Source organism: Peromyscus leucopus, chromosome 11, assembly GCF_004664715.2.
Source record: "Peromyscus leucopus breed LL Stock chromosome 11, UCI_PerLeu_2.1, whole genome shotgun sequence".
Taxonomy (NCBI): domain Eukaryota; kingdom Metazoa; phylum Chordata; class Mammalia; order Rodentia; family Cricetidae; genus Peromyscus; species Peromyscus leucopus.
The window spans coordinates 34,180,558-34,252,646 of record NC_051072.1 but is presented as its reverse complement, the minus strand read 5'-3'; positions in this window follow the sequence as shown (position 1 = coordinate 34,252,646).

Genomic DNA, 72,089 nt, shown 5'->3' with positions numbered 1-72,089 from the left:
AGGGCTAACTCCCAGTACAGACCCTCCATTGGAGGGGGCTCAGAGTCCTACTCATAAGAACCTTTAAGCAGAGAAGTTAAATTGTTCCCAACATACCCCAAAGCCAGAAAAGTTCACAGTTCAACATTAACATGTTAGAAAAAGATCACATTGCGGCAGCTGCTTATGTGGATTACCTAGTCTAGCCATTTTGCTAAAGCTTTAAAAAAAAAAAAAAACCGTCTGAGTTGTGGAGAGGAAAAAAGAAAACAAATCTTGGAAATATCAAGTCGGTGCTTGTTCATAGAGCACGATTTCCCATTTGTTGCTCCAGAAGACTCAGGTGGATCTGAAACAAAGTCCAGATGTTTCCGCAGACTCCAGGCAGTGGAAGGGTTGCATTGCTGTGTGTTTTCTCCCAGGGACCCATGCTGTCTCCAGAACCATAGTTTCCTTTGAATATCTTTCCTTTCTTTCTTTCCTTTCTTTCTTTCTTTCTTTCTTTCTTTCTTCTTTCCTTTCTTTCTTTCCTTTCCTTCCTTCCTTCCTTCCTTCCTTCCTTCCTTCCTTCCTTCCTTCCTTTCTTCTTTTTTCTTTCTTTTTTTTTTTTTTTTTTTTTTTTTTTTTTTTCTTTCTTTCTTTTTCTTTATTCTTGGACTGTTTTACAGCTGACCCAAACCACATTAGGAAATCTCAGTCTTTTCCTGTAGTCATTCTACACAACTTCTTCAACTTTAATACTTTGTGTGTTGGGGAGATAAAAATATATTCAGATATGCTATTTTCAACCTAAGTTTACATGAAGGCCAGTGATAGTTTGTGTGTGTGTGTGTGTGTGTGTGTGTGTGTGTGTGTGTGTGTGTGACCTTTTAGCATTTAATGCACTTTCTACAACATTGGATAAGTTTTTAATCTTCAAAACATCGTCACCGAATCTAGTTTTATTTAGTGTTGGGGATGGAGCTCAGGGATTCAAGCATAGGCAAATATTCCACAAGAGAGCTACATCTAGCCCCTCCACTGTGACAACTGTAACATTGGCTTCTTCCCTTTTCTCATTTTGTGGTTGTTGTTAGTATTAATCATAGTAAGAAACACTAATGAAATCAGACTTGGTACAGATTGTGTTAAAGACCTATTTTTGATGCCATGGATGCAGTTCCAATCTAGTCACCTAGATTCAGAGATGGGAACAATGTACATGTTCAAGGTCTAGATACTGTCAGAGAGTAAGAGTTCTGGGCTATGTTATAATGTTTTGCCACGAGCAGCAAAACTTTCAACCTAGTTGGAGGATGCTTATGAAAGACTGTGAGTTACTTGTGAAGGACTCATGAACCCAAAGCAGGAGGTTGTGTTCCTCATCCTGTTGCTTGTAAGTTCAGTATTTCAGGCTTCTGTTATGAACTGTTTTCTCAACTTGAAATGCCGGGTTCCTCATGCATGGGGAGAAGTGGCATGAAAGTACACATAGCTGATGTCACCTTATGAAAGTCCAATACATTCACGGTGTTGCTCTTGGTAGATAAACAAACTAGAAGGAATCTGTGTGGCAGACCTCTTGCTTTATAGTTTGCATAGTCTCTTGGTGAAGCCTCACTCCATGTAGCCCACATCTGGACTACAGTGAGTAAAGAAACTAGAGAGGACTCTTCCAACTTCCTAGGGAACACAGAGAAAGAATCCAATGCCACTTTTCAAGAATGTCCCCAAAGACCCAGGGTCCTCCTCTTTTCTTATTCTGCCATATTAGCATATGATTTTTGTTCTTATTATCTTAAGTTCCATGTTAGGGATCAAATCTAGACCTCAGAGAAAGGACCAAAAAGAGAAAAAGAACACATTGTAAACATATTTTCCCATTTATAAACAATAGTATTTTAAAAAAAATCCTTTCCAGAACCCTATATAATAGAGTTGCTTCTATATTTCATTGGCAAGAAATGTTTTACATAACTATACTTTAGTGCAGGTGGGTTTGGGGAGATGTTTTAGAGTGCAAAAAAAGGCCACCTTGAATTTTATTTTTTGTTGGTAAAGGAAGAGTTGAAGATAATTATTGGATAAAAAACCAAAATTAGGATGGTTAATGCCAGTGCCCAAGAAAAGATATAACCTTTATTTCTTCTTTTTATTTAATGTTTTTTTTTTTTTTTTTTTTCGAACATTTTCTGCGTACTTTCGCTTTCTGAGTCACTTGTAGCCAGCTGCTCGATCACAGATCGCCTGTTGCTCCCGATGTGATTAAGCGTCGCACCACTTAATTTTAAGATTTATTGCATTAGTGTTTTGCCTGCATGTATGTATATGCACCAGGGTAGATGCCTGACGTCTGTGGAGGTCAGAAGAAAGCATCAGACCCTCTGAAATTGGAGTTATGGACAGTTGTGAGTGGTGATTTGGGGACTGAGAATGGAACCACAGTCCTCTGTAAGTGCAAGTACTCTTAACTGCTGAGCTATCTCTTCAGCCCCCCCTTTTTTATTTAAAAACATTATACTTGGTATATTTTGTGAGTTCAAATGTCCACTTTCCATGGAGTTTCTCTCTATCCCACTGGCTGGGTACCCTTGTAGCACATTGTCAGTGATCTCATGATGCTCATGTTAGTGGTTTCCATGCCTGTGTTTCTTTCTTAGACAGTGAGCATCCTCAAGATTATTGTCATAATCTCATGTTTGACAAGTAGAGGAAAGTAAAATAATTATTTAAAAAACTATAAGGACAAAGTAAGTTGTAATGAGTCATGATGTCTAAGAAATGGTCTCTGAGACCCTGATATCCATCTACAGGACTCTTCCCTAGTTTTTCTTGCATTGTGATGTCTATTTTATATCCTTCTAGTATTTTATCATTCAGCACCCCCTTACATCATCTACACCCATCACCCCAAGGTCTTGCCTTGTCCCTTACCTTGGAATCATTTTATCTCTATTCAAAGCAGATAGGTAATCAACAATGACTGACATTCTGCCATTTGGAGATATTACCCCTCACCTGCAAGAGGGTTATAGCATACAGTGACTATACCATTCCATACACCAAGCTAATTCATCTGTAAATAAACCTCATTATCCCTACCCCTTTGGAGAACTAGTCAACAGAGATATCCCACCTCCCTGATGGAAGGACCCAAAAGTGTGAGACAAAGGTATGCCATACTTGGTGGGCAAAGTATAAACTGATGGAGAGGCACAGTGCCACTGTTGGGGATGATGTGGGTATTTTTATTCATGCTTCAGGCTTACTTACATTTTCTGACCCTGCTCATGACTAATTTCTAAGGATTCATTTCTGTCTTATGACTTTTGCTTGATTTATTTTTTTCTTCACAGCTCTGTTCTGTGGGCCAAATGTGGCCTGGTATTGTAACAGCCATGCCCATTCAATTAACCTCAGTGGCTGCTTTCTCACACCTCCTCATGGCAGGGTTTAGCAGTTATGATAGTTACCTCCCTGGATCGTAGAGTGCTAGTTGGCCTCTTATGAGGCAAATCGTCTGACCTCTGGTACAGGGAAGTCTGTAATTCAAAGATTGTTTTTCTTCCTAAATAACTTTTATTTTCAGGTTTCTGTTCTCTCCAACTTAGGAGCTTAACCAGGTTAAGCCAGGGTTTGGCCATGTGTGTAACTGTGCTGTGGGTTCAGTAGGTCAAGGTTTGATCCTTGGCTTTTTTCTGCCTTTTGCTTGTAGGGAGATGAGAATCTTTTTAAATACCAAGAAGCCTGATGTTTTATTTACATCTTACATTGGTCATTAAACACTCAGCCTATTATTATGTTATCCCAACACACCACAGCCCTGGGAACAAACACAATCCATATAATTATTTTTTTTTCATAAATCTCAAGGGTCCAAGTTATTGTATCCACCACTGCATTTCCATATCCCAATGTCTCAATCCACTTTACCACTCAAGGCTGGCTTCAAGGGTTTTTAACATGTAGAGTTGCATAGGGCCTCGTGCTTATAGGAATCTCATCCTTGGACATTCTCTTGAAATTCTTAATACTTTTATCTTTGAATGGTGTTTCATATGTTGAGTCCAGCAAGGCTGTAGTGAGACCCAAGCATTCAGATCATAGTGCAATGCTTTAGGACATGAGTTCAATACTCTGATATTGGCATTTAAGACATAGCACACAAGATAAACACAAGCTCTAAGACTTGTGTTAATAATTAAATGTTTTACTGATAAGAGCAAAAGAAAGTGAAAATTTCAGAATAAGGAAAAAGTTCTAAATTAGAACTTTTTTTTGTGTGGTTATTTGCTTATTTTTTTCCACCTGCATTTTAATTTGGGGTTTTTGCAAATGCTGTGGCTTGTCCTTAATCTCTTTACAGCCATAACTGCATTGCATGATGAGGTCCCTCAGTGAACGTTCTACCGCCACTGTCCGTTGCTGGCTGGTAGGTGAGATCTGCTCCATGATCTCATTAATATAGATTCTGACTCTCTAATAAGGATATTAGTTTCAAGGTTGACCTGGATCCCATTGCAGGATTGTCTGTGAGGAGTTAGGGAGGCAAGAGATCAGGGAGGAAGTTGCACCACTAAGTGTGATGATACAAGACCTCAGAATGATGTAACCCGGAGCTGGAGAGCTGTTATGGTTCTGCAGAGTTCCAACTAAGGCACAGCACCCAGGCTTTCTCCCTCACGCCAAGCAGTCACAGGTAGGCTGTGCTCAGGGAAGAGGCTGTCATTGGTGGTCAGGTGTTTCTCCTTCAGCTGAGGACAATTCCTGGCTAAGGACTGACTTCTAAAGCCTGACAGGTGCTGGACACTTGAAGCATCTGGGAAGTGGTCACCTCTGTCCAAAATGAGATCTGAATGGTCCATCCTCACCGAAAGGAGGCCAGGGAGAAGGATGCACCAGGAAGGCATTGCTAGATTCCAAAAGAAGCTAAAGGTTTCCTCTCAATCTTCCAGGTTATAAAAATTCAGACAATGCAATATCTGCTGTCAGATACATCATGTAACTACTTCTGTGGTTCAACTGTAACTATTAAAATACAGACAGATCCATTTTAGTACCAGAGAACCAGCACTCCTTTTTTTTTTTTTTTTTGAAAAACTAATTTTTTTCCCCTTATCTTTTTTTGGTTCCAGACGTTCAGTCTCAAAACTTACTTAACTCATCATCTTCTCCCTAGAGAAGAGCAGGAGCTAGAATGCTCTCTTCAGGAAGGTTCATCTTGAGGCTTTATTACAGCAGGGAAGGTCTTGATTGCATGATAGTACAATTAGGGACAGTCAGCCCAGAGTCACAAAGTAGCCTCCAGTACAGAAAGTGGTTTTAGAATAAAATGTTCAACTTTCCTGTTTGATTGATGAGATTCCACACGGGAGAGGCAGAGATGGCGTGTGAGTGTGTTGGACTGTGGGTATTGCTGCTTGGTGGTAGAGTGAGGTAGTGGGGGAGGGGCTACACCTTACAAGTTGGAACTGGGCAAGCCCAAAGGAATCATGTTTGGCCTAGGTCCCATAGTACAAGTTTGTACTGGGCCGTGAAAGATGATGCTAGGCTCTGTGTGTGACACCTGGTGTGTACAAGCTGAAAGGAAGGCATGCCTTGTCACGGCTTTTCCCAGATGCTCTCTGGATTTCTCCATCATTCTCAGCAGCTCCCTTTAGACATACAAAGTATGTGGACCATGCATTGCCAAAATGCTGTTCTGGGAGCAGCCTGCTAGCTATTCTTTCTCATTGGAATAAGCTTGGGTGGAGGGATAGATCAGCAAGAAATAGCCCCTCCCCTCTGCACTAATCAAGAGCCCTGTGTTCGCTGGCTTAAAAGAAAGAATCACATTGCTTGAGCATTAGATGGGGTATCCGAGGCAGGGGCCGAGCTCTATCTTTGTCTATCCTGTCTAGGATAGTAGGGTCATAAGTAGAGGCCAAGCAGCATTGGGTAGAGAAGCTCAAAGTCCCAGCCTCCAACAGCAGAGAGGCTGAACTCATGACCTTTTATTTTTAATTTTTAACTAAAAAAAAAAAAGTGTGTGTGTGTGTGTGTGTGTGTGTGTGTGTGTGTGTGTGTGTTAGGGTTTCTATTGCCATGACAAAATATTATGAACAATACAACCTAGGGAGGAAGGGGGTTATTACAGCCACTAGTCTCAGGTTACACTCCATCACTAAGAGAAGTCAGGACAGGAATTCAAGGCAGGAAGAAACTGAGGAGGGACAATGGAGAAACGATGATTCCTGGTTTGGTCCCCATGGCTTGCTCCACCAGCTTTCTTATAGCATCCATGATCACCAGCCCAGTGGTGGCAACACCCAGATGAGCTGGGCCCTTCCACATCAACCATCAATCAAGAAAGTGCACCACAGGCTTTCTCACAGGCCAATCTGGTGGGGGCATTTCCTCAACAGAGGCTCCCTCTTCCAAAATAACTCTAGTTTGTATCAAGCTGACGCAAAATTAGCCTTCACAATTGACTCCTTGTCAACCTGACACACAAACACATCACTGTGAAACCCTAATATTTCCTTTCTTTTTCACCCCCAAGATCGATCTCAGGTTAATACAAATATCACAATATAAAACATTAAACTTTTTTTTTTTTTTTTTTTGGTTTTTCGAGACAGGGTTTCTCTGCGTAGCTTGCGCTTTCTGGAGTCATTGGTAGCCCAGCTGCTCAATCACAGAATCGCTGCTTGCTCCGATGCTGGATTAAAGCTGCGCACCAACGCCCGGCAAAACTTTTAAAAGTCTAACAGTCCTTAAAAAATCCAAACGCTTTAAAAGCCCAGTTTTTATTTTTATTTATTTCTTTTTATTTATTAACCCCTCCTATAATGCATCTCAAATGCAGTTTCCCCTCTCCCCACTCCCCCCAGTACCCCACTTCTCCCTAAGATCCACTGCTCCTCTATCTTCTTCGGAATAGAGCAGGCCTTCCAGGGACATCCAGCGAACACGGCATAACAAGATGCAATAAGACTAGGCACAAACCCTCATATTAAGGCTGGATGAGGCAACCCAGTAGGAGCAAAAGGGTCCCGAGAGCAGGCAAAAGAGTCAGAGACACCCAGACTCCAACTTTTAGGAGTCCCACAAAAACCTCGAGCTAAACAACCATAACGTATATGCAGAGGACCTAACACAGACTCACGCAGGCTATGTGACTGCCGAAAAATCTAGATTTTTAAAAATCATCTAAAGTCTCTTTCCAAGTTCTAAGTTTCTTTAAGATATCCAAAGTCTCCCTAGAACCCCAAAGTCTCTATAAAATTCCAAAGCCCATGGCTCTGTAAAATAAAAAAAATTATCTAATTACTTTCTTACTCTAGTAAAGAAGAACCAGGATGCAGTTGTAATAAAATACCCCCCCCCAAAAAAAAAACCCACAAATAGTTGTAGCACGAATCTTAACAGGTCTTATTAATAAAAACAAACCCAAGGCCAGTTATTGGGATGAATGCTGGAAGATCAGAGAAGTAGAACAAGCCACAACTTTCTCACCTCGCCAATTCCACAGCTGATCCTGTTTCCTCAGACTGGAAGCCTGTGAGTCCTCATCCAGAATGAATCTCAGCTAAACTGCTGCTAAAAGCCTAAAAGCTTAACCAGCCTAGTTCCTGGTCCTCACACCTTATATTTCTTTCTGCTTTTCTGCCATCACTTCCTAGGATTAAAGGCTCACTTCCTGGGATTAAAGTGTGAGTCACCATGCCTGGCTGTTTCCAGTGTGGCTTTAAACTCACAGAGATCTGGATGGATCCCTGCCTCCCAAGTGATAGAATTAAAGGTGTGTGTGCCACCATTTTCTGGCCTCTATATCTAGTGGCTGTTCTGTTCTCTGACCCCAGATAAATTTATTAGGGTGCACGACATATTGGGGAACACAATATCACCACAAATAGTATAAAAAGTTCAGTGTTCAACAGGTTCTATTTATATATATTTGTATATATATATATATATATATATATATGGTGTATGTGTGTGTGTGTGTATGTAAAACAAATATAAAAAAGAGAATATCCCCTTGAGAGAGGGGAATATGGGAGATGTTTGAAGGAGGTAACTAGGAGGGGTTAGAGGGAAAAAAGGGAGGGAGGAAAGTAATGTAATTCGATTTCAACTATAAAAACATAAAAAAAAAATAGTGCTTGATGCCTGGGACTCACTCATAATCCTCTGGGCGCTAAAGTACTCCATTTCTCACCTCTGCCATTTGCAGTGCAGAGAGATGGCTCAGGCTGGCTCCACCCCATGGCTTCTGCTGTCCTTGATGGTTTTCCAAGGGTACTGAAATTTCCAGTCTAGGGTCTCCATTCCAACTGGCATGCATCTTCACTCATAGCCTCTCTTGGGCTCTTTTTAGGGACTATGACACTGACACATGGTGCCAAACCTCAGCCTCTTTCCATGACATCCTCAATCCTGGGGTCTTTGCTACTACAGAGGCTTCGTCTTCACCATGGCCTTTCCTGGCTTCAAGTGACAAGCCTCAGCGGTTCTCCATGGCCCTTTCATGCCTTCAAAGTCAGAAACACCTGGGAAGCTCTTCCATGTTACCAAGTTTGGCTTCTACCACAAAGTACCCTCTCAACCACAGCTTCTGTGAGCTGACCCTGAGAAAATACTACTCAGAAGGTTTTGCTTCAGTGATGCTGGTTTCTTCTAATCACAGATGATTGATGACAGCCCTGATGACTAGTATTGATTGTCTCAGCAAAGCAAAGGTTACACCTTAGTGGTTCTTAAATCAAGTTATTTAATGCCCACCATAGAGTCTTTCAGGGACTCTCAAAGTTTCCCTCTGAAACTTCATAAGCTAGGTCTCCATTGCCTGTGTTGCTCAAAGCATTGTCTCCTAAGATCCAGTAATAGCCCACTAACCTCTGAACACTCAATGTTTTTTCCAGCCCGAAGTTCAACTGTCAATACAATCTTCCCCAAAGCATGTGGTCAAGTCTGTCAAAGCAAAACCCCACTCCTGTCTCAGTTAGGGTTTCTATGGCTATGCTGAAATAGAAGGTTGGAAGGAAAAGGTTTACTAAAGCTTACAATTCTCAGGCCACACTGCATTCCCGATGGAGGTCAGGGCAGGAACTCAAGGCAGGAATCTGGAGGAAGAAACTGAAACGGAAGGCATGGTAGAACATGGCTTACCATGGTGCCGCCTGCTCAGCTTGTTTTCTTACAGCACCCAGGCCTATAAGCCTGGGGTGACACTGCCCATATGAACTGGGCCCTTCCGTATTAATTGTCAATCAACAAAATGCACCACACTCTTGCTCAGAGGCCAATATGGTACAGGCATTTTCTCAATTGAAGTATTCTCTTCCAAAATTACTCTGGCTTATGTCAAGTTGACACAAGGGTAGCTATCACATCATCATCATCATCATCATCCCCACTGTGTGTGTGTGTGTGTGTGTGTGTGTGTTTATGTGTGTGTGTGTTGGTGTGTGTACTTGAGCACAGGGCCCAGGGTGGCCAGAGGAATCAGATTCCTTTGGAACTAGAGCCAGTTAGTGTGGGACCAGGAACTGAACTGGTCCTCTGCAAGAGCAGGACATGTTCTTAACTCTGGAGCCATGCCTCCAGTCTTCAAGGTTTTTCAGAAAAAATTCTGACTGGTGCAGGTACAGGGGTTGGAAGTACCGAGAACAGTGCTTTAAAAACTAGCTACAATCCCCTTTAAAAAATTTGTTCAGAACTCTGTTTTTCTGGTCATTTATAATAACAAGTATTCCCTATTAAATATGATTTGCAAAATTTTGTTTTCATTTTTATTCTTTGAGCATGTCATCTGTGTATACAATAAAATGTGATCATATCTACTAAATACCTCCTAAAATAGATCTCCTTGACAAGTTCCCTTCCTAACTCCACCCTTCCTCATCCTCTCCTTCCCCACTAGTCCAATAAGTGCTGCTCATATGTGGTGGGGTGTAGGTAGGTTCATCTACTAGAGCATGGTCAACTTCCAGTGACCACACCCTTAAAGAAGAATGGGTCTTCCTCTGCAGTTAGTTATAAGCTTAATGAAAGATTAGTCTATCACCCCTCACTTGGTTACTTCATTTGACCTTGAGGCTGATTGATTCCATAGAGTTAATTCAGTAGATCAGGAATTGCCACGAAATGAGCTCAAACAGAGGACTCATGCTTCCTGAGGTAGGGAGAAATGTTGACACATTAATCCTGTATTGTATTAAAACAAACTTGGACTTGATTCTCTTCTTATAAACCAGCAGCTTGTCCATCAGGTGTCCACAGGAAGACTGCATCCCAGAAACTCAACCTCCACCCCACTTCTCAATGCCTACCCTGCCACATTAGCAAAAACCCCTGACTTAAGAGATTAAGCATTCTTGTAAACGTTTTATTCACAAGGCACTCAACTGCTGTACTTCCCCCCCATTACCTCCCCCCCACCACTTTCTAGTTTTCTCAACACCTAGGAAACGTAACATTGTCACAGCGTTCAAGAAACTTTCTCTTCTCATAAAACAATAATCACATTGTAAACCCCAAGAGTTCTGCAATAGGTGTCTTTCTGGTCCCTTATTAATGCTGCTGGTATTTGTCTAGCCTTAAAAAAAGTTTTGGCTCCATATCGTATTCATATTTTGGGGCTATAGCTTGCTAGAATTGTTGGGACAAGTAAAACATTTCCCTTTCAGCATTCATTACAACAAGAAAAAAACCCTATTGTATGTTTTTTAAAGTGACTTGTGACTCATCTCCTTTTTAGGGATAGTTACAGCTTGAGATTTGGCCAGTGGCATGCCTTTCAGTTGTGAAAGGGAATACAAGTGCTCCGAGGATGAGAGGTGTCGAGTGTGGGTTATTTTATTCAGCATTTGCTGCCACTCTAGGATTCTGGTGACACGGGCCATAAATGCTTAAATGACTAAATGGTGTGGCTTCTGAGAAGAGCGCCCAGGTTGAAGACTGAACTGGTAACTCTAGGTAGAATGAACAAGAGAGAGAACAAGCGTCACCTTTGCACAGAATTATTTCTAACCAACTTTAAAATTTTTGATCTTGGAAAAAAATGGAAATAGCTTCTTTTATGATTACTAAGGAAATGCTTATATTTTAGAATTTTAAAACTCATTACATTCACCAGGCATTGGTGGTGGTACCTGCTTCTCATCCCAGCACCCAGGAGGCAGAGGCAGGCAAATCATTGAGTTTGAGGCTACTCTGGTCTAGGACAGCCAGGACTACACAGAGAAACCCTGTCTCAAGACAAAACCAAACAAAGACAAAAACATGACATTTGTAAGTATGAAAAACATATAGGCATTCATGCTGTCATAAATCTTTCAGAAGGAACAGGGACAGCTGAGGCAGAAAACACAGATTATTGATGATGAATATTACCATCTAGCAATAATTTGCATGAAGGGACAGTTTACATCCCTACTATCTATTTTCTATGTGTCTATATACACGGGTTTACTAATTTTGTCAACACAGGATTTTACCATATACTCTGGCTTGTGTGTTTCTTTTTATTCATTAATAAATGAACTACCACATTTCTTATCTTCAACACTTTAAATTATATTTGTGTGTGCACATGTGTGCTCTCCCATGTCACCATGTGTGAGTAGAGGTCAGAAGACAACTGTGGGAATTGGTTCTCTCCTTCTACTCTGTGGATCCTGAGTATTGAACTCAGGTCAGGTTAGGAGGCAAGCATCTTGACCTACTGAGCCATCCTGCTGGACCTTCCTTCTTTAGTGAAAAATACTTCACAGGAAACATTTTCATAGCAAATGAATTATATATCATTTTGTTAGCAGCTTGATGGAAAGACTCAATAAGTGAGAAGGCGCTTCTTGCTCAATTACAATAAAGGGAAGCGTCTCGGGACAAAGGATTATAAAACCAAATGGCTGATCAGAAGCCTTCTTGAGGTCTTAGGCATGGGCTGCCCGAAGACCTGCTCTGCGTTCTCAGGAAGTAAAGGGCAGAGGTCTTGACAAGTGTCAGCCTGGTTTTCTGGTCAGAAGAGCATATGGAATATTGGTGAATTTTTGTTTTGTTTTGTATTTGAGTCAGGATCTCACTATGTAGCCCTATGTGGCCCGGAACTTGCTATGTGGACCAGGCTGGCCTCGATCACAGCCTTCCCTGCGGTAGGATTAAAGGTGTTCACCACATTGGCACTGCACTGGAGATACTTTTAATTAAATAATTAATTAATTAACCTTTTCAATGCTGAGAATTGAACTTAGGACCTCACACATGCTAGGCAAGGTCTCTACCAGTAAGCTCTAGTCCCAGTAAAGGTGAAACATTTTTCTTTTTCATCAATAGTGTAACTCCAACTCCAAAATATTATTCTTTTCTAGATTGTTTTCACTTACATTTTACTTTCTAATTTTGTATAAAACCCAAAATGAATTTGGGTTAAGAACGGGTGTGTGGAGGTTATAAATATGTTGTATTTTAAGTGGCTTGGTTTATGTAGATGAAGTCAAATTTTATCTATTTTTACTTTTTAAGCCAAATATAAATTTGCTTTTTAATTTTTTAATTGAATCATGTATTGTTTTTATAAATTAAAGGAAATTACTTGATGTAATTGGGATCCAGTAAAAAATTACCTGTTGGGGTTTTGGAAGCCAGCACAAGAAAAGCAGCCAAAGTAGCCTACATTTTTAAGTATTGCTAAAAGTAGGAAATCTGAACTGATTGAAATTTTACTGTTTTTGGATCCTGAACTTTTACTAAATATTTAGTTGGAGTTGTAGTAGGAATGCTAGACAGTGCTATCCCACATGACTTCTGCCTCCTCACTGCACATGGCCTTTTCCAAGTTCACACCAAAGGGAACATCATACTTACCTTGTGTATTTCTAAGTGAAGCTTACAACCCAGCATGGATAAAGCTCCTGGGAAAACAGTCCAGAAACTTTGAAGTCGCAGCCGTCTTGGCTTATGCAATCACATGATTTTGAAAGCCCAGTGACTGAATCACGGGGCTGGAAATGACAGAATCGTCATGTAGTTCATTGAGCTGTTCAAGGCACAACCAAAAACGCACCCCTGCGCACCTTGCTTCTGATTAAAATTCTGTATGTTCAAACAAGAAAACATTTAGTTTTCTAGTCATTATTATGTTTACTTTTGGTTAGTCACAATAACTGTCTGTGGCAGGACCCCAAACAGTAACACTGTACCGAGTGATTAAGTTTCTCATTGAATTAATTTGTAACACTGAAAAGATTAGTCAAAATTGTCTAATTGTATAACAAATTGAAGCACACACATGCAGTTGTTATGTCAACAATAGCATGTCCCAGATGTATTTTTCAAAACTAGTTTTCCTACAACTAAGCTAAGGTTGTCATCTTTAGAAAATACGTCTGAAAATCTCTTGGAAAATGTATATGAAATTTTGCCCTATATTCAACAGTGCAACAATCAACCTTCCACATTTTTCCCCATTCGCAAAACAACACTAGAAGAGGTAGCATAATTTGTATATTTTGAGACTTTCCTAAGTTGAATTCATACTGTTAAAAAAAAAAAAGCTTATATTTTTCTTTTATTTCTGCCTCCAATTTTTTGGATCACTTGAAATGAATTTAGACCAAGCTAAACTCTTGTGCAGACACTACTCATAAGATTATAATTAGATCTGTCAGTTAAGACATAGACAAGTAAGGAGTTAAACAGAAAGAGGTTTAGTCTGTTGCAGATAGGGCATAGTTAATTACTGGGTAGGTGATAAAGACAATTACTTGAAGGCTAGGTGACAGAAGATCAGTCCTAGCATCTCTATTCTATGAGAGCCAGGGTAGGTAAGCCTTAGGGATGTTCTCAGGATATGATTGGATGCTGTGTATGCATTCACAGTCAGAGTGATTCGACATGACTAAATTCACAGAAGTTGTACTAAAGAGGACAATGTAAAGAAAAAGATTCTTCCTACAGCTTCTTTATTATTGTGTTTCCATGGAGGGTGATGGTAAAGATGTTACAGCACAGAATGTGCCTTGTTGCTGTGCATCTCTGCATGGCTAACTGTGGAACCCAGTGGTACAGTGAGCACAGCTCCCCCACTGGCTCTGTGGCAGGCATCTAGGCCACAGTTGTTTTCTTCCTCATTTCCATTTTTTGGGGGGTCATTTTTCATGACTTCCTACTTACTCCTATCTTTTATTTTTTATTTTTATAGTATTTGTTGCTAAGTTTCTAATTTGAAGTTGATGGCAACTTTGGCTTTCCAAGATTTAACCCTTGGCATCCTGAAGGGTCTTTGGCTTTTTGTAGCTGGGGAACATTCTTGGTTGTCATCTAGTTTTACCTAGTATCAGCCTCAGTGAAGTTATAATTTGGATTTTTCCTACAGGGTGAACTAACAGCACATAAGTAAAATAGCATTTTAAGCCGATTCAATGGCATGTTTAGAGGTATAAAACCATGAACAAGTTGCCACATACATTGTTCTATGATGATATATTCAGATATCAAATGATCTTCAGAGGGTGTATGTGGCTCTATGTGCAATTTGCTGAGTTGGGTTTTGGTATAATCCACAGAGAGCTGTTGTGACTGTGGTCATGCTTAGCATTGTTGTTTAGCTGTAGAGATACTGTCTTAGCCCCACAAATCCATCTTCATTGCTGCTGGACCATTTCAAGTTACCCTCTCCAAGTCCTTCAAATCCTATTTGTGATCATTTTTTTTTTTGTTGTTGTTGTTTTCTATTAACCCATCACCTTTGCGGCATCACGTCAAAACCTTTAATTTGACCCAAAGGGTCCTTTTGAAAGAATTGAAGGCTTGCTTATGCTGATTCATCTCTAGCCATTAATCTAAACAGCAAATGAGGGTCAAGACAAGACTCCCTTGTGGATATAACCTGATTCCCAAGAACTTTGAAATTGCATTTGGGAGATATTCTTTTAGTGTAAACTCTCTCCCAATACTTGGTGCCTACTTAGAGAAACACTAGCCCACGTAGCTTCTCAGCAAGATTATGGAGATTTAATCCACACCTGGTGTTCAGAAAACACTGTTTCTTGAAGTAATTATGCATCCCACCCCAACTGTTAGGACTACTTGCTGGGTGATCCTCAAAGACCTAACACTGTTGAGTGAGACTTCAACAGCTCTTTCAAATCACTTTATGCTATCTCAAGACAAATTGAAGGCCACAGTCAGAATCCAAACATACCAGGGAGGAGAAACTTGAAATTTCAGAGCAAAGAAGCAATTGAGAGGACTGTGGCTGTGAAGACTGAAGAAGAGAAGCAAAGGACCAGGGGCAGTTGTCTCTCCAAGTACTGGAGAGCTGTCATCTGCGTAAGAGACCAGACTCACCTCTTGCACTGCAAGGGGCAGAATTAAAACCAACGTGGGAGACATAAGTGGACATTTCAGCTCGTTATGAGCAAGGGATGGGTCTGTCATTGTAACTCTAGTGAAGATAAGGCACAACCAAGAGGGGGATGATGTTATCTGCTGGCAGTGTGTGAGATGTTAGGAATACAAAGTGCATGAGTCATAGTTTCTGCCCTCAAGAAACTTTCAATCTAGTGAGGGAAATGCACAAAGATTGAGACAGGCATACATGGACAAAGCAGCGTGATGAAATCGCAACATGTGTTATCTGGCTTGCCCACTGGCATCCAAGCCTTTTTGTGGACAAATTTATCTGAATCTCTAGTGCCTCATCTCTGCTTGGTGCTCACTAAACATTTGATGTATTCATGTTGCCTGATTTTACCGATTGATACAAGTTTACTTTGCTTGTGATTTCTGCAGTGGAATACTAAAGAGAAGGCTATTGGAACAATGAAGGAAGGAGATGAGGATTATGTAAATGACAGAGCAGGACAAAGCGAGGAAGGCTCATGGGTGAGGTATTTAAGGTATGAAATTTATGGAACTTTGGTGACTGATGTGATGTGGGTAGGGGTGGAACTGGCGAACTTGTTGCAGTGAGAAGTTGGTGAGTCATGGCAACGCAGCAGGATTTGGAAATATAGGGAGTGGAGAATCTGGAAGTTTCAGCAGAGAGAGCCTTGTGTAGGGCATTTGACATTGAATAATGGTTTGTACGTGGAATACAACTGTCTATCATCAGTGTCTACGGAGGTGAAGTTAGTGTGGATGGAGTCACCACAGGCAGGTGTGCAAGATAAAGTAAGAAAGCACGAAAGCTCTACGGACATAAGTGTTGAGGAGGTTGAAGCTGGACACCAAGAAGGAAGTGGTTCCAGGCAAAGTCCCAGTTGTCAATGAGTATACCTTCAGAATTTGGCACTGAATCATGAGGACAGGTTCATTCACAAAAAGATGTCTGCTATTAATTGACAATACCACTGTTAATGATACCAAGGGCGAGATGTAACTAGGGGAGTGATTGATGATGAGTGGATAGTTGGTAACTCTCTTGAAAAGGATAGATGGTAACTCATTTGAAAAATCTCTCATAAGAAATCTCAGAGAGGGGCAACCTTGCCATATTTTAAAAATATATAAATAATCTCCAAAGCAGTGGCAAGGAGATATCCAGGAAAGAGTTTAGATAGATATATCAAACCATGTCATGCCATTGCTTTAAAAAATGGGACACTTTGACATTAATGTACATATTGGCATATTTTCTTTTTTAAGTCCTTTTTTTCCTCTAGAGGGCTGTGAGTTTCTAGAATTTATGTATTTCTCTTTCTCCTTCTTTTAGGTTGGAACAAATGGAGACAAATTCATTGTTGAAGCTTACTTTAATCGGTTTGCATAGGGAAAGGGTATGGCCAACCTTGGATGCACTGCTAATCTGACATCTCACAATGATAGGGTGTCTAATGGAGAAGCTTCATTGAGTTTCTAAAACTCTTAGTTCATTAGGTGTTTTGTGTATCAAACCAAACACAGACAAAAGCAAATATATGGAAACACACTTTTTTCTTTCCCTCCAATATATGTACAAGTCTTTTGGTTCTCCATTGGCAGCTAGCTGGTCTCCTGGGACATGTTTCTGGGCAAGAGCCAAACACAAGTTTAGTGCCCGGGGAAGAAGAACATTGTGAAATCAGTAAGACAGCAAACTTGTGGATCCAAGAGAGCAAGATGCTTTTATAGTCAGAGAGTGAGCCAAAGAAAAAATACTTGAAGAGACCTGAGAGTTCCATCTCTCACTTGACTTTAATTTGCTTAAACTTCATTTCTATGGAATCCTGGGCAATGAGTGTATCACCAAATGCAGATACCAGTTTGGGTGGAACCATGGCTCACGATGGGGATGCTCACTCATTTCCTTGATGCTTGCTCTTGTTTTTCCATGAACATTGAGTGACCCTGAACATTTTTTTCTAACATTGTAGCAACAAGGGACTTTGAGAAAAGTTAAATTCATGAGACAGCTATCTTTCTTGGCTCCTGAAAAGGCTGCCTCTTAATTGTCCCAAGAAAGATGAAATGATGTTACTGACCCCATTTCTCAGGAATGATAAATGGGTTGCTTCAGCAATAAATGCAAGAATAGATATTGGCGAGGAATACTTTTAGAGCCTAATTTTTCCCTTATATGTTTATTGTGAATTCAATCAATTAGAAGCTGAACCAAGCTAGGAATTAACACATCATTTGCTTTCTGAAGGTTGCAAAGATTTCAAATGTAATTAAACATTTCACAAAAGGCCTCTTATGCATTTTGAATATTTCTCCCCCATCCCCAAGTCCATGTAAACAAAGTATGTTTCTTGCATTGTACCATTAAGCTGTGCCAGATTATCAATTTTCTCCCGAACAATGTTTGGATGCATTTCTTACACTTTCCCTGTAATAGAATTAGGATATTTTGAAGGAAATAAAAAGTCATTAGGAAATATCTTTTTAATTATTGGCAAAAATATCTGCTTAATTCTGGAAGGAACCAAGGCTTGGAGCTCAAGAGACAAAAATGGAAGAGAAAATTACATTTGATATTTGATCATTTAGAGAAGGCTTGTTTGCTTCCTGTGTAAGCGACCATGGGACTCTCCATGGCTAAAAATCATTAATTAAAACTTCTTCATGGAAGATGACAGTGATAGAAAGTATTGGAAACTTTCTTCTTGTTGTTTTATACATTGATTTATACCTTACACTAAGCTTTGAGACAACCAAGATAATATTCTGGATAGATTCAAAAAAGTTTTTTTTTTTTTTTCCCAGAAAAGCACCCAAAGTATCTTGTTGTTTAGAAACTGATTTTGAACTTGATATGAAGTTTTAGAAAAGAATAATTTGAATGTAAATTCATCTATCTATCCATCTATCTATCTATCTATCTATCTATCTATCTATCTATCTATCTATCTTTAACCCACCTACCCATTTATCTTCCATCTCAATTTAGGTGTTTATTTATCAACTGATCATTGTTTACACTCTCTGCACAGTGTAGTGTTATATCCGGGAAGTTTTAAGAAACCATGTGCCTTTGGCCATCGTGTGTGGTATATTAGTTGTGTGATCTTCATTTTGGTGAGAAATTCATAGTTTACTACTTATAATCAAGGAGAAAATTGTTCTCATGTTCATTAGATGCTTAATTGTTTCACTGATCTAGTATTCCTCTGAAGGTGGCTAACCAACAAATCATCAGAAATACATGGTAATCATAAAGATTTCTACACATCTTCCTTGGACCTTTAAGTACATGAGCTTGGGTGTGAGCATGGGAGGTCTGGCTTTATTAAGTGTCCAGGTGAAGAATCACCTAAGTATTAGAAGATACTTAGATAAGTATGAATAAACAAGAGTATGAACTCATTTTACACAGGGATCCTGTCATGTTTATGATGGTAATTAGTGTTTAGCATAGTGCTAGGCATGTAAGAGATGCAGAAGAAATGTCTGGGATGCAGAGTAGCAGACATCTTCACTGAATCCTTTCTGGGAGGACTCATTTCTTGGTATCATTTGAACTTCACTGGTATCTCTGTTATTTATTTCTTCATTATTTTCCAAAATGGTGTACATATTCCTCCTTCTTGCTCACCATATTTTAGCATCTTCATATTATCTGGATAAGTAGCATCAGCTTGAATGGAATACCTACCTAGAAGGCTATGACCCAGTGCCTTTGGATTTTGGTAGGAAGATCTTTCTGTGCCAATCAGCATTTGCAGAGCTGAATGTATAGTCACATAAGTAATACTATAACTTGTATTTGTGTAATATCTTTCCTCGCTTAGGATCAAAATCCTTCTTTAGGCTTTATTCAGTAAGTACAATCCATTCAACCCTCAATAGGTGTGTATGTTGTTTTAGAGATGCCTTACACATGAGTATCATTGATTGGACCACCAAGATTTTAGTGGCGGTGATTCTTCCACCTGGTTGCTGGGCCTCAGGGTGGCTGAAAAAGGTGTGTCCCAACAAGCAAAGGCATCTTCCTTTCAGACAGGTAATAGTTTGACACTTAGTTTATAACTAGGTGTTACCTTAGCTGGAGGGGTGAGACGGGGCTGGGACAGGCCAAGGAAGGAGTGTCTTGGCAAAGAGTATGTGGTCGATGCTGGAGGCTCGTGACAGACTAACCTGAATCTCAGACAGGGGACAGGAAGAATCTGAACCAACAGGTCAGAAATGATAGTTGGTAGACAGTGAAACTGAAGATTACTGTGCCAAAGAGAATCCTCTGAGGCTGGTTGATACAACCATGGGGAAAACTGAACTTTGACCTAAAATCCAGTCACCAGACCACATCCTGTAGAGAGAAAACTCAGCATCCTCAAAGGTCTAATCAGGAAGTTTGGATGGGATGTGACTTGACATATCACTATGCTGCCTGGGCAAGACTAATTGAAAGTTTGTCCTCTGAGAAGTACTTTTTGTTTTCTTTTCTTCTATTGAGCTTTAGATCCTAGGAGGAAAACTCCCGAAGTTATTCATTCCATTGCTTTTGGAACACATAACTGAAAAGAATACTTCTGAGTGAAGAAGATAAATTTCCATCGACAGTTATCAAGCTTTTCCTGACCCGGCTTGCATTTCTATCACGTTGGTTACTAACCGACACTAGCTAGAATCAGATAATATTACATGAAATTTCTCTTTGTCTGTGGTCTAATTTTGCATATTCTGAGAAGACAAGTATGAATCATAGGTATTCAGTAAGCTAACAGGTTCCGAGTACTTGCCAACCGCTGTAGTAACTTGAAAAGTTCCCCGTTGGCTTCTAGCCAATGGGCCCTGTAGGCAGCAGGAGATGCTGATCTTTGAACTTGAAGGATAGTAAATGCTTAACATAGTAAAAAACGATATGAAGGACAGTTCTTCTCCTTTCCTCTACAACTTTGTCCTTTCCTTCCATGGAAATCTCAGTCAGTATTTTGACTGCCTGAACTCACTAACCCCCTATTAAGGTTCCATGGCTAGTGAGGATGCATTAGTCACTTTTCACTGGAGAAATACCCGAGAAAACAATGCAGGGAGGAAGAGTGTGTTTTGGCTCATTGCTTTAGTCCATGGGCATTTCACCCCATTGCTCCAGGACCTGTGTAGGGCGAGGCAGAATGTAGTAGGGGGATGTGTGGTTAAGTGATTCACCTCGTGGTGGATAGGAGACAGAGGAAGAGGCCAAGGATGGGATACACCATTTATGGGAATGACTCCAGTCACCCACTACCTCCAGTCAGATACACAATCCAATAGTCTATTCAATTATGAATCCATCAATGGTGAATCCATTGATTATATCATCTCTCTTAGAATTCAATTTCTCCCCCAGACCACCAGTATATAACCAAGCTTTAAACTCATAGGTCTTTTGATGGGACACTTTATGTTCAAATCCCAAGTGAGTTAACTTTGATTTTATAAAAGTTTACAATTTTCTTATCAAGACTGAAATTCAGTAGTATAAATGTGTAGGAGATTTTTTTTCTTAAATGAAAAGAGGTCTTGTTTTCAATATGAGGTAAAATTAAAGACTACATGGCAAAGTACATTAGCCTAGTACCAATCGGTTCAATAATTTTGATTCCAGTGATGTCAAAGACATTCTTTTATTTCTCCTTCTCATCTTTGAGACAAACTTATCAGGGAAACTATTTGTCAAGCATCTTCAAAGAACATGGGATTTATTTTTCTCCTCCTGGCTCTATTGAACAGATAATTTCACTGCCTCTTAAAAAATATCAATTCCTTAGAATAAATGATCTTCCAATATTATATAGTCAACAGTAAGGAACACTATTTTTTTTTTTGCCCAGTTTCAAAACTCAAGTTGCATAATTCTCACCAGGGAGTGGGGAAAAATAGGTAGGAGTAAAAAGACTGTTCTTTGCTGTGACTTCATAACCGAGTGTATGGAATTAGGACATTTTACCATCTTCAACATCTATTTCCACCCCAAACTGTCTTGCTCTCATTTTATTCTGCAGGTTAATTTATAAGATTCTTTGGTGCAGCTCTAGCACCAAGTTTCAACCACTGTCAGAGGTCTATGGACGGGTGTCAATAACTCAAAGGAGCGGAATTCAGTTACCGAGGGCAGAGGCTAAGAGGCTCTCCAGGGTCCATTCTCTGTGAGTGAGTCCATTCTCAGGTGAAGGCCCAGTTGTCCACTGCGCATGTGACAAAGCAGTATGCAGAGAGCTGAGTAGATTGCCACTAGGGACGCTCTAACTCGGTCTGTATAATATCGGTCTATCAGCACTAAAACGTTTTATTGTACGTTAGTTATTTAGCAGGTAGTCTTGTTTCCTCTCTGTAGGTGTGTGCGGCATCTTCAGGATCCCTTGCCTGTGTCTTCTCAAGTATGTGACGAAAGGAGTTTTTTGATTTTTGTTTTTAGAGAAGAATTCCTGGGTTCAACTTAGTGGAGTTTTAAAGGACTGTTTTAAAGGAGTGGTTAACCTAAGAATTGTCAAGGACCTCTTTTTAAGGCTTTCTAAATCATCATGGCTTTTTGATCTAGTGTGACTTACTCTAAAATATAAAAAAAAAAAAATCACATTTCTGAAGAAATAGATAACCTGGCCGGGCAGTGGTGGTGCATGCCTTTAATCCCAGCACTCAGGAGGCAGAGGCAGGTGGATCTCTGTGAGTTCGAGGCCAGCCTGGTCTACAAAGTGAGTTCCAGGAAAGGCATAAAGTTACACAGAGAAACACTGTCTCAAAAAACAAAACAAAACAAAAAAAAAACCAAAAAAAAAACATATAGACATGTGCTCTGAATAAAAGATCAACGTCTGCCTCATTTTATTTGAGATGTCCTAGTGCACCAGAATGGTACTTCCTTTTCAAGAACTTGCCATCCGTCTTCAACAGACCCTACCTTCCTCTAAGCATCCCATGTCACAAGGTTATTGTCTTGTATGTTAGAATATTTGTTTGACTCTCTCATCTGGTAGCTGCCTGTTCGTGTGTCCCTCTTCTAACCTCTCTGAATTTCATGGCCATTATTTGTAAATGAAGAGATTTGACTCCTTGAAGCTTTACAACAAATGCCATGTTTAAAGTTCGGTGATCTCATGGTGTACTGTTTGGTTTCTTAGAAAAAAAAATCCCCACAAACAACCCCACACCAATGATTTCCTTTTATTGTTACACTATTTCACGCATACTATCACTCATAACGATTCCTTGTGAATTGTTTCCTAGAATGTTGTGGTACAGATTTACTAGCTGCTGGGAAGAACTTGGGAAATGTATCTTAAGGTCAGTTTTTTTCCTTAAGGGGCAAGCGTATGGCCTCAAGGATTTCTTGAAGAAACACATACTGCACTTGTCTATTGATCTGTTTAACATACACATGAAGAATCCTTGGATACAGGAAGCTGGGAGTTACTTTAATTCTATTAAAGGCCAGGCATTTTATTTCTTGATATTTTTTGTGTTGTTTTAATCACGCCTTTGTTCCCTTTCCTTTCCTTTCTGGCCAGATCAGCTGGCATGTTGTTTTACATAGTAAGGGTGTTGATGGTGTCTGAAAGGAAAACAATCTGATTTTTGGGCAGATTGTTTTTTATGGGTCAGCACTTTTGTGACTATAACAGACCGTGACTGATTAAGACGAATGGTTCTTGGATGACTGCAAAGAGGAAGGTTTTGTTCGGTGAGCATCTGTAGAGGATAAGAACTCAGGGTCTTTGAGAGCTGCCAGGCATTTGCAGCCAGGGGGCACATACTCTAGCTGTGGACACCCAGACCTGATTTGGCTGACTTCTTACACTGGACTGTACTAGATTCTTAGGTGGAGAGGAGCAGGGTTGGAGACACCGTAATTAAAGACAAATTTGATAAGACTTGAAATTTAGAAGAGAAACAGACACATAAAGGATGCCCTTGGCATAAATGGAACCACTGAATTGTGGGCTCTTAGAAAATAAGATGATCTGAATAGGAAAATAATAATAAATAATAAAATAATAATCATAATCGTACTGTGGTTATCTAAAACAATGCCTTCATTCATAGGGAAGTCATAGAGGAACATGTTAGAGGAAAGGGTCTGGTGGATGCAGGGGATTTTCTTTTACCTAGAAAACCATACGCCCAGAGGCAGCAATGAGTAAAACAATCCCACTTGCAACTGTTTTATAAGCATAAACCTATTTCTCTCCTTTTTCTCAGCATCACAACCTGTTCCTTTGCCTCGTTATCCTTTGTCTGCATCAGACTGGGAAGAGCTAGAGTTAATCAGTTGCAATCCCTCAAAAAAATCCTTCTAATACCTTGACCTAAGTCAGAAGAAATATGTGTAAAATCTCCTCAGGAATTGGGGAAGCCTTTGGTGAGTTTTCAAGTCAGAGGGTCCCTTTTTTGGTTGTAAGCCAAGGTCTATAGATTATGTTTCACCTTTCTCCCACCATGGCTTAGTCTAGTCTTGCCTTTTTCACTGTTCTGGGGAAACCCATATATATATATATTTGAAACCATGTTTGTGGGCAAGGGCATGCACGTTCAGTTTGCTGAACTGCCAGGAATAATGCTGCACAGTCAATAATAGATCATAACAAGTTTTTGCTTTCTGGAGTATCAAATTAAAATGGACACATAATCCTGTTTTCTCTGAGCTTCTTGCAGGAGTCGCACCAGGGGCGAAAGGGAGCGGACACTGGTGGGCTGATCCAGAGAGAGCAACAGGCGAGGGTCTTTTGTTTTAATGGAGCGTTTGTTTTTCCACGTGGGGCTTCATGCTCCTGGAGCATTAAGGGCATAGCACGAAGGATGCACGTCTCATATTTTCAATTCCCACCCAAAGAGCTACCTTTGATCTCATCTGGAGTTCATATTCTGGGAGTCTGGGGGAATAAAGGGCTTTTCTTGCCACTTCATAGCTGTAAAAGCATGTCTGATTCGGGAGCTTCATGTAAACGGCCTGTGAAGTGGAGGCTGCTTTGAAGGAATCTGCTCAGCTGTAACATTCCTGAAGCGGGAGGAGGATGGTTTGGAAAATGCCGTTTTTCTTGGAAACAATGATCCTCACCAGACTTGCCAGGCTGAAGGAGGTTAGAAGGCTACTTTTGCCTTCAGGGTGTCCCATCTCAGTCGCTGGGTGCTAGTCCGGGCAGGTAACGCTTTAGTTGACACCTTCAGGATGAACAGACAGGGAGAAACTTGTAGTCATTTTTCTTGGCAGAAGCCACAACCCAGCCCAAGTTAATTATGTCTGAGAAGAAGAATAGTGTCTGGGCACCTGCAATTTTCAATTTGGTACCTTGTTTTCCTGTGCCAACTGTTCTATCAAGCCATTCACATGGCTCTTCACAAAGTCCCTTCCTGGGTTCCTGTTAGACAATGGGAACACTGAGTTTATAAACGTCTGTGTAATTGTCTCTGTTTACTGAGAACGTCGTGTGTGCCAGGACTGATTAAGTGCTGTGCATGCATCCTGTTATTTAATCTTCATAACAACCCGGTGAGGGACGCAAATTTATTGCTCATACTTAGCAGTGGAGAGAATGGGGGGGGGGCTTACACAATATCTTGCCCCAAATCATCTGACTAAATAACATGGAACTAGACCTTGAAATTAAGAGTAGCAAGCTGAAAGACTCACAGGCTTTGGTAAAATTCTGTCAGCAACACGGGCGCACGCGCGCACACACACACACACACACACACACACACACACACACACACTTTTGAATTAGAGGGTGGCTAATCTTAATCTTGATATCATAATCAGCTTTAATTTAGGAATATTTTCTGAGAAATACAGTTTGTTGATGCCAAATACAGAATGTCTATTCTCTGTTTAACTTTCTACACTTATTGATAAATGTTACTCATGCTGGATCTTAGACCACGATGCCCCAAAGTATGGCATTGTGGTATACTGAGCACTTGGAATTGAGGAGACAGTAAGGGACTTAGAAGCACAAAGTTCGTTCTGAACTTCTGCCCTCTTGCCCACTTCTCTCACTTCCTCCCTGAGGCAGATGTAATAGCCTGAACCTGGAGCACCTTCAAAGGCCCCTATGTTAAAAGCTTCATACTGATATTGGCAGGTGGTGAAATTTTGAACAAATGGAACCCAGCGGAGACCTTAGCCCCACAGAGAGTGTTTCCTCCAAGAGCGTTGTGGGATATTAATCTTCTCTCTTCTGTTTCTCAGTCATCCCAAGATAGGTAGCTTCCTCTACCACACACACCTGCTGTGATGAATTGCCATACCAAAGAAACGGAGGCAACTGACCATGGGATGGAAAATATGAGACAAATTAAGTCTTTTTTTTTTTATATTAAGTCGATTGCCAGAGGTATTTGCTATGGCAACAAAAGGTTGGCAACACAGTAGGCAACAAAAACTAGCACCTTCTTTTCCCAGGGCAGGTCACAGGACCAAGAACTTCTTTTTCCTAAAGCCACCAAACATGACCATATAACTCTCTGAACTCGCATCTCCCATGAAAAGCCCTCATGTGGAGGATTTCCCACCACAGCACTCTAAGAGGGGGAGTGATGCACAGAATGGCTGAGATGAATTTGAGCAAATGGACTGTGCTGGACATCACCTTCCTCATTTTACTATGACCAGATCATCCTCCTTCGTCCAAATGCATTTCTCCAAGGCTGTCCATTTTAAATCAAATCTAAGCACACACAATAGACTTTTTATTTAGTTGTCTGGGTTGCTGTTCCTAAGTTAGGCAAAATTATCATTCAATAACTTCTGGTACATTTCTGTTGTTGTCTGTTTTCTGTAAGAGGATTGTTGGTCATGGCTCTTGTAAAGAATGGGGAATACATCCTACCTTTCAGCCCCTACTCTGGTCATGGGTTATTCTTAGTAAAGTCACTCCTCTCAGTTCTGTAGCCTCTCCCAGCTCTCATCTTCTTGGTCTTCTTTATCTGTCACTCTTAGAAAAAAGTCAAGAGTTTTCAACTTTTGGTGTCTTACCTCATTTTTATTGAGTGATTACTTTTAAAAAAAATGGTGCCTACTCATTGTACATGGTACTGAGTTACCTAAGGGCATCTCCACACAAGTACACAATATACTTGGAGCATGTTCTACTATAACCCCTTTCTTCCCCTTTCTCATCCTCTTCCTAGTGCCCTTATTATCCTAAATGGTTTTGCTTTTGCTTTCATGTCATATATAGACACATGCATTTATGTATCTGCATAGAACCTGGGATCCACAAATGAGAGAAAGCATATGATATTTACCTTTCTGAGACTGACTTAATTTATTATGACAGTCTTCAGTTGCATCTATTTTCCTTCAAGTGGCAAAATTTAATTTTTCTTTATAGTTGAATGAAATTCTGTTGCATGTATACTGTATTTTCCTTCTTCATTCCTCTGTTGGTGGTCACCTAGTTTGGTTCTATGAGTTAGTTATGGTGAACATTGGTACAATAAACACTGAAGTTCAAGTATCCCCATGATGCTTTCAGGTAAACACCTAGGAGTGGTCTAGCAGGAACAGATGATAGATTTCATTTTGGTTTTGTGGGGACCTCTATACTGGTTTCCATAACTGGGCTAATTTATATTCTTACAAAAGTGCATGAAGTTTCCCTTTTTCCTTACATTATTGCCAGTACCTGTTGTTATTTGTTTTTTCAATGACTATAAGACAAAACTTAATGACTATGTGACTTAATGACTGGATAAGACAAAAATCTCAATGTAGTTTTAATTTATATTTCTGAATTTCTTATGTGTCTTGGAATATTAATCTCCTGTCATATATGAGCAAGTATTTTCTGCCATTCTGTAAGCACTCTCTTTGATCAATTAATTGTCTCCTTTGCTGTGCAGAAGTTCTTAATTTCATAAAATCCTATTTGTGACTTGTTGGCATTACTTCCTTTGCAATTGGAGTCCTTTAAAGACAGTCCTTGCCTGTGCCTGCATCTTGAAGTGTTTTTGTTTTTTTTTCCTCTGTTTTGGATCTTACATGAAGACATCTCATTTGTTTTGAGTCGATTTTCACTCTCGGTGAGAAGTCTGGATCTAATTTCATGCTTCCACACATGAATATACACGTTGCCGCCCAGCAGCTCTTGTTGAGGAGTCCATCATTTCTCCCATGGATATCTTGACATCTTTGTTAACAGTCAGATGGCTTTAGCTCTGTTGCTGTGTGTCTGGGCCTTCTATTCCATTCCATTGAGCTGCATGTCCCTGTTTGTGCCAGCGCCATTCTGTTTTTGTTATTATAGCTCTGTAGTATGTTTTGGAATGAAGTATGGTGATAGTTCCGTCGTTGTTCTTTTTGTTCAGGACTGCTTTGGATGTCTTTTGTGCTTCCATTTGAATTTTCTTTCTTTCTCTCTTCCTTCCTTCCTTCCTTTCTTTCTTTCTTTCTTTTAGAGACAGGGTTTCTCTGAGTAGCTTTGCACCTTTCCTGGGACTCACTCTGTAGCCCAGGTTAGCCTCTAACTCATAGAGATTCACCTGGCTCTGCCTCCTGAGTGCTGGGACTAAAGGCCTGCACCACCACCGCCCAGTCATTTGAATTTTAAGATAGTTTTTTTTTCTATTATTTTTAAACTTACCACATTCTGTCTCTTGCATTTACCCTTGGACTACAACTGTTCTGCAAAAGTCAATAATTACCCAATGTCAAAATCTATGAATAATATTCCTTTCCTCAAATTCTTTACAACAATTCTACTACAGGAGAAAGCTGAAAGAATGGTAAATATCTAGCCACCAAGTATTTACATCATGTATTTAATATTTTATTATACTTTATTACATCCCTCCAACCATCCAGTCATCCCTTCTTCCATGCCCTTCCTTTGTGGTTTTTTTTTTCAATATATTATTTATCCTCTTTTCTGCCTATTCCTTAATCATTGGCATATTTGCTCTCCCTAGCTTTGACTATATTCTTCCTTCATATCTCTTTAATTCCCTGTCTCTGAGATTCAATTACCTAATTAAAAGATGGGAAGATGGAACTTAGCTCATAGTAAACTCACTTGAGAGTGATCTTAGGAACTGCAAAGGACACTGTCCTGAGCAAAGCTTTTGAATTTTGAAGTTTAGTCACCTGGCATACTCATGTCAAAAGGAAGGTTGAAATAGAAACAGAAATTATACAGGCTTAAAAGAAAACAAATGTAAAGAAGGTATATTGGAACAGAGTGGTAGCAGTGGTCAGATCAATTGCCATTGCTATGAATACTCATTATAAATGGCAAATCTATCCACTCTGATGAAGAGGGAAAACCCACCTGCATACTGTTTTCAAGAAGATTGCTCCATATATAAAAACTCAAACAAAAGTAAAAGGATAGAGAAATACATACAGATGTGAAGGATAAGAAAGCCACTGTCAAAGAATGTAGACACCAAAGCAATTAATATCAAGAATGAGTAGAGGCATTTAATTGTGATAAATGAGTCCAAGGAACACAAATGTTCATGTGCTTAAAACCTATGTTGAAAATACAGAAAACAAAAACCTACTGATTTAAAGAGAAACAGGTAATCCACAATTGTAGTTAGGTGTTTCAATGAATTCTATGTTAATAATTAATCTATTTACAACTTAGGATACACACACACACACACACACACACACACACACACACACACACACACACTTCTCAGCTATGTCTCTCTTTGACAGCAAAGAAAAGTTTTCCTCCAGTAGATATTATCTGTCCACACACAGCACTTTATATAACCCTTCACAACACCTTCATGTTCTTTTTCTGTGTTGGGGTCCATACTCTATCTTAAATTATTCATTAGGAATTAGATTGCTAGAATGAATAGACAATAAGCTGTCTCTTTGTTTATTCATGCTAAGAACTGGCAATTTAAAAGTCAGAGCTAACAAGTGCTCACCCCTTTCCTACTTAGAAGAGATGTGGCAAAACTTAGGTGTTTGCTTGATTTTCACTTTCAGTTACATCTGAACGGTGTTTGCCCTTCTTTGAGATTAGGATGAATTCTTCCCTCTAACAATCTCGATGTTCTCTGAAGATCAGTTATAACACCCACAGTTATATCCACAGTTCATTTACTTACATGTCAATTTCTATTCTAGCCTATGTTATCTGTAGAATAAAAGTACAACATCTGTTCATGATTCCAGAACATGGCCCAATTAATCTGATATACTAATGTTTTCAAGAATATTTTTGAATGAATGAATTAAAGAACAAAATATGAAGCAATTATTTGAGTGCAATTTCCCTAATTCTGAACTACTCCAAAGAGTTTTGATTTTAGAAGTATCAACAAACTTTGAAAACATATATAGTCAGTTTTGTGATGTCACTGTGAAGATTATATTGAGAAATCTGTTTGGAGAGAAAAAAAACTTTATGATATCTGGGGAAAATCTCCCAATGTAATAAAAATGTTTGTTAAGTAGATGCTTTTCGATGATATTTATGACTTTTAAACATATATGAACAATTCAGTAGAGATTAGATGGGGAAGAATATTTTTAGAAGTGGTTCTTTAATGTGTGAGGCCAAACCATGATGTAAGAGTGCATGATAGGGTCTTGGAGACATGGAAGTGGTACAGATCCCTTGAGAGTGCAGGCCTATTTATATAAAGACCTCTCCAGATTGGAGCCGGCAGGGTCAGGAAATTGAGGCAGAGAGTCTCTTCTGTCTCCTCTTTTCCATTGCAGGAGTCCAAGAGGAATGCTTTGGCAGAATTTTAGAGACCAATGACTTGTCCAATCTAAATATAAAGTTACTCTTAGGAATGAACAGTAGTCCACTGACTCTTGATATGATCCACAGAAAATGTAATTTATTTATTTTGTGAACGGGTAAAATACTCATTAGCAATTTCCACAGTTAATACAATAGAACTCAAGTATACAAAGCTATTCAGAAAAGAAAAGAGAGAGAGAGAGAGAGAACACTGCTGTATGCATGCTCCTCATGGTGTCCTGGGGGTATGTTTATTGGAGGTAGGCAGGGATGTTCCAAATTTTGCATAATTTAGTTTGGGAGCTGTTTGTACTGAGAGAACCTTGGCAAGGACTACAAACGATGGAATCAGAATTAAATTTATTTTTTTAGAGAAAAACATATTACATGATAATGAGACTTCAGGATTAACACTGTTATGCCCAATTTTTGATCACATCTGTGCTGCAGATTTGGTTTTTAGTTGAGTGGTTGCATTTCTTAGTCCTAGATCTGGAAAAACATGGCCATCGGTTTCTATGATTGTAAGTAAGGCTGTATACACATGTGAGTTGAAACAGAAGCATAAATGCCTAATGGGTGCCTTTTCACAAATAGGATCATAATTCTCACATATACCAGAGCTTTTCCTGCCATATGCAAACAAGGCAGATTGCCCTGAAGTGGCATCCTTAAGCACTTGGATCTTATAGACTTATTCAGGTATCATTTATGGGACAACACAGGCCATCTGAATATGATGCAAGACCTGAACTTTCCAATTGGGAGGGCTCAGTGTCTGGTTGGAGCCACACAGCTATGCTTACATTAGGCTGTACTTCCAACTATGAGTCTTCAAGATGGAGCACACCTCATGATCAAGCGGTATTTATTCCTTAGACTGTTGTAAGATATTTTGTTTGTGTTCTGACAAATAAAGCTTGCCTGGAGATCAGCAGGAGGAGCTAGCCACTAGTTAACTATAAAGGCCAGGCAGTGGTGGCACACATCTTTAATCCCAGCACTTGGGAGGAGGAAAAGCAGGAAGATCAGGAGTTCAAGGCCACCCTGGGCTGCAAGAGATTGAACCAGTCTAAAAGACAAACAGAGCTGGATGGTGGAGGCTCACACCTTTCTTTAATCCTAGCACTTGGGAAGCTCACACCTTTGATCCCAGCATATAGGAGGCTCATGTCTTTAATCCCCAAACTAGGGAGATAGAGACAGAAATATAAGGTAGGTGGATAAAGAATCTGCACACATCCCCATTTGTGTAAGGATTTGTAGAGGTAAGAAGTTTCCAGTGGCTGCTGCTCTGCTTTTCTGATCTTTCAGCTTTCCTCCTCGATGTCTGACTCTGGGTTTTTATTGTTAAGACTAATTAGGATCATGCTTCATTAGACTGCATTTTAAAACATTAATTTTTTGAAACAAGGGCTAATATAGCCAGTTGCTAGCCTCCATTTGGTACACAGCTGAGACTGACCTTGATCCTCCTACCTCCATGTCTTGAATACTGAGACTGTAGGCATACATCGCTGAGGACTGAACCCAGGGTGCTGTGTGTGTTAAGCAGGCACTCTACTAATTGAACTATATTGCCAACCCCATTTAAAAACATTTGAAGTCTAGAATTTCAGCTTCCCAACTTTTTAATTATATTTAAGCATCACATTTTTGACCTTTGAATTTTTGCATAACATTTTAAAGAGTTTCTTGGTTTTGAAGTTAGACGACTTGACTTTGCCAGCTTTACTTAGAAGATTTTCTCATTTGTAGCAAGGGGGATACCATGGCTACCACCTTTTGCATGGTGTTATTTTGTGGAGCCTGATGGTGTCTTTCAAGATGCTCAGTATCTAGGAAATACTTGATAAACATAAACTGTTTTCATTTCAATTAAAATAGTTTTTTTAAGTATACTACAATAAAGGCAATCTTTACTGGACATTTATTCTAAGAAAGTGGTCAGGTCTGCTGAGGTTTTGGTAACTATTCAGCTTCATAGAAGACCAAGTAAACATGAATTGCATTTCTGTTCAACTGATATACAAGGAAAGAAGCCATATGTGGCCATACATTTAAATAGGCCTGTATTTTTAAAGCATAGTGAAATGTGAAAGCAAAGTTAAATAAAGAACATTATGAAACCAGCCTTATTTTAATATCACATTAGCAATTACATGGGATTATCCTAGAGTGATTTTTCAAATGATTTACCTGATCACCTAAACCAATTCATTTTGCACACACACAGCAAGTACCCACTTGTGTGTGAACATGCAGTATCCAATTATTGATTTAGGAACAAAGACTCCCTGAAGGAGTTTAAAAAAACTGCTCTGTCCCAGCATGCCATTCTATATTCTACATCCACATCTGAGTCAGCAGAAATGCATGCAGAATCCTATAAAGCCCACTAACTCCCCTGCTAGCCCATGAAGTCAGAACCCACACACGGGGTGGTATGAATTACTTATCCCATCCCAGGTCTGGAACATATCATTACCACTGAATTCACTGCCTATACAATCACCAGAGATGATGGTAATGTAAGAATAGCTGGGGCATGAAACCACAGTAAATTGTCAGGACTGACTAGCATACGATGGTTCAGACACAGAGGTGTTGCTGTATGATCTCTGCATATTGTGAGTCAAGCAGCAGACCACCAACTTAGGGGCTGAATGATAAAATCATATCTTTGTCATTAGCTGTGGTGAAATCCACAACTGCTTACTTGCTTTTTTTAATATGTAAATGAACACACACTAACAGACCCACTCTGTCATTGCAAATAGTTTTGGGGGCAAGATTAAGACAATAGCTACAGTGTCTCCTTATTGAACTATTTTACATAATTTTGCCACAAATTTTGGATAAGACACATTTCATGTGCTCAATGACCAGATGTGGGTAGTAGCTACAGGGCCAGCGTATGTCTCCATCTTGCATACAGCACTGAGGTATGTCTTCAAGTATTTGTATTTAATTGTTATAGGAGTGCTATTTGCTCTGAACTCTTTGAGGACAGGATGCATATGTGACGCCCCCTTTCTTTTCACAATTCACAGAACCATTTTTTTCACAGAATAAGCATTCAGTTAGTGATTTGAACAAATAAGTGTATCAACAATTAACATGAAAATGAGTGGATAATGAAAATCTCCGAAAATCCAGGTTAACTGTTTTTATTCTTTTAATCTGTGAAACTGATGAGTTGCCACTGATGAAATTCTGCTTATAGCCATATCAACTCTTAGTATTGGCTTTCCACTATTCCATTCAATAATAGTTTATTAAGTATTAGAATTGTATAAATAAAGGATTATGTGCCTACAATAAGGCATGATGCTAGAAGACACAACATATTGAATAAGAAACTGCCATTGCTGTAAATGTCTTTGTGTCAGTTATCTCCTAATTTAGAGAAAACTTGCCATTTTTCAGGCACCAGCTTTGAAAAAGGGCACACACCTCAGCATGCTGGTTGGTCCTCAAGGATGTTGTATGCCTAAAATATTAAGTGTATTTGCCTAGGAATATATTTTAAGGATGCCAAAAGAACTTTCATAAAAGTGTACTCCACTAAATGACATTATTTTTAAAGACCAAAGTAAAAGAATATTTTAAATTCATATTACAATCTTGCAGTAAGTTATCCCAAGGGGACTTAACATTAATATTATTTTGGGCACAAGAGGAAAAATTAACATTGTGTACTATAAATATATCTAAATACCAATCCAATTCAGTGGTGTGGGAGCATCAATTCCCTGAGAGAGTTTCAAAATCCCTGTTCTGGTCCTGAATGCTTAATTATGTCTTTGGAACTTCAGTTGGTAGAAAGTTTATTTTTTCTGATGCCTTTCTTGAGCTAGAAGTTTCAGGACAGGAGTAAAATCTATCTATCTATCTATCTATCTATCTATCTATCTATCTATCTATCATCTATCTACCTACTATTACCTACCTACCTACCTATCTACCTATTATGTATCTATGTATCTATTTATCTATCTATCATCTATCTATGTATGTATCTATGTATCTATCATCTATCTATCTATCTATCTATCTATCTATCTATCTATCTATCTATCAATCATCTACTTTCTCTGTATTTCTATGTCTATCTACTTACCTACCATCTGTCTGCTGGTCTGTCTATCCATCCAGTTGAGCACATTGCGTAATCTCCGGTGCAGCTGGGGAGTTCAACGATTGTCTGTTGAGGTAATGCAAAGTACAGTTCATGTTGATTTTCATTTGTGAATCATTCTGTGAATCCTCTGAAATCAGTTATATGCATTTGACAAAGAAGAAGAAAATGTGAATGATGAGGGTTGTGTCTTCCATTGAACTTTCATTCACTGACTAACCATGTCCACAGGTTGTGGTGAGCTTTCCTATAATGCTTTTATTTCCTCACACATTTCCCCCTTCATCTGACTCACATTGTTACAACCCTCACATATTAATCATTTTGAAACCACAGTACTCTGAATCATTGCTGAGTCCTAGGTTACAAGGAAATCCGTCCACTAGGAAATGAGAGCGCTTCTAGGAAACACCTTCTTGCCATGGCTACATATTTTGATAAGATTCTTGGCTGCTAACCTGGGCCCATGTAAATAATGGACTCAATTTTCAGTTCTCCTGTAGGTAACTAACAGGTGCATTCTCTTTAGTGCTGACAGTTTCTCAAAGCTACTGCATGCACGTGAAGATCATGCTATCTAACTACTCATGATTTTTATGAGCAAAGCATATAAATATATGATTGAGACATGAGTTTTTACACAGAAACTCTATAGTGGTCATTAAACTACTTTCCCTTTTCTGCTCCAGATTCATTTGTACATCATTAGAAGCTGAACTTCCAGGGTTTGTTTGTAGACATAAAACTTGGTTGTCAAAACCTCTTAGGCTAAAAGCCTTTAATCTTCCTATCTAGCCATCTTAACATGGGTTATGTTTGTTTTTATAAACATACTAGTAAAAGATTTGAAACAGTCTGGGCTCCGTGAGAGAAAATGCTGACTGAATAACTGAATGGATTGTTGGAAGGCTCCGTGGTGGGTGTTTTACTAGTTGTGAAATCAAAGGCTGCATAATCTCAGTTGGTTTTCTGTGTCACAATACACGGCCTCCAGATGAGGGAGGTAACACATTTAGTCAGAGGAGAACTTGGAGGCATTCGACACCCTTCTATATCATTGTTCACCATCATTGGCCCAGTACTCTGTTTCCCAGAACAAATAATTGCTTCTTAATTTTTATTTTAATTTCAAAAAGTATGTGACAGATGTGCCAATTTTTTTTTTTGGCGATAGTTATAATTTCCTTTGTGATTACAAAGCTCTACAAAATTTCAACATCCTCTTGACCTAATTTGGTAAAATAGCCTATGATGCCAGAGTACTAAAAAGTGGAGCTTGTAATTTACATTCAAGACAATGGTATGGTTTTGATATGCCCCATCTAAGTTCATTCCACAAGTTTGGCTTTAACTAGTCACTAGCTTCATGCTGTCCACACTGACTCATAGAAAGCATGTTCTTTGTCAGACTTGCAAGACATGGCAACAGTCTGTACTCTTCTTTTTTCCCCTGATTAAAGCAACTGCTTAAATCAGGCTCTTTGGCCTGAGATTTGTGGCTGCCAGGAGTATATTTCTAGACTAGAGTAGAGAACTCATTCTTGGTTGGTCATGTGACTACCTACCCCAAATCTGTTTCCATTAAAATTTCTTGCCACAATGGACAATCTTGGGGTGTTTTATGAATTGAGTTGTGTTCGCTCAAATGATAATATGAAGTTCTAACTCTGGCACTTGCATGACACAGCTGCCAACATCTGTTTATCAGTACCAGAATAGACAAGGAGAGTCTCAGAGAGTGTGGCCAGGTTGCTACTCTGACTCAAGAGATCTAGCTCCCAGGAAAAGGAGATTTCTGTTGTGTTAAGTGTTTGGTGTGTTACATGTTGTAGCTGCAGAAGATTGATATAGATGGAATCCCTTCAAGATGATAAAAATCATGACATTTCCTCTGCAGTTTTTCCAGCTGGTCTCTAGGCCAGTGGTTCTCATCCTTCCTATTGTTGCAGCCCTTTAACATGGTTCCTCATGGTGTGGTGGCCCGTAACCACAAAATTATTTCGTTACTACGTCATAACCATAAATTTGCTACTGTTATGAGTCATAATGTAAATATCCGATGTGCGGGATACCTGATATGTGACCCACCAAAGAGGTCTCAGCCCGCAGACTGAGAACTGCTGCTTTAGGTATTGTGCAATCGAATATGCTAATAGTGAGAAAGTAGTAGCTTCTGAGCTTTGCTATTGGAGTTTATCTTCAAGAGTGCATCAGGTACCATCCTGACTCTGGTGGCACACAGGCAAAGGGAACCAAACTCTCATTTCCAAAACCACCAACCCTTTCATAGCCTCTCCTTAAAGTTAGGCCATGCAGGAGACAGGGATGCTGCTAGGTCTGCACTGGTCTGCACTGAGAATCCCACTTTGGAGACCAAGGCTATACACCTGGCTTTTGTTTATTGTTTTGGAGACTCTACCGAAACGGAAACCGAAGCCCTTCCACTTCTAACACTCCAACTTCAGCCTAAATTAATTTATGCTTCATCAAGTTTACTGACATTAAGTTGGACACAATATTTTATGAATTTGTTAAAAAAAATTATGTATTTAAATATATGTTCCATCTCTGGTCTGTATCCACAAATACACACACACGTACACACATATACATACATGTGTGCATTACATCTCTCTCTTTTATTTGATCAAATTGCTGACCCTTATCTTGAATACTTTATCAGACTTTTTAGAGTCAGTTTTCTGTTTTATTGGTAATTCACCGCTGTCAGCACCATTCCTTTTCTGTTGAAATTTTCTTCTTTCTCTGGTTTACTTTATTGTTTCTTAGCTTCTAGAGTTCAAAGTGTATTTAGTTTTTTTTTTAACATAATTTTTTTTATTGATTCTTTGGGAATTTCACAACACGCACCCCAATCCTACTCATTTCCCAGTTCCTCTATATCCACCCCTCACCCTTGTAGCATCTCCAAAAGAAAATTAAAAAAAAAAAATACTGATTAAAAACAAAATGAGGGCCGGGGATTAGGTCAGTGGTAGAGTCCTTGCCTAGCAAGTACAAGGCCCTGGGTTCAGTCCTCAGCTCTGGGGAGTGGGGGTGGGGGAGAGAAAAGAAAAGAAAAGCAAAACATAACAAAGAAACAAAAAACACTTGGCTCCTCTATCTTTCCCACCTCTCCAACATTGCCTTATTCGACTTAGCGGCCTTGGGAGCTGCAGTGTGTCACACAGTATATCCTTCTGTCCGCTGGCTTAATTAGGGTTTCTATTGCTGTGAAGAGACACCACAACCAGAGCAACTCTTATAAAGGAGAAACATTTAATTGAGATGGCTAACTCTTAATTTTTGGAGATTTAGTTCATTATCATGGTGTGATATGGCGGTGTGCAGGCAGATACGGTGCTAGAGAAGTAACGGAGAGTCCTACATCTTAACATGCAGGCAACAGGAAGGGGTCTGTCTCACTGGGTACGGCTTGGGCATATATGAGACCTCAAAGCCTGGCTCTGCAGTAATACACTTCCTCCGACAAGACCACACCTACTTCAACCATGCCACACTTCCTAATGGCGCCACTCCCTTTGGGGGCCATTTTCTTTCAAACCACCACATCCACTCATCTTTACCTGCAAATGTTCCTTGCAATGAATTGAAGGTCTGGTTCAAGGTCTCTGGCCTCTGGCGCACCATCAACACTGGACCCTCACTGAAACTCCCAGAGTCATGGAGCTTCTGTGGCTATGGTTGCTCAGTAATAGCCCCTTCATATACTGAGGGCACATACACTGGGGCAGGTCATAGAAGGGATAGATGTTGGGGTGGGCCAACTCAAAGCCCTGGATGTGGGTCTGGGTGGTAGTTGAGCTGGATTTGCCCATGGTAAGAGTGAAGTATATTTAATTTTTATGAAAAACTTAACACTAATCACTACATTTTTTAATGAACATTGGTTTGATTGTACAGCATATGTGCCCATTCAGTATACATCTGCATGCTGTTTTTTTCTTTCTGGTTTCTAAGATCTTAGTAAACCATCCCATCTCTAGATGTATGGGGCTTTTGCGCTAATTCTCTTTTAGTATTTCTGGTCCATTTGATTTCTTCTTTTACCCAAAGGTTCTGCTGCTCTGGACTTGTTTGGATTGCTATCATTTTGATGTGAACTTTAAGTTTTAATTGGATTTATTTTATAGGATTTCAATATAATTATACTGGATTCTAACACATTAAAATGGTCCACTTGACTTCTGCTCTGAAACTATCACTACTGATTTTTAATTTCCTAATACATGGCACATTTGTAAATGCCTCAAGTGTTTGTAATGAACCTGTACTCTGTGTGGAGAACAGAGTACTATGACAACTTACGTTTCAAACAATACAGACCTTACAAATCTTCTACATCTTTGTTAATGGTTTTTTGTTTTGTTTTGTTTTGTTTTGTTTTTCGAGACAGGGTTTCTCTGTGTAGCTTTGCGCCTTTCCTGGGACTCACTTGGTAGTCCAGGCTGGCCTCGAACTCACAGAGATCCGCCTGGCTCTGCCTCCTGAGTGCTGGGATTAAAGGCGTGTGCCACCACCGCCCGGCTATCTTTGTTAATGTTTTTAAAGATACTTGAGTTAAATTTTTCTCACTGATTGTGGTACTGTCAGATTTTTAAGTTTTATAAGATTTTGATTTCGAAGGTAAATGGTGAGGAGTGTGAACATCCATGACCATACTAATGCTTTAATGGATTTTATAGTTCATTAATGTGAAACATCAACACCCTTCTTCCCTCTTAAAAAATTTTATTCTTAATTCTACTTTGTCTTTAATATTACTGTATCTACTATTTTGTTGTTTGCACTTGCTTTGAATAGCTTTTTAAAAATCTTCCTTTGTTTTTAAGACCTCTCTCTGTGTTGATTCATTGCACTTGGGTTTCTGAAAATATACACTGCAGTCTTCATCTTCCAGCCCCAGCGTAAAAATCTTTACCTCTCAACCCAGGTTGAGACTCTCTGACCCCCAAATCCTGAATCTGAACTGCTCCAAAGTTTGAAATGTTTTGGCTGATATGATGCCGCAGGTGGAAAAGTCTATATTATGAATTACTAACATCTTTTATAAAATGACCTCCAAGCAAAATTTATACATGAACATGAAATATAAATGAATTTTAATTTCATTTATATTTGGATTTCATTCCCAATATATCTCATTATGTATATGCAGATATTCCTTATATCTAAAAATATCTGAAACTGGAAACAGCTCTGGTCCTATGCATTTGGAATAAATATGTTAAACTGTGCATGGGCTTAACCCAGAGACAGTACAATAATTACTGATACACTTGGTTGTGTTTTTGTAATCATATTTTGTGGCTCCTTATTTCTGTGCTTTTTGCTATTATCTTTTTTCTTGGATACAAATGTACATACATACATACATTAATACATATTTTTATTATATAATTAAGTTCTTTGTATATTTTTTTCCTCCAGCTGACTTAAGAGTAATATGTTATAATTTGCGATGGTTAATTTAAGTATTTCTTACAGGCATGCTAAGCCGTGCAACACAATCCCCAGCTGACCAGCATCCGACTTTTTCCTCTCATGTGATGGGACCGTCAGTCCTGTGTTTGTTTGCCCACCTCTGGTCTTTGCCACACTGCACTGGCTTCTTTCACTTTCCTTTTATACTCTGTAACCCCTCAGCCTCCTATGAAGGTTCACTTGCGTTTTATCTTTAGATTTAGGTTGGGAACAGGTGCAGCTACAAGTTTTAGTTCTTCTGTGTTGATGGTAGACATCGTCAAGTGATGAAGGACCTCAAACTAAACACAGACAAAAGACAAAATATGAAAAAGAATATGACTTCCATAGTTATCACATATTAAATTTCAGTGCACAATTTCTGTAACAATAAACATGAGGTCAATAAAGGGACAGAGAGTTGTGATTTCTCTTTAAAAAAAAAACTCAGTTGAAAGTTTCCTCAAATTCAACTTGCTGACATATTCCAGGAACATAAATTTTATGAAGAAACTTGAACAGTTAAAGATGTGGAGTAAGTCAAGACATAATTCAAAGAGAAAAAAATGGAAAATCAGTAAAGAAATGAACACCCTAGAAGGCTGGAGTAGAAATGACAGTACCAGATGAAGAAATTATAAGGGAATTCAAAGGCAATAGGAATCAATACTATCTGAAGATGAATGATGGAACTACTGAGTCAAGGAACACAAATCAGATTGAACAAAACAGCAAGCGAGCCTGACAAACCTTTGGAGCACTTTCAAGCTGACACTGTAGAGGTTCCAGGAGACAAGCGGAACAGGCAGCTAAATATGGCTACAAACTTCCTAAATCTGACCGTTGACATCAAGTACAACATTCCAGTCTCATTGCTCCTCTGACTGCGGATGCAATGAGGCCCCCTGTTTCAGTCCACTGTTGTCTTGATGTCCCCACTGTATATATTGGACTATGAGCTAAGTGAACTCTTTTTCCCATAAGTTGCTTTTGCCAAGTGTTTTTTATCACAGCAACAGAAAAAGGAACTAAAACGTTTGGTTATTTCTAATAATGTATTTTTTTTCCCTGACACCTCAAATGTAAACAGCCAGGTTATCACTGCTAAGAACTGACCTTGCAAAAATAATATACTAGAATGTTTAAAGGCATTTTAAACGTTCAAGGAAAGGCATTTGATGGCCATTAAATGCAGATCCATAAATGCAGTGTGCCCGGTTCTTTTCTTTGTAAACATTGGAATCTGGTTGTCATCTGGTATATCAAAAATAGTTTTTAGTAATGATCACTATGAGATATTTGACATTGCTAAGAGTTTAAAATTTTAATTTTTTTCTTAGTTAAAATGACATTGAGCAGTGAATAAAAGCACTATGGCAAATCAAGAGCAGTATCTTAAAGAAAGTGGTTGTACTTATTATTCTTAATTAAAAAATTAATTGATATAAAACCTACATGGAAATGGTGTAGTGCTATAGTTAGATATATGCGCACGGGAAATTATCAATTAATATTTCCATCTCCACAAATGTGATCATTTCTATACAATAAGAATCTGCAGAGCCGGGCGGTGGTGGCGCACGCCTTTAATCCCAGCACTCGGGAGGCAGAGCCAGGTGGATCTCTGTGAGTTCGAGGCCAGCCTGGGCTACCAAGTGAGTTCCAGGAAAGGTGCAAAGCTACACAGAGAAACCCTGTCTCGAAAAACCAAAAAAAAAAAAAGAATCTGCATGCTTTCCCCTAATTGTTTTGAGTTGTATAACTGTCACAGATTACAGTATCTTACTTCACTCTAAAACAATGGAACTGCTTCCCCACTCTTACTGTATTTTGATATCCACTGTTCACCCCCTCTCTCTTTCTGTCCCCATTTTAACGCATCAATGACCTCTATTGTGCTCTCTAATATTATGTGGTCAACGAACTGTTTTAGTATCTACAAGTGAGAGAATGCAGTACTTGGTTTTTGGTGCCTGTTTTATTTCAGTTAACATAATACCCTCCACTTCCTTTCATATTACCAAAAAAGATAATATTTTAGTCTCTTCATTCTACTAGATACATACACTATGTTAAAAACCCATTCATCTGTCTATTACATCTCAGTTGTTACTATGTTTTGCAATTCTTCATAGTGTTACAATGTACATGCTATTCATGTTTGATGTAATGATCTTATTTCCTTTGTATTGTACACAACAATGAAGTTTATCAAGTTATACAGCAATTCCATTTTTAATATTTTGATAAACCTCCTCACCATTTTCCCTAATGGCTGGACTTACTTACATTCCCACCAATAGTGTACAAGAATTCTCCTTTGTCTCTAACCTTGCCAACATTTGTTATTTTTTTCTTTTTTATAATAACAATTGTGTTCACTCTGATGAGATGATTTCATGTTTTTTTTTTATTTGTTTTACCCTGATAATCAGTGAGTGAAGCTAGTATTTTTTCATTTAGTTGTTGGCTATTTGTTTTATCATTTTAAAAGAAATGTCTATTCAGATCACTTGACTATTGCTTTATTCATTTTTTTTTCTGTTATGCTGTCTCTGTTTTTTCTATGTTCTAGATATGAATCAGATGAGAAATTTAGAAATATTTCATTCTGTCACTCTATAGGTTATATCTTTTGCTATACAGAAAGAAGTTTTGTAGTTTGATATAATCCCATTAGTCTAATTCTGCTTTTGTTGCCTGGATTTTTAGGAACTTATCCAAAACTCTTTGTTCCAATGCCTGGAAGTATATCCCATTTTAAATAATATTTTCAGATTTTGAATGCTGGTCCTTAATCTCATTTATATTGATTGTCTTGTGTATATATGGTAAGAAGTAGGGCTATGACATTTCTCAGTATTGCTTATTGAGGAGAAGGTTTTTGTGTGTATTTGCATCAAATTGTTGAATTCACTGCCTATAAATATGTGGTTTAACATTAGGATTTTCCATTCTGTTCCATCAATCTGTATAGCTATGTGCCTTTATGCTGGTGATTTGGTAGGATGCTTTGAAGTCAGGCATTGTGATGTTGCTCTCTCTGATCTCCTTGATGTTTTTGTCCAATATTGCTTTGTCTATTCTTGGCTTCATTTGGTTTCATATGAATTTTGTAATTATTTTTCATTCTTTGGCAAATGTCATATTTTGATGGAGATTTCATTGAATATGTGGGCTGCTTTGGGTAGATTGGGCATTCAAACTATTTTAATTTACACAATCTATGAGGTTAGAACCTCTCCCTTTCTCTATGTGTATGACACCTCTATAATTTGTTTCATCAGTTTCTTATACTTTTCATCATAGAGATTATTTCCTTTTTACTTATGATGCAGGAGGCATCTCATTGCATAGTGAAAGGTGTACTTATTTTTGGTTATAAAAATAAGTATGAAGAATAAAGGATAGGTATTAAAAATGCAGTTAGAGGGGCTAGAGAGATGGCTCAGTGGTTAAGAGTATTTGCTGCTCTTGCAGAGGACCTGGGTTCAGACCCCAGAACACACATAGCAGCTTACAACGGTGTGTAATCCCATTTCCAAGGTATCTAATGTCCTCCATGGCAGTGGTTCTCAACCTGTGGGTCACAACTATTAGAGGCAAGACTATTAGCAATTCAAGCCCAGACAAGGCATTTTAAGGAGACCCTGATTCAAAATTAAAAAAGAAAAAGAAAAGGAAGGCTTGGTATATAATTAAGTGGTAGAGTACTTTCTTAATATGCATGAGCCTCTGAGCTCAACCTGCCATAAACTACCTGTCTCTGTCTCTCTCTCGGTCTCTCTTTCGGTCTCTCTCTCTGTCTCTCTCTAACACACACACACACACACACACACACACACACACACACACACACCACACACTCTGCCAAATTTTTCCATGGGTGCATAAACATTGTATTGCTGTTCTATTTTATATTTTGATTTTATGACCTTTAACCTTACTTTTTTCTTCATAAATTCCACCAGTTTCTTTTTTAAAGAAAGATTTTAGGGTTTCTACATATGAAGTAATGGGAAAACAGGAGTAATTTGAAATATCCCTTTCTCATTTGTGTGTCCTCTGTTTCTTTGTCTTGTAGTACTGGAAGGTACCATGCAAACTGCTAAGGAAGAAAAGTAATCAATAGTCCTACCCAGTTGTGCCCAGGGAGGCCAGAGAGCAGTGCTTTTCAGTCTTCCAAATGCTGTGGCCCTTTAATACAGTTCTCATGTTGTGGTGACCCCCAACCTAAAATCATTTCATTGCTACTTCATAACCATAATTTTGCTGCTGTTATGAATCGTAATGTATATAGCTGATATGCAGGATATATGACATGCAACCTCCAAAGGGTTGTGAAGCACAGGTTGAAAACTGCTGCTGTAGAGGGCATGAGATACCTTGGAAATGAAGATACAGTTGTAAGCAGCCATGTGAGTATTGGAATCTGAACCCTGGTCCTCTGCAAGAGCAGCAAGTGCTTTCAACCATTGAGCCATCTCTCCAACCCCTCTAACTGCATTCTTAATACTTATTCTATATCCTTAATACTTATCCTTATAACCAAAGATAAGTGCACCTCCACTACGCAACAGAGAAACTTATTTTTGCAGCAGATGGAGACCATTAGAGAAACCCACATGTGATCTAAATGCAGAGAACCATTATGGATTCCCAGCCCCAACTGATACATCTTCAGTACAACTCTTAGCCCCTATAACTCACGAAACATCAAGGAAAAGGAGGTAGAAAAATGGTAAGAGCCAGAAGACATGTACTGTGAGAATGTGTCATCTGTATATTACAGGGAAAATGCGCTCATGAAATTTTAACAGTATGTCTGCCTAAACAAGACCTGAATAGTGACAATACCAGTTAACGAGCCAATCTGGAGAGGGAAATCTCACAAGCCTCACCCCTAGATCAAGAGCTACAGGCAATTAATGACTACTAAGAGAGGGATAATCATTCTCCAGAGATGAGCCCTCAACCTGGTTATTCAGGATCAAATGGTCAGCCATAAAATATATATATATATATATATATACTTATTTATAAATATATATAGACTTATATATAAATAGGCTCTATTTATATGTTTATTCATATATGTACATCTATGTGTGTATAAAACATTTATATATTATGTCATATAATGCACAAATATGTCATATATAATATATAAATAATTTATAAATAAATTATTTTTATACATTTTATTATATTTATATATTATATGTTTATATAATATATACATATATAATATCAAAGAAAAAGAAGCCATGATTTGAGAGGGAGCCAGGGAGACATGGGAGGGGCAGAAGAGATCGGGAAATGATGTAAATGGAATATACATATATGAAAATTACAAAAGAAGTTCTGGTACTATGTTGAATAGGAGTGTTGAAAATAAATACCTTTATTTTATTCCAGATATTTAAAAAAATCTCTTCAGGTTTTCTCCCTTTAGCATGTTGTTAGTTGTGGGTTTGTCATTTCTCACTTATTAATGCTGAAGTGTGGTTCTTCTTACACAAATTGTGGAAGGAGTTTAAAACAAAGGTCTGTTAAATTTTATCAAATGCCTTTTCTGTATCTACTACAGATTATTTTGTTATTCGATCTGTTGGAGTGCTCTATTATGCTGATTCATTTTTGCATGCTGGGATGAACCCCATGTGATGGTGGCATATAAAATTTGTGATGTGTTGTTGGACTCAGTTTACTAGTACTTGGTTGATAATATTTGCATTTATGTTTATCAAGAATGCTGGGTTCTAGTTTTCTTTTGTTGTTACATCTTTGTTTTTGGCATCATTGTAATGCCTATTTTGTAGGCTAAGTGTGGCCAAGTTCTCTCCTTTTCAATTTATTGAAATAGTATAGAAAGAATTGGCATCATCTTTCCTTAGATGTTTTGTAGAATGAACCATCAAAGCTTTCAGGTCCCGGTCTTTACTATATTGTGTCTTCTTGTGACTTGCATTTCTTCACAGTTTCCTATTTATAGACTTCATGAATTTTGAAATTCATCCATTTCTTACAGGCTTTTTAGCTGGTTAGTGTATAGTTGTTTATGATAGCCCTTAATAATCTTTTGTGTCAAAAAGCTTAAATCTCAAATATTAGGTGTAACTTGGTGTATTGGTTTGTAAGGGCTTCTTTTCACATCTAGTTTTAGTTTTTGGAATCTTTTCCTTTATACTTGATTAGCTAGTTTGTGTGTTTACTCACTCCATCCCCATCCCCCAAGTCAACCTTATTTCATTGTTCTTTAGTATTTGTCTATTTTGTTGATTTCTGCTGTGCTTTTTGTTAATATATATAACTAATGTTGCATTTGTTTTGTTTTGGCTTTTATTTATATGATAGTTGGTGTTAAAACTATCAGTGTGCCAAGATCCAGAATCAGCTGGGAGATGGACCTCCGGCTATGTCTGTAGGGGATTATCTTGATTACATTCATTGATATTGGAAGGTCCATCTTAATTGTGTTTGTGTGTTGGGGACATTATTTCCAGAGCAAGGAATGCTGGATCGTATACAATGGAGAAAGTGAGCCGAGTACCAGCATTGTTGCATCTACTGCTCTGTTCACGATTGTTTCCCATGTGAACCCTGAATTGTGAGATAAAATAGGTCCTTTCTCCCTTAAGTTGCTTTTGTTAGAGTATTTCATCTTGACCACAGTGAAGAAAACTCAAACATCTTTTTTGTTTTCTCTCCTTCTCTCTCTTTATGTAGGTAGTCATTGACTAAAAACTTCCTTATAATATTGCTTTGTCTGTATCCCATAAGCATTTGTAAATTGTATTTTCTTTTCTGTTTATTTTAAGACAAAATTTAATTGTCCTTTGGATTTCTTCATTGACTCATTAGTAATTCAAGAACATATTGTTTTTCATGTATTTTTTATAATTTCCTGAGTTCCTCCTCATTCTGATCTTTAGTTTCATTTTCTTATGATCAGAGAAAATGATACAATTTCAATTTTTAAAAATTTGTTGATGTTTGCTTTGTGGGGATAATGTATAGTTTCTCTTGAATAATACTCTGTGTGCTTGTGAAAATAATATCAATTGTTTGGCTATTGTGTAAGTTCTATAAATGTTCTATAAATGTTGTTAGGTCCATTTGGTTCATAGTGTAATTTAATTTTGCTCTTTGCTCATTGACTTTCTTTGCTCTGTGTGATTTGTCCATGGGTGAAAATAGGTATTCAAGTCCCCAAAGATTATTGAGTTGGAATCTTTTTCTCCCTTTTGGTCTTATAATGTTTGTTTCGCATAATTAATTTTCCAGACTTGGGGGTCCATTTATAATTGTATCCTCTTGATAAGTTGACCACTTATTGTTATCTACTGACATCCCTTATTACTTTAATAAATCTTGACTTAAAAGCTTCTTTACTTGATCTAAGTATAAAACTACTCTAGATGGCTTGTGTTTCCATTTTTTTTTTTTTTTGAGGAATACAGTTTTCTCTCTCTTTATTTTCAGTCTATATTTTAAGAGAGTTTCTTGTAGGCAGCATGTAACTAGGTTGCATTTAAAAAAAAAATCCCATCAAATTACCCCATTTCTTTTGATTGAGGGATTTAATTTCTGTGTCCAGGGTTAGTAATAAGTCAAATTTATTAGTCATTTTCCTCATTGTTTTTAAATTATTTTGTATGGTCTGTGTATCTTACTGTTTGCTTTTATGTTTTGGTGTTTCCTATAGCAGTAAGATTGAATTATTTTGATTTTTCCTTTGTATATTTGTTTTACCAATGATTTCTGTTCCTTTGTGTGTTATCATGATGGCAGCTATTATATGTTGCTTCCACACATAGGACTCCTTTAAACATTTTTCTATATGTCCGTCTTGGTGATGCCTTCTCTGTTTTGCATGTTTTAGGAAGCATATTTTAGTTTATCCTTCCTTTCTGAACACTTTTTTTTATATAATTTTCTTTGAGGGATGTATTATTCTTCATTGACACTTTCATTCTTTCACAAATTTGAATATGCCATTCTATTTCCTCCTAATCAAGTTTACTGCTGAGAAACATTCTATTAGTTTAGTAGTGAGTCTCCTGAAGGAACTGGAACACTTGTTATTTTCAGCATTCTCTGTCTTAACAGTAATTTTTCACAAATCGGCTATAGTATATATTGTGATTCCTGTTAAATGTCAACTCGACAGCATTTGGAATCAAATGGGACATTGGCCTCTGGGCATGTCTGTGAGGAATTCTCCAGATGATGTGATTGGAATATGAATGTCCCCGTGGGCTCGTTTGTTTGCACACCAGACCCTCCGTTGGTGGCACGGTTTGGGGAGGTTGTAGAACCTTAGGAGGAAAGCCTTGCTGGAGGAAGTGGGTCGCTTGGGACAGGCCTTGAAGCTTTATAGTCTGACCTCACTTCCTGTTCACTCGCTGTTTCCCGAGTGGAAATGCACTGTGACGAGCCAGGCTTCTGCTCTATCATTTTGGGAAGTTACAGAGGCAGAAGCTGGGGCAGCTAGTCATGTCACATCTGAAGTTAAGAAGCAGGGTGATGGTGATAGCCTCAGCTCACTTTCTCTATTTCATACCGTAAAGGAGCCTCGGACAGCAAACTTGGGTCTTCCTGAACAAATTGCCCTAATCCAGTGTCTGTGTTACTGTCTTGTTGCTGTGATAAAATGTCCTGATAAAAGCAATTTAAGGGATACTGGGGTGGTTTTGGCTTATAGTCTCAGGGGATTATAGTTCATCATGGTGGGGAAGATGTATTAGCAGTCACAGAGGTCATGGTGGCAGGAGCAGGAAGCTGTTTGCACAATCTCCCCAAACAGTACCAGTCAGGGACAAAATGTTTAGATCAGTGGTTTTCACCCTGTGGGTTGTAACCCCTTTGAGGGTCGAATGACCCTTTCACAGGGGTTGCTTAAAACCATCAGAAAATAGGGACATTTACATTATGATTCATAACAGTAGCAAAATTACAGTTATGAAGTAGCAATGACATAATTTTATGGTTGGGGTCACTACAACATGAGGAATTATATTAAAGGGTCACAGCATTAGGAAGGGTGGGAACCACTGGTTTAAATGCATGAGACTGTAATGCATTTTACATTTGGATTCTAACAAGTAATTCGAGACCCCTAGAACTGACTTGTCATCAGTTTCTTTCCAATAATTTGCTTTTCTTCATTTAGTTTGTTGAATAAATTTTTTGTCTTTTATCTTGTGTTATCCTTCTGGAATATTCATAATTATTTCCTTCACTGCTCTATAAATCTCATAGACTTTGCTAATTATTTTCCCTTTTTCTTTTTCTTTCTCTCTGTCCCTCTTCTCTGACCCTCCCTTTATTCGTTTCTTCTTTTTTACTACTATTTCAAAAGACAGGTTAAATTCACAAATCACTTCTCCTGTTCAATCTAGTCTGAGGTTGAAGGTCTCGCTTGTACTTTTCCTCCTCGGTGACTGAATTTTTCAGCTCAAAGATTTTGAGTGATTATTTTTCATAAGCTCTATCTCTTCATTGAATTTATCATTAAAATAACAAATCTATATCTTGTATAACACTTACCTGTTCTAATTTTATAGAGCAACTTTCATCAGGAGAGCTGTTTTCCTGTAGATGGTTGTAGGATGTCAGTTGATTGCAGTACACCACTGGCCTCAGTTACAAGGAAGTACAAGGGAGCAATCTCTGTGTGAATCTCCAGATGTTGTCAACTCATCAGTCACTCCGTGTCCTAGCGTAGTATGTGATTTTTGCATAGGATGAAAACTTCCAGAAGTGAATGATTTGAAGAACTTGGGGGCAGGTTTGACTTCTGGTATTGGGAGGGACAGCGCTGAGGTGTAGGCTGTAGAGGCTGCCCAGGGAGTCTTGATGCTAAGGGTATGGAATGTGAGGATATGTCTTCAGACCCCACTTGTTTGTGCTCTTCTAGAGAGAGAAAGACCTCTTGTCAGTGACAAGAAGGACATGGTGCTCTGTGAATATGTTTTCCAGCCCTTCAGTAACAAGATATTTTGTCATCTGGAGCCTTAATCCGTGTCAGTAACAATACCATAGACACACACACACACACACACACACACACACACACACACACACATACACCAAATGGGAGATGTGTCCTTGGAACTCACAAGAATGAGCCTTTATAGAGGTAAGTTTTTCTGTCAACGGTGGTAGCAGTGTGGGGATGTAGAGTACAGGGGGTACCTATATCTCTTTAGATTCAAGTGCTGCAGAACACAGCTTCCGTTTTACAATGTTGTATATGAATGGTAATCGTGTTGGGATGCATGGACCGTAGGAGGTGCATCCTTAGATTGCACTGGTAGAGTGGAATATATATAGAATGCAGGCATCAGGTTCCAGAGGTGTGAGCCCTCGTTCCTTAAAGGCTGGCGGGAACTTCCTTGAAGTTTGGGGGACATGCCTGTACTATGGGACTTAGAAAGGGTTGACCCTTCTGAACTACTGTGAAGCAAAGCTTCTTGGAGGACTCTAGGCATTGTCTTCCATTTGGCTGTGTCAGTTGGGAAACTCTCCTGTGTGTAGGATTTCTGCCATCTACAGCCATGTGGTTTAAGGACTCTTCCATTTACTGTTTATCCAAAATCCAGAGTGCCCAGTCCCCTTGACCTGAGAATAGGGAGTCAGGGCTCTGCTTGCCATGCCAGGTCTTTGCACCTTACAGGATGTCTATTCCCCATTGCTGAGTTCCAGCACACTCTCTCATCTTCAAAGGTGACTACTCCTTTTTTCCCCCTACAGTTCTTTGTAGAGAAAGTGGTGGCTAGGCACTTACACTTCACCATTCTGGATTCTCTCCTCTTCATGCTGTCTTTATACCATCCCTTTGCAAACTGTGTGGACAATTCTCTTTCTTTCAGAAAAGTGCCAATAAATAAACATAGCACTCCCCTTTTAGGGGAGCAGGATGACATGAGATGGTGAGGGTAGAATGGAGATCACTTGGCGTGATCTGAGCTGCCTGACTGATCTTTTTTCCAGTGACTGAGTGGTAATTCAGTGCCAGGGTAGAGGAGAAGATTCTTGACTCTGTGCCACACTCTTCAATCTAGCTCTACAATAACAAAATGACAGTTGGATGACCATCTGACTCTGTTGTTGCTTCCTGAGATAGAAATAGAGTAAAATTTCAGTAGAGAACTTTAATTTCTGTTTCTCAAACAGATCTTAGAGTCTGAGGACATATTTGTTTATTCTTAGGAAACAACATTGTAGCTACCCTAGTCTTCTCAAAGGGCTTTTATACTTACTACTACATGCTAAAGGTAGAATTTTGCAGGGAGACGTGAAGAAATACCTTACTGTCTGCAATGAGTCTTTTTCAGTTCCGCCAGCCAGCTCCCAAATAATGACACTGAGACTTATTATTAATTATGAAAGCTTGGCATTAGCTTAGGCTTGCTTTTAACTAGCTCTTATAACTTAAATTAACCCATTTCTATTAATCTACATTCTGTCATGTACCACCCATCCTGCTTCTTCCGTGTCTGCTGGCATCTCTCTCAAGCACCTAGATTCATCTCTGATTTCCCCTCCTCTTCCTGGAAGTCTGGCCTATACCTCCTGCCTAGCTATTGACCATTCAGCTCTTTATTAAACAAATCACAACAATATATCTTCACACAGTGTACAAATAGCCCACAACAACTGTCACAGTTTGTGTATGTTGGAACCATATAAATTAGTGGTTAATATGGAATGTTACCAATGGAGTCAGCTAGAATTCAGCTCATTCCAAGCTTTTGTTCTTGCATCAGTATATGACTGACAAGATTTTTCTTCATACGTGTCTAGCACATAAGCATGTTACAGGGATGAGAAAGGCAAAATAATAAAGATGTGCTTAGTACAGAGCATGCTATTAAAGTCTTCAGCAAATAAATGTGAATTTGTTATTATTCCTAAGGCTTGGGAGTACTTCTCATGCAGAAGAATATATGCTCTTCCACACTCTTCTCTTTCCTCTGGTTTGGCTCTCTTTACTAAGTAAATTTACTTGTTAAGGACATAGAGATTCCTGGGCCAGGCTTAGATGAGACAATGTGGAAGTGCATTCAAAGCAACATGCTTAGGGAAGAACGAGTCCCAGATGAACAGTTTCCTCATATAGTGTGCAATCATACAGTCAGCCTTTGGTCTTACGGGCATGTGTTGATGTCTGCTCGTACTCAGAGAGGCTGTCGTTTAATGGGTGAACAATTGTATAGTCTTGAGGTGTCACTATGATAGTGGAGACAATGAGTAGAGGGGGAGTGTGGGGATGTCACCTGATGCTTTTCTGGAAACTGTCTTGGAACAGATGGCAAATTAGCTGGATTTCAAAAAAGAAGGAAAGAAAAACCTAGAAGTTATCCAGGTGGATAGAAAAGGGTTTAAGAGCAAAATATTGAGTTCTTTGGTGCTTTCATAGACTTGGGAAAGAGGAGGGTTGGATGATGATCATTTATTTTCCTTTGTTTTTACTGAATATATATATATATATATATATATACATATATATATATAATTTAGAGTAATCTAGTTTCATTGATTAGCAAAGCAAAGTGCTGGTGCATGGCTGTAAAGCTAACCTGGATTTTCAAGCCACAATTGTCATATATAATCCCACTTTTAATAAATAGTATAATCAGTTTGCATCAGTAGTTACATTGAATTTACTCTGATATTCTATTCTTTTATAATTCCTTCACTCTAGAAGTTTATTCAAATATCTGAATTAGGTACATCTATTCTTGATCCTTGGTGTTCTATCCATTAGCCACATGAGTATATGCTGTACTAGAACATGCGTCTCTCACAAGCACTCTGTTTGGATAGATGGAATGAAGAAGTTCATATTTCTGCATACTTTAGGCAGTGGTTCTCAATCTCCCTAATCCTGTGACCCTTTAATACAGTTCCTCATGTTGTGATGACCTCCAACTATAAAATTATTTTCATTGCTGCTTTATAACTGTCGTTTTGCTACTATTATAAATAGTAATGTAAATATCTGTGTTTTCTGATGGTCCTAGGTGACCCCACGTGAAAGGGTTGAATGGCCCCCAGGGGGTCTTGACCCACAGGTTGAGAACTTCTGCTTTGGAGCTTCCTCCACCTCTTACTCTTTCCCATTTCCCTGGTGCAGTGCGCACAGTGTGCCGTTACCCTGCCGACAGTCTTGTCTCACCTCACCTCTTAACTCCCCCAAGTGATGAGAGCAAGTGGATGTCCCTCCTGGATGATGATGAAGTTAAGGGGATACCCTGTAACCCCATCTCCTTCCTTCTTATGCATTCCACCTATGGCTCGCATTCTCATTTCCAGGGAATCGTAGCAGCAGCTTCCATAAGGTAGCCTTCTGGGAAGCAAAACCCTTCTTCACACTTGGTGCAGATGGTCACTGTGCCTGCTTCACTTTCTAAAAGAAGCTTTACTCCATTTTGTGGTTAGCTCACACTGTTCCTATAATAATGTGCTTTAGTAGAATATTGTGATGAAAATGGTTATGAGTCATCTCGGAAAGTTACCTCAAAAAGCGTTTTTGTGCATTTTTTTTTTTAAAATGGAGATTTGACTCTCCCAGCCCCGAGACTGTCAAACAGAAGTCCAGACTTGTTCTGTTACTAGAGAGGGGTGTCCGTGGACGATGTGGGGTGCCAGCTCACTCCTGCCTTTTGTCCTCTCCACTCACTTCCAGCCGCTTGCTGTGTTGGCTGACTGCCCAGAGTGAAGCCCTTCTCCAGAAACGTTCCTCTTCAAAGAGAAGCCATTCAGAGTCCTGTCCTGTACTTCCTCAATGGGATGAGTACCCATCTGGTGACCTTCCAGTGGAGCCAAAGGCCTGGCCCTTCGCTGTATTTGGGGCAACTCTAATTGGTTATGTTGGCTCCAGGGTGTCATGAACGGCATCTGCTGCCACGGTATCTTATTTAGATACTTCTTTGCCCTATCAGGTTCCCTTAATTCACTTGGTGACTAGCATTCCCCAAAACTCTCTCTCTGATTTCTTTCACACACCTTTCACTGGGGTGCATTTTCCTATTCTTTGGCGCACACATCATGACATTGAGGAAAGACGAATTAGAGACTAGCCTGCAGTCATACAAGGGGTTAAAATAAAGTGAGATAAGAAAAAATAGCTTTATCCTAAGTGATTTTGTTAGGTGTTTCATATATCCAGAAATGGTGAAAACACTAATATTATTGTTTCCTAGCTCTGTATTAACTGATTTTGACTGTTTTCCTATTCTTCTTGAGAAAAACCTGCCTCAGTCAAATGTGCTCATGAAAGAGCAGATTTTATCAAACACTGTCGTTATCTCATTGCAATGACTCATCATTCGGACCCCTGGACTTTACTTCCCTTTACCCAATATCTGTTATTTATTGGTGGGAATTCCAGTGGTGGAATTAATTTTTTTTTCTGTTCACAATTCGGCTATTACATCACATTTCCTCAACAGGTAATATTGATCTCTTCCTCAGCTGCTGGCACAGTGCCAGACATTATGGAAAAACCACAAACAAGAAGACTGTTCTCAAGTCAATGACGTCCATTTTGTGTCTGTGGACCCGGAATAGAGGTCGATGTCAGGTGGGGAGGTGAAGGCCCGGAGGCTGAACTGTAATGAGGGAAGTTGGGGGACAGTATACATGAGCTGTAAGAGCACACTACAGAAAGCCATCCCAGAGAAGAGAAAAGTAATTAGGGGAAGCATGAACAGTTACAATCTATGGAGATTAGACACAACTAATACTGAATATCTTCAATTTTCTACTCTCAATCTGTTCTCCGGATAATGACAGATACACAAGAGACAGAGAGCTGCAGCTAGAACTTGCCAAACACTACCCCAGTGAAAGCTTCAGACTGCAGAGTCACTGAAGACTGATAGGTGGTGGTTGTTTTAGTCGTTATTTTCTGGGGGTAATTTGTTATATGGTAATAGGTAAGACAAACACCTGGGTTAATTATTCATCCAAGCACAAGTCCTTTTACAAACTAAGGTCCCAGTATCATTGGCCTAGAAAATCTGTTTTTACAGGATGCATCCTTTTTTTTTTTTGTTTTCGAGACAGGGTTTCTCTGTGTAGCTTTGCTCCTTTCTTGGAACTTGCTTTGGAGACCAAGCTGGCCTCAAACTCAGAGATCTGCCTGCCTCTGCATCCTGAGTGCTGGGATTAAAGGCATGTGCTACCACCGCCCGGCTACCGGATGCATTCTTATACTTTCAAGCTGCCCGAGGTATGGGACAAGGGGCTCTTGCTATTCTCCAGCGCTTCCTCGTATCATCCAAGTATCAGCAAATACTGGCCTGAAACACTTTGGGGGTGGGGAGAGATATTTAGGAGAAAGCCCAAGCCCAAATGGAATGTTTTCCTTTTGGTTTTATTTGAATATAGTTTGCTTCATTCTAACCAGAATTGCCACAGCCAAGTAGAACTGTGTCTACATGATTAAAATACTGTGTTAATGCCAACAAAGAGGCTCTCTGAGGTAAACAACAACAACAACACTGCCTCCACACTGAAGCTTGCTTTGCATGACTGAACAACCTTTAGAAACACCTCTAGTGCCATCTGTGTTTGGGAGTCACAAAGGATGTAAAAGGAAGAGCCTGGGGTGGCTGGGGTAGAGGGAGACCTCTCAGAGGGACCAGTGTTTGTGTTAGAGCAGGAGTTATGTCTTGAAGAGATTACTTCCTACATCTGTGAGTAACTTGATGGTCTCACAGGATGTCAGGTGTAGGCGATAGCGGCTAAACAAACCTACCACCTTTGGACCAGGAACATTTTGAAAAATTCTCTAACCGCCTACCCTCAGAATATGACTTGTCTTCAACATATTTTGTTTCTCTCTCAGGGAGCAGTCTTTGCTCTGACAAGGTGGCTCTCCAGAGTCTTGTTACACAACAGATTACAGAATCAACACTTGCTCTGGAAATCTGCAGCAATTTGTGCTGAACTGACCCTCCCTAGGCCTGGAGGATTTGGCAAACCGAATGAGATTTAAAAAAGGCAAAGCAGAGTTCAGCTATTTATTTCTTTATTAGTTAATGTAACCTAAACAGATTCCAAATGATGATTCAAAAGCCACGGACTAGTTTTGCTTAGCAGAGATTTGATGAAATAGTTGACATACGATAATACTTACCATTACATCATTGAAACCTGAGACAAATTCGAAAGGGTAGGGTGGTCTTATCCCTCCTAAGCCCTAATATAAAACAACTTTCTTATCTAGTTCTATTTATATGCTGAAGCAGTTACATTTCTCTGGGAATAAAACTTTTAATGTGCTCTAAACTCTGTTCAGGGAGAATTGACTTAAAATTCTTTCCCAGTGTCCTTGATAACCTTGGCCATGTCCCTTTTAACACCCACCTTCTCTACAAATCTTTAATCAACTCCAATGTTTGCCTTCACCCCTCCTACAACTTGATGGCCATAAGTGACACCCTCACAGGAATGATGCTACTTGAAGTGTGTAGAACACGGTGCAGCAAGCTGGATCTTCACATCGCCGATCAGTCCTTGCTCCATGTTGTCCCCATCCTTCCCAAACACAGGACACATCCCTTACTACCTTCTTTCCTTTTACCAAATGACTGTTTCCGACAGAACCCGAGAAGCAAACAGAAGCCGCAGTAGGTGTTTGTCGGGGGATGTTGAGTGCAGGAAATCGATTACAGAAAACTGGAAAAACAAAAAAAACAAAATTCCCAAACAGAAGGGGAACCTGGAGCTAACCCAGCGAGAGTGACAGCAAGAACTATTTCCTCTCTCTTAAAGCTGGAGAAAGTAGAAGACAAGTTGGGGATATTGATGAAGCTCGCTGACAGGGCATCTGTAGAGTTCAGACCCCCGAGGAGAGAGTCTGACCAGGATGCTGCCATAGTGTTGAAGGATCCAAGAGACTGAGGAAGGTACCACAAGACGCGGACAAAGGAGTCTGGGGAAATGAGCTTGCAGAGCCGTAGTGTCGTTGTGGTAAGAGCACAGTGTAAAAAGCACCATTTAGAAAGGCAGTAGCGCCGGGCGGTGGTGGCGCACGCCTTTAATCCCAGCACTCGGGAGGCAGAGGCAGGCGGATCTCTGTGAGTTCGAGGCCAGCCTGGTCTCCAAAGCAAGTTTCAGGAAAGGCTCCAAAGCTACACAGAGAAACCCTGTCTCAAAAAACAAACAAACAAACAAACAAAAACAAAAGAAAGAAAGAAAAAAAGAAAGGCAGTAGCATAATAACTGGGACAATCTATCACTTTGGTCCACATCTTAGCCTGCTCTCTTGAAAATGTTGTGGCTGCATTGAGAGACCCCCCAGGCAAGACCACCACAGAGCTGATATCCGATGCAAAACACACAGGGATTACAGACTTGGGCTTGGTCCCTGTCCTGGTTAGCCAGGTGAAGGAGGACGGCCCTGAGCTCTCAGGGTGAGGGGTTTTTAAAGGAAAAAACTGCGAACAGGGTGGTACAAGCCTTGGCGTCATATAATTGGGTGAGGGTGTGTAACCTTTGAATTTACTGGTTGGAGGTTATAGTTATCATTTTGGGGGTAGGCCTGGACAAGTCCCAGGCTTTGTTCTTGAGCGGCCATGGGGGCTGGCTGGCCTTGCATGTTCACATTGACCCATGCACGTAGCTCTAAGTTGGTGAGGGGTCCCAGACAGTAAACAACTGGCTGAACCTTGAGTAGTCAGAGTATGTTCAGAAATGGAGCTACTGCAAGGAATATGTCATAGCCCTTCCAGAAACTGCTTGCTCAGTCTCAGAGAACTGAAATTGAGGCACGATCTCTGAGAGATGACTGAGCAGCCTGTTACGGCATCTGCTTGGTCCTTTCAAAAACAACAAACTTTGAAACAAAACTGTATGGACTCTGACCCAAGTGAAGAGTAGATAGTGAGTTCTAGGGAAAAAAACCATGGCACCCAATGATTCTCCAATTAGATTTCTTCATTGAGGCCATTCCTCATCTGCTCAGCACCCCAGCTTTTAAAGGCTCACAACTGCGCTGTGCCTGGAAATTGTCCTTGAGCAGAGGAAATTGCTTCTCCCAAGGTTATTCTATCATGGGTAGCTCAGAGTCAAGGTCTGGCATCCAAAAGCTCCAAGTCCTTATTTCAGGTTAAGACTGCCCTGGACAGACATCCTGACACTCTTAAGATCATCTGAGGTCTCTGTTGAAACCAGATTGAATGTCAGCTCATCTGCCTACTTCCCTATGACTCTTCCTCATGTCCTTTCAGTTGTATCTTACAAGAGAAGTCTCCTAACAGTTCCCACCGACTTTCATGCAACACCTCCAGCTCTGCTTCCAGAAAATGAATGCGAGCTAGTAGAACAGGACTAATCCTGGGAAGTGGCTTCTGGAATGGAATCTCGTGGATGAATTACTCACAGATACTTTGGCTCTGAGGACACAATTACTAATAGTCAGTGGAATGATGGTAATCCTTGGCATGCAAAGGAAGTACAATTGTTAGAATTTTTTTTTTAACCAGAAATGAACCAGCAGAGCATATAGGTGGAAGGGGACACACCAGGTAATGGAACACTTTAGGCATTTCAAGAGTATGAAGGAAATGGTAAGGATAAGAACTATGGAATTGGTTGGCTTTTTGGAGTACTGTTTAACTGTTAAAGAGATGGTGGCATGTGCAGAGATATTATTCACTAAGTCAAGAGGAAAGATAAAAGCTAGATTGTCCTCTGTGAGCATTCCAGGTAACCTTTAAATGTCCTAGAGCCAGAGGACAGAATCAAAGAGCAGGCTGAGTTAATCATTGAAGTAGAAAGGTTTGACAGAAGGTTGAATTCCTTTCAGCAGATGTTTTGTATCAAGCTCAGGGAACGAATGGAGAAGGCAGGTGACCCTGGGATTTGGGAGGGTAAAATCCAAGTACATGCACTTTAGAACCAAGTCCCCAGAAACCTAAAGTTTTACAGAGTTGGTCCAGCATTTCCATTAACAATTGGAGATTTCTTCTTGTTTTAAGGCTATGCAAAGGCCTGAAATGAGCCAGGTACTTGCAAGAGTTGGGCCTAGATCAAATTCCCTGTTGGGCAACTGGTGTCTTGTAACACGTGCCAAATACCTGCACAGCCAGGCTGGACGCTGCTGGTCTGATAAAGGAAAAGCATTTTTATGCTAATGAACTAAGGAATATATGACAGCTAGTTTGAAAGCGTATAGATTAGAACAAGTACAAAGGATGTTGGATCAAGGAAAGTAGAGCACACAATTAGATGAGTGAATGCTTAAAGCTGTCAAGATTTCTGATAGACAGCACTTTGTGCCCACAGCCACAGATCTGCTCACTCGCTTTCCCTCTGAGCCATCTTGTCCTAAAACGTTGACCTTTGTTACTGCAGGGCACTGATCTATGAAAGAGGCAATGACACACAAAGGCAACTCTAATCAATGGACTTAGCTTACAAATATTCGAAAAAGCTCTTCATATAGTAACTGAAGAGGTATCACTTAAAACAATAGACTGATTCCTCCTGCCAAATGAACAAAGATTTAAAAGATTGAGAAAATGGTATGTGAGAATGTTGGAAATTAGGCACTTCCATAAATAACTAATAAGATTTCAAATGGCTATGACAGTTCTTGAGAGGGATGGATACTGGTGTACATTATCAAAATGTTATATTGTGATGGGACAAGACAGTACAGATGTTCCTCCATCTTGAATTCTTGTTGAGACCATTTCAGGCTTAATTAGAATCTAGACTCCTTGGTGAAGAATCTCATGGAAAACTACCCAACTCTATTCTAGGAACCAAAGGCTAGGATGTCCCAGCTACCCTACCTTAGATTTTGTTAAAACTGCTTGTTTGTGCGGAACTTCCTCCAGGAACCACTTACTTATCTCAACTGCTTGTTTTTGTGGAGGCCCCCACCCCCGACTGGCTAACTGCTCATCTTGGCTTCTGTTAAAACTTCTTGCTTCAATCTGCTTACTAGGTGAATTCCCAACCTCCCTACCTGTAGTTGCTGAGTGAGATGCCTGGATGAATCTCTGCCCTTAAAAACATGTGTCCACATGTTCTGGACACTCGAGGCCACACCTAGGTCCTTAAATATTTAGGTGGTGTCCCAGGCAGTGGGAATAAAGACTTTCAATTGGCTACACACTGTGTCTGAGTGGTCACCTCTGGTGAGCTCCCCATAACAACATATTTGACCACATTGAATAATAGTTATTGCAGTCTTTTACATTGTTTCATTTTTCTTTTAAATTTTTAGGAAACTATATAATGAATACAAGCCTCTGATTTCTTACATTCTACAAATATTTGTATATATTTATTTTGTTTCCAAATTGTAGTTATCAAGAGTGGAACTAAATGAGGAAAGGGAGATGCTTATTGTGCAAAACTCAAGGAATTACTTGGTGGGGGGATTTTGTGGTGTTTGTCTGGTGGGACTTTGTGGATGATTTTTCAGGGAGAAGAGCCCCCAAAATATATACCATTGCCTGAACTGAGAAACCAGATAGGAGTTTACAGCAGGCCAAGAACCTGATGACATAGTTTTGTGATCCCAGCTACTCAGGAAGACAAGAGCAGGAAGGATCATATATTCAAAATCTATCTGGGCTACAGAATGAGTTCAAAAGCACCTCAGGCAACTTACAGAGACCATGTCTCCAAAGGAAGAATTAAAAGAAGGCTGAGGATCTAGGTGTGGTAGAGTACATGCCTATCATGCACAAGGCCTTGGGTTTAATCCCCAGCATTCCCCCCCACCGGCCAAAAAGTTTATGGCCCTTTAAGCAGTAGGAATTTGTAGCACAGAGGACCAGAGGAGAAAAACTCCAGGCTTGCAGAGGCATTTCTGTAATGATCTCACTGCTGAAGGTTGAGGCATTCATGCATATGACAAAATTGCATGGGCCTGAGCACAGAACTACTGATGAATGATAAGGGTAGACAGTGCATGACTCTCAGAGGGCAGAAAAACACGTTCATTGTATTTTAGCACACATAAAAAAATCAAGCCTTGAAGGAATCTAGTTTATCTGCAAATAATTGAATTGGCTATTTTTGTTTAATTTTGGGTTCTTTGTGTGTGTGAGTGATATGTATATGCATATGTTCACATGTTTTTGTGTTTGGTTACTAGCATGTGCATGCTACAGAAAAATGTGACAGTCAGAAGACAACCTCTAGTATTCTGCCTTGTTTGAGCCAAATTCCCCAAATTCCCTTGTTCTTCACCTATATGCCATTGTAGCTGGCCCATGAACTTCCAGGGATTCTTCTCTCTCTACTTTGCATCCTGCAGTAAAAGGCCTGGGATCATAGATGTTTGCAACTGTGTCTGGCTTTTTACATGGGTTCTGGCTATCTGAACTCAGTCCTTGGGTTTGGCAAGTGTTTTACATACTAAGCCCTGTTCACTGTCCCAAACTTTGACAGTCTTTAAAGGAAAATAACAGAATTCAGTCATTCATGATACAAAATCATAACACCTAGTACCCAAACCAAAATTACTTGTAATTTTTGCAAAGAAATTTTGTAAACTTGTAATTTTTGTAAAGAAGAATGTACATGTGATTAACAGCCAGGAGTTAAAAAAAATCAAGTCTAGAAAAGTTACCTAGAAATTTTAGATGTTAGAACTATTGAAGATGATAGACTTAAAAGACTGGAAGATCGTGAGGAGAAACATGGAAGAGATAATAAATACCAAATGGAACTTTAAGAAATCACAAAGTTAATATTGGACTAATAATTCATGCATGTTTACCTCTGGCCATAGTGCGTAAAGATATAGAAATAATTTTGAGTCATCAATGGATAATACCTGACCTAAGTACTCAGTAAAATGGCTGAAAATAATGGAGATTTTCATCATGTTTCTGAGAGTGGACACTTGTAGTCTAACCTGTGTACACTTGGGGTCTCAGAGGGAAAAAAAAAACCAAGAATGCCAATTAACTAGGTTAATAATTGAAAAAAGAAAGCTTGATGAAAGCCATACACCTGTAAGTCCAAGGCCCTCAATGACATTTAAACAAAATAAACCTAAAAGTGAATCACTGTGATGTGTATCACACCCACACTGATGAAAGCTGTCAAGTCTGAAGATCACCTAGTGGTCAATGATACCTTATTGAGAGGGCTAGAATGAGTATAAAGTTTTCATCAGAAATCATCCAAAAGCAAGGGCAGTGTCTCTGAAGTGTAGATGGGGAAATGGAATAATATTCTGAAGAGGTAGGGACAATAAATAAATCTTTATGAAATTTAGAATTCCAACCTAGTGAAAGCATACTTTAAAATTAAAATAATGCATATAATTTTTGAGGCAAAGAAAAGAACCCATCGCTATTATGTTTTTATTAAGAGAAAGAAAGGTTTTCAGAACAAGGGCAAATAGCAGTAGATGAAAATTTGGATCTATATGAAAGAAAAAAAGGTCACAAATTCTAAATATAAAGGAAAATCAAGTATGTATGTATTTGTGTATATATATATATATATATATATATATATATATATATTTCCTAAATTTCTTTACAAATGATATTTTAAGATAAAAGAACAAAATTTATTCTTTTAATGTGTAGAAAATTAGAGCATGAAATTTACACAGTGAATTGAAGGGTGAAATGAAAGCATTCTCTTCTTATGTTTTACATGAATTAGAATATGGGAAGATAGATGTCACAGTTTTAATATAGAGTAGAAACCATGGAGCAGCCATGACACACACCATGATCAAGTTGAATATATAATAGATAAGCCAGCTGGTGGTAGTTAATACTCAACACAAAGGTATCAGAGACAAGGCTACAAAGAGATGAGAAGGAGCAAACTAGAACCATGAAGCCAAATGTTAGCTTTAAACCCAAATGGCTGGGATGGTGGCTCATGATGATCCCAGCACTCAGGAGGCTGAGGAGGAGGCTGTAGAGTTTGAGGGTAGCTTGTTCTACATCATAAGCCCTAGATCATTCTGGGCTACATAGGTAGACCCTGTCTCAAAACAACAAAAGCAAGCAAGCAAGCAAACAAACAAACAAAACATAAGGCCCTGAACAACTTCAACAACAACAAAACCAAAACTAAAATCAGAACAACAACAACAAACAAAGCAACAACGAACTACTAAAGCCCAATCAAAATGACTTCATTTAATTTAAGTGGTTTAAGCATTCTTTTAAAATACTGGGATTGTCGACTAAATATTGAAACTAAGACTGAATAATTCACTCTCTAAAAGTTAAATTTTAAATGTAAAGAAACAGGTTGCAACTAAAATATAAAAACTATGCAGTATGCAAACATTAACCATACATAAGATGTCACTGAGATCATATTAATAACAAAACTAACTTCAGAATATTGTTATTACCAGAGACATATAAAAAAAACACTTCCTAATGATAAAATGATCAGGAAGACATAATTCCAAATGTGTATTTGCTTAATAAGAAAGCTTTTAGAACATAGGAAATAAAAACTGACAAAGTACAAGGCAAAAATTCGAGACAGGCTTCCTTATGGGTCTAGAGCTGGCTGAGTAAGTCTGGCTAGCTGGCCTGTGAACCTCAGCAATACTCCTGTCTCTGCCTCCCCTGCTCTACTTCCCACCACATCTCTGGGGCTACATCCAGCCATACCAGGCTGTTATGTGACTACTGGGAACCTGAACACAGGCATCTATATGTACACAGCAAACACTCTTTTCTACTGAGACATCTCTCTGGCCCCAAATTCTTAAATAGAATATCAAAAGCATATTCTGTTATTTGTAACAGATATCTACTTTTTCTGAAAGACATGATTTTCAAGACTAATAAAACCATAGATTAGGAAGACAACATTTACAGAGCACACATTTTTTCCCCAAAGGGCTTGTTTCCAGAATATGTAAGAAATACTAGTACACAAATATCATAATTGAAAAGATGGGGAAATGACCAATTAGTATGGGAAAAATATTAAGTAGTATTATGTGTATTAAAAATACCAAGTAAAGGCATAATAAAACACCAGTAGATGCTATATCATCAAAGAATGTTTGAAATGAAGAAGACTGACAAAACCTCCTGTTGGTGAGGCATAAAAAGCAAAAGTTCTCACATTTTGATGGGAATGCAAAATGGAAAACTCATTTGCAAAATGAAAGTGTTTGACTTGTTAGTATACAACTAATGGCTCATTATTATGCTAGTAATTACATTTCAATATAGTTACTGAACAGGAGTAAAAATTTATTCATATATATGCTGGCTAGTTCTTATGACAAGTAGACACAAGCTAGAGTCATTTTGGAAGAGGGAACCTTAACTGAGAAAATGCCCCCATCAGATTGGCTTGCGGGCAAACCTGTGAGGCATTTACTTGATTAATGATTGATGTGGAAGGATCCAGCTCACTGTGGGTGGTTCCACCCCTGAGCTGCTGGTCTTGGGTGCTATAAGAAAGCAGACTGAGCAAAGCTTGCCATGAGGAGCAAGCCAGTAAGCAGCACCTCTCCATGGCCTCTCCATTAGCTCCCGCATCCAGGTTCCTGCCCTGTTTGAGTTCCTGATCTGACTTTCTTCAGTGATGGGCTGTGATATGAAACTGTAATCTGAAATGAACCATTTTCCTTCCCAATGTCATGTGGTCACTCCACTAGAGAACACACACTATAGATGTAACCAACTGTCTTATTAAATAAGAAACACAGAAACAATGCAAAAGAGAAAGCCAAGAGGTCAGAGCTCAGAGCTAAAATCTCACCCTTCCGCCTGCGGTGTCCCAGCTTCCCGAAAGAGAGCTCTATTTCCTGTCTGTTCGTCTATTTAAAGTATTTTGTTCTGCTTCTCATTGGTTGTAAACCCAAACACATGACTGCCTCGTCACTGTCTGAATGTACAGCCCCTAGGTCTTAAAGCATATGTCTCCAATGCTGGCTATATCCTGAAACACAGATATCTATGGATTAAAGCGTGTACCACCACCGCACACTCTTGCTATGGCTCTAATAGCTCTGACCCCCGGGCAACTTTATTTATTAACATACAATCAAAATCACATTTCAGTACAATTAGATTACCACCACAACACACAGAAACTCTTAAAGCAGAATAGAAAGTTTTTATTGCTGACTCTAGCCTGCAAAGGGAACTTGCCCAAGTCATGGTGCCTAAGCCTCACCATTTTTTTGTCATTAATGCACAAAACTATGTCCTGGTTGGCACACTTCAGTTAGCAAGAACGGGTAGCAATACGTGAAACTACAGAAGCCTAGAAGCAAGCTTAGCACATGTAGGGACTTTCCTGGATCCTGGAACCATGGACTAGGTCTTTGATAGATTAGGTATTTATTCAAGTTTTGACAGGTGGTGGGGCCTATGAGCTGGCTTTTAAGGTCAGAATGGTGCCTTCAACATGTCACTTGTGCTAAGGTCTGGGGGCCTGTTATACCAAGTTGCCTTTGGTTATGGTGTTTTATCACAATAATAGAATCTTACCTAAGACAGTATACAAAGACTTCCATATGAGCAAATACATTTTTGAGTAATAGCTCAATCTGGAAGTGACCCATATTTCCATTGCAAGGTAAATGGATGAATGGACATTGTGTACATTTATTTTATGGGGTAGGAATAAGTGGAAAAAATAAAGGAGCTACTGACAAATAAAATAATGTAGTTGTATGGCAAAACCATGCTGAGTGAAAGAAGTTACATTCAAGAGTACATGTGTAGGAGTCCATGTCTATGAAATTCTAGGAAAAGGAAATGAGATTAATGTAGACAGATCAGTGATGAGGTGAGGTTGACTGTAAATTATTATAGAAGAACTTTATATTTAATGCATTTTGTATCTTGATTATAGTAGTAGTTATATGGGTGTATCTGTCAAAGTATGTTGGTCATAATTAATCCATACACTTAAAATGGTACATTGTATATGCAAATAATATATCTATACATTTGATTAAAGTAATCAAAGCTGAGTAACCATTGAAATAAAATTCTCTCAGACTATATCAGAAGAGGTTGGATGGTTGCTTCTTGTAGAATATTATTTTAAGGTGTGTTACTTTTGCTTATGTTGCATTTGTTTAACTCTGTGAAGCTGTGTTACTGTCCCTGTGTAAAACACCTGATAGTCTAATAAAGAACTAAACATGCAATAGCAAGGCAGGAGAAAGGATAGACAGGGTGACAGGCAGAGAGAATATATAGAAGGAGAAATCTGGGAGGAAATGAAAAAAGAAGTAGCCAGAGAAGAAAGGCTTCCAGGGGCCAGTCACCCATCTACACAGCCAGCCAAGGACAGGAATGAAAGTAAGATATACAGAAGTAAGAAAAGGAAAAAGCCCAAGGGCAAAAGGTAGATGGGTTAATTTAAAGTTAAGAAAAGCTGGCAAGAAACAAGGCAAGCTAAGGCCCAGCATTTATAATTAAGAAAAAGCTTCCATGAGTGTTTTATAATTTCCCCTTCACTTTCCTCCCTCCATACTCTTTATGCTCTTTCTCAAATCTATGACTTCTTTTTCAGTTAATTGTTATTACACACAAATATGTATAAACAAACACACACACAATGTAGAATAGACAATCTGTGCATAAACTGTGAAGTATGTTTCTATCTGTGTCTATCGACACATACATGTACATGTATTTGTTGGTGTTCTTTGGAGAAACAGAATTAATGTGATATATACTGGCTTATGTATTTTATTCAGTTACATTAAGGAATTGACTATGGAGGCTTGGTGAGTCCCACATATGATGGGGGAAGCCCAGACTGTAAGACCGAAAGAACTATAGCTCTCTTTCAAAGACAGTCTGCTGTGGAACCATGATGACCAGAGATTGTAGTTGAGGCTAATGTCTCGCTGCAGGAGAATGTCCTCATACAGAAGGGTGGGCAACCTTTTGTTCTACTTAATGCTGACCAATTGGACAAGGTCACTCAACATTTTGGAGGGCAATCTGCCTTGCTCAGATTCCACCAATTTAAATGTCAATCTTATCCAGAAGCGATCTTGCAGAAACTTTCAGAATAACGTTTTAACAAATATCCAGGCACAAGCCAAGGTATACACAAAATTATCACTAGAATATCACTTTTTCCATTTATTGCTTTTACAGTCCTTGCTTGTTGAAGCTGGGGTATTTGTTGAGTGTTTAGCCAGTAGAATGAAGACAGTTTTGTTTGTTTATTAATCATTTTTCATTTCATTTATTTTCAAAGTTATTTTTACTGAAGTAGCATATACAAAACATAAAATTTATCAGTTTTAAAATTTAAAGTGCATATTTCTTTGAAATTAAGAACATTCACATTCTTATGCAACCACTACCATTAACCATTTAATATAAGCATTAGCAAGGGAAAAGAGATCCATGGAAAATGCTATAATCTTACTTTTCATATTTGTTTTTGTTTGTGCTAAGATTGAACCCAGGCCCTGTGTGTGCTGGGAAAGTTTACTTAGTGAGCCACAAATTCCAGTCCAAGTCTTTATTATCATTATTTTTCTGAGACTGGGAACTGAGCCTAGGACTTCATATATGCTGGTCTGTCACTCTGCTACTGGGCTATATCCTCTGGCCCAAGACTCAACTAAAACATATTTATTTACTTTTTTCTTTTTTACTTACAAGTCTGTGTGAGTGTATGCTATGTGTGCTGGTGCCCGAAGAAGACAGAATATCACTGGATTCTCCTGATCTGTGTTTTCAGGTAGTTATTAATTTCTGATATCATTACTGAAACACCAACTCAGGTCCTCTGCAAGAGCAGGAAGTGCTCCTTACTACTGAGCTATCTCTCCAGCCCTCATGTTTCACTCACAGTCACATGAAAATGACTTATTGAGTTTTGGCAATCTTACTTTACCTGTATTGTGTCTCCTTTATCCCTCAGCCCCCTTTTCAACTGAGTTCATCCATTGATATTATATATATAATCCTTCAGTAAAAGAGACTGGGGAATCTGCACTGGGATTCATTAAGGGTCATCTGCTAATTCCTGCTATTTTCTTTTATATTAATGAATCATCTATTAAAATAATGTTAGTCCTTTTTTTACCCTTTTAATCATTGGTTCCCCAAGGAAGGAGAAATGCCTATCCAATCTGACTGGTGAATTTTGATGAAGTGGCTGGCTATCTGCCCTTGAGAACTGCCTCCCTGCAAAGAATATACCCTCCTCCACCCTTTATCCATTTGATGTAAAGGCCATTTGTCTGATGATCAGATATGCAGGGTTCCAGTCTGTGAAATTCTGGAGTTCAGACTTAGAAGCTGATGTGGTGGCAAAGGGAAGCCATGTTCTCCAGCATCTACTTCCATGTTGCTTTTCCTCTGCATCACCTCTGATTTCTATTAGTTGGCTTTGGGCACCTATGCCAAGCTGAGAGTTTATGGAGTTATCTCCTCAAATCCTAGCATAGTACATAGATAAGTCTCCATGTAGGATATGTAGAACCATGAACTTCCCAGCCCTGTAGGTCTTCTTGGTCGAGTATCTGTTGAAGGTGACTATTCCATAGTGAGCCCTGGATCTCATTTTAGGAACCATTGAAGGCAGATGATGATAACAGAACATCATCACCTCTACTTTATGATTTTAATGTAAGTTCTTATGACTACAAAAGAATGAAAAGCTTTATACCTAATATTTGACTTCATAGTATCTGCATGGTTAATCATCTCCTCTTTTCATATGCTAAAATGTCAAAATGACAGGGTAAGTAAAGCTATGTGCTCGGTCCCTTCAGAAAGTTTTCTGAGGCTGGGTGTGATGGTGTACACCATTAATGCCAGCACTCAGGAGGCAGAGACTGGTGAATTTCTGTGAATTCCAGGCCAGCCAAGGCTACATAGTAATACCAGTTTATTTCCTTACAAAATTATGACCTTTGTGTAAGAAGTATATATATATATAATTCAATGCATCCATGTTCAAAAATTATGTTCTTTGACAGCAGCTGTGGTTACCTGCACAAGATTGTGTCCAACTATATGCTGTCATGGAGCAGGAAGACTCAGAAGTCTCCACTGCTCCCTTAGGATTCACTGGAAATCAGTTGTTTCTGGGGAAGTTTGGTGATATTTTATTTGTGTTCTAACAAATAAAACTTATCTAGAGATCAGAAAACAGAACAGCCACTAGATTAGACATCAAGGCCAGACAGTGGTGGCACATATGCCTTTAATCCAATCACTTGGGAGGCAGGGATCTGTCCTGATCTCTGTGAGCTTAAGGCCACACTGGGAACAGAGCCAGGCAGTGGTGGCAAACACCTTTAATCTCAGCACTTGAGGATCTCACATCTTTGCTTGGGAAAAAACAAACGCCTTTAATCCCAGGAAGTGATGGCAGGAAGCAGAAAGGTATATAAGGTGTGAGGACCAGGAACTAGGAGCTTTTTAGCAGCAGTTCAGCTGAGATCCATTCAGGTGAGGACTCAGAGGCTTTCAGTTTCAGGAAACAAGATCAGCTGAGGAATTGGCGAGGTGAAGTTGGCTGTGGCTTATTCTGTCTCCCTGATCTTTCAGAATTTACCCCAATATCTGGCTCTGTTTTTTTTTTTTTTTTTTTTTTTTTAATGAATAAGACATTTTAAGATCCATGTTGCAGGGAAAAGGGGGATATTGCCTCCAGTGGCAGGGCCACTGGTAAAGTATCCAGGCTCCTGTAAGCAAACCTAATGAGTGTAGCTAGAGTTTTCCTGCCTGGCCCATAGTCAGGACAAATCTCTCTCACCCGCCAGTCCCATAGCTGCTCAGATCCAACCAAGTAAACACAGAGACTTATATTGCATACAAACTGTATGGCCGTGGCAGGCTTCTTGCTAACTGTTCTTATATCTTAAATTAACCCATTTCCATAAATATATACCTTGCCATGTGGCATGTGGCTTACCAGCATCTTCACATGCTGCTTGTCCTGGTGGCGGCTGGCAGTGTCTCTGACTCAGCCTTCCACTTCCCAGAATTCTTCTCCTTGTCCCATCTGTACTCCCTCCTGCCTGACTACTGGCCAATCAGAGCAACACATTTGCCATACAGACCATCCCACAGCACTCCCCGCCCCTTTTTTTCAAAAAGGAAGGTTTTAACCTTAACAAAGTAAAATTACATATAATTTGGGAATTTGGGCATAGCTTCTCTTACTACTTCCTACTGGAGGTGGGCACTGTATCTTATGGGGACACAAAGAAAATTTTAGGATTATGGAATAATCCATGAGGCTGTATTGCCTAAGCCAGTTGCCTTGAATCCGATCTGGATGTTGGATTATCTGGGCCATGGTGTCATCAGAGACCTTTCAGGGGGTCTTGGCTGGTAAACCTGATGTATCTTTTTTTTGTGTGTGTGTATTCTTTATTTTATTTTATTTATTTTTTTTTATTTTACAACACCATTCAGTTCAACATAATAGCCACAGATTCCCCTGTTCTCCCACTCTCGCCCCCCTCCCCCTCCCCCAGCCCACCCCCCATTCCCACCTCCTCCAGATCAAGGTCTCCCCTGAGGACCTGGATCGACCTGTTAGACTCAGTTCAGCCAGGTCTAGTCCCCCCCTCCCAGACCGAGCCAAGCGTCCCTGCATAGGTCCCAGGATTCAAACAGCCAACTCATGCAATGAGCCCAGGACCCGGCACCAACACACAGCTGCCTCCCAAACAGATCAAGCCAAATGACTGTCTCACCCATTCAGGGGGCCTGATCCAGTTGGGGGCCCCTCAGCCTTTGGTTCATAGATCCTGTGCTTCCATTCATTTGGTTATTTGTCCCTGTGCTTTATCCAACCTTGGCTTCAACAATTCTCGCTCATATAAACTCTCTTCTTTCTCACTAATTAGACTCCCAGTGCTCCACCAGGGGCCCAGCCGTGGATGTCTGCATCCAGATTCCTCAGACCTTGGATGGGGTTGATGGCACTACTAACAGGGTGTCTGGCCATCCCATCACCAGAGTAGGTCAGTTCCTGCCGTCTCTCGACCATTGCCAGCAGTCTTTTGCGGGGGTATCTTTGTGGATCTCCGTGGGCCTCCCTAGCTCTCTGCTTCCTCCCCTTCTCATGTGGTCTTCATTTACCATGGTCTCCTATTCCCTGTTCTCCCTCTCTTTTCTTGATCCAGGTAGGATCTCCCACTCTCTTTACCTAGACTGTCGCCCTTCATTGTTCCCACTCATGACCAGGCTGTTCATGTAGATCTCATCCATTTCTCCGTGTCTTTTTTGGGGTCCCGTTTTCCAGGTAGCCTCACTGGTGATGTGATGTGAGTAGCAGTCCAGTCATCCTTGTTCCACATCTAGCATCTTCCTATGAGTGAGTACATACCATATTTGTCTTTCTGAGTCTGGGTCACCTCACTCAGGATGATTTTTTCTAGATACATCCATTTGCCTGCAAACCGTATGATGTCATTGTTTTTCTCTGCTGAGTAGTATTCCATTGTGTATATGTGCCACAATTTATTTATCCATTCTTCAGTTGAAGGGCATCAAGGTTGTTTCCAGGTTTTGGCTATTACAAACAATGCTGATATGAACCTGATGTATCTTAATCTGGAACAAATCCATAGCCTCTGGCTTTCTGTGGGAACAAAAGCAGAGTCTCCTTTCCAAAGCAACACATCCTTACATCCAAATTTTGAAGTCAAGGTATCTTTAAAATATACATATTGGTTTAACTCAACATCTTTTACGATCAAATGTTTTTCTGCAGTTAAAAAATCCCAAAGACAACCCAATCCAGATTCTCTGTGCAATATTCATCTTTACGTGGCTTATTTTTTATATCAATTTTATTGTCTCTTTAAAGACTTTATTTTTTAAAACTATGTATTTGTTTATATAACTGTATATATCACCTTTTTTGTCTCTTTCAAGCCTACGTATATTTTACACACATTGTAAACTATTACATCTGAATCTGTCTTATTGTGAATCTATTACTTTAAACTGCAGCATTTGTAAGACTGAAATGGCACTATGGCTGCTGGCTCCGCCCACCTCAGCTTCCCAACATGGCGGTGGTATGTTTACCATCAGCTCTGGGAGCTATCGTGGGTCTATGCTTTTATCCAAGTAGCGTGTAGCCCAGAAACCTATTTTTTTGTTTTGTACTAGCAAAGGCTAAATCTACCACGCAGCTTAATGTGCCACTTGCAGAGGCCTCATTCCCCCAAAACTGCAGGTCAAGCGCACACGCTAGGAACCCACCAGTAGCTCAAACCGGCAAGCTGCCGCTCATTTGAGAGAGACAATTAGGAAGCTGTTTTTAGCTCCGTTTTAGAATCTTTTCTCAGCTTTTAGGTGGAAACTCTTGCCAACTCGTTGGGCGCCATTTGTAGCTAGAGTTTTCCTGCCTGGCCCATAGTCAGGACAAATCTCTCTCATCCTTCTTGGGTCTCTGAGGGAGTAGAA